Raw genomic sequence first — 72,089 nt, 5'->3', positions numbered from 1 at the left:
AGGTACCAGTGGGAAGAGGTCGTTAGATTTTGGACTTCGAAGAAAGGAGAGGTATGTGTAACTTATAAAATTTTGTAATTATTTTGGCGTATAGTATTTCCTAATTAACGTACTAATAATTTCATAATGTAGGATCGTGAAGAAGTTGGAAAAAAAAGTAGGCAGCAACAAAAATTCACTCACACAGCTGGGTCGAAAAGTTTTGCGTGTGTAGCTCATGCAGAGGTATTTTCAATTTTTTAATATTGGCAGATATTTATTACTTACTTACAATAATATTTTTACTATTGTATTGTAGGAACTGTCGTCCGGTCAAAAAGTTGGACGCCTTCAACTTTTTGACATTACACATAGGAAGAAAGATGGAAACCCTATGACTCATGAAGCTGCAGAAATTATGGTACGTTTGCTTAATTAATACAATTTCACTTGTTTTAATTATTTATAGTGTTTATTTTCTAATGATTTATTCCATTTATTGTAATGCAAATATTGTTAAGTTATGTTGCATTGGTTTTTTTAATATATATTGCGTTCCTAACTATTTGATTTATTTTTTAGGAAAAATTAAAGGATAAAAAGGCGGAGTACGAAGCGATTGCTTCCAGTGATAGTTCTGTTCATATTGACGACATTGATAACCGGATTATCACTGAAGTTTTGGGTCCTAAAAGGTATGGTCGGGTTCGATTTCAAGGATCTTTTGTTAACCCATCCCAATATTTTGGATCTAGCTCGCAACAATATATGCCTTCGGGGAGTCAAGTCGAAGCTAAAGTTTAGAGGTTAAGAGACCAGATGGCTCAGATGCAAGCGACAACAACTGACCAAATTACACAACTTAAAGCGGAGGCAACATCGAGAGAAGCTGAGGTTCAAAAAAGATATGAAGAACTCCTGCTACAACTGAAAGCAGATGCAGCAGCGAGAGAAGCTGAGGTTCAACGAAAGTATGAAGAACTCCAGCAGCAGCTTAAAGCAGATGCGGCAGCAAGAGAAGCATAGGCGGCAGCGAGAGAAGTACAGACTGCAACGAGGGAAGCAGAGGCTAAAGCGAGGGAAGCAGAGGCTAAAGCGAGGGAAGCAGAGCAGCGTCAAAAGTTCGATGAACTCCAGCAGCAGCTTCAGAGTATGATGAAGATGTTTCAGCAGTCGCAACAGCCGCCGTCTTAGGCTATCGTGTAAATATACTTCGATTTTGACTTTTAATTATCATTTTAACTTTTAACATTTTTGTAAGAATAATACGAATTTTATTTTATTTATTGATATTTATTATATTATTTCTTTAATATATAGATTTATTACTTTTGGCTGGTTTAGATATGATTTCTTCTGATTTGTTTTTACAGGAGGGCTGCAAAAATATAAAAAATTTCATTTTACAAATCTGCCAAATTTAGTCTGTTGGCCTTTTTAGTGGCGTTTGTGGTCAAAGCGCCGCTAAAAAATAGGTTCTTTAGTGGCGTTTTTGGTATAAACGCCGCTATAGATCAGGGTCTATTGCGGCGCTTCTCCCAAAAACGCCGCTAAAGTTAGCGGCGCATTCTTTAGCGGCATCTGTTGCGGCGCTTTTCAAAGCGCCGCTAAAAGTATCTGCGGCGCTAAAAAACGCCGCTAATTGCCTTAAAAAGCGCCGCTAAAAACCTGTTTTGGTGTAGTGTTACATTCAACAAGAAAAAGAATTACATTCATTAAAAAGAATTTAAACAAAGTTTACCAAAACCCAATCAAAGAATCCATAACTATGATGTTTCAATTTTCCACAATGAATAAAGAAAAACCCTGTCCAATACATAGCCAAGACAAGTAACACTAACAAACAAAATAGCCTGTTACTTTTGATAAGAAGGGCTCTCCACCCCCACCACCTCCATAATTGCCTCCCCTTTTAGGGGGTGGTTTCCTGTACTTCTTGCTTTCCCGCCTCTCTATTTCGTTAGAGTTTTTACAGAGTTTTTGTTATTAAGTTAATAAAGTATTTTTGTACTGAAAAAAAAGTTATAAAATGAAACTTGAAGTTCTATTGTTTTATTTTATTTTCTCCCTTGGAAATTAATAATTATTTAGACGGTTCTAGTGTGGTCAATGAATGCCGGTTGTTTGACAATTAACCAAGTTCTAAGTTTCATTCTTGTATGCACATATATCTGTTGTTGTTGAAATGACAATTAAAAAGAAAAAAATACAAACCAAACAATTTTTTTTAATAAACCAAATTGTTGGGAACTCAACGAGCTCAACACCCACTGCAGAGGACCTAGGACCTACAATTAATGTTACACTAATTCTCTAAAGTCAGTTAACCTTTTATTTTCTAACTTCTTAGTGCACTATAATATTTAGGTGACAAAGCTGACCATATATTAAAGCCAACCCAAATGCACTAAGTGTTTAGAAATTTGAAGTTTAATCAAGATTTACAATTATAAGAGAAGAGAACACTTTTCTTCTCTATATCTACCTCTCACACTCTCTTGCTTATGGTTGTCTCTTATATCATATCAAGAATGAAAGCTTCCAAATCCCACCCCTACTTATAGAGTTTACTGGCCGTTGGATTGGTGGCACATATGAATATTCTTGTCATTGATTTTACAAATATCTAATAGCTAGAATATTCATTATCTAGTATTCTAGATAATATCATATTTCTTAATTTTATATTTTAAAATCTTCCTAAAAAAATTTATTAAAGAAATAAGTTTAGATTTTATCTAGAAATTACATTCGCTTTTAACACAAATAATAAAACTTTTAGAAGAAAGGAGAACAATAGTCATCAGGTGAATTCAAAACTTAATCCAAATATGTTTAAATTAATCTTTCTCTTTCTCTCCCTCTTCTTCAAAAAAATTGTCTTCATGTTTTTAACGATAGGAAAAGAACAACCCACTGGAAACAAAAATCCAGTGACCAACGGCGTTGATTTAAGCACAGGGAGTCCATCATTTCTTGGTCGGTAAGTGAGCGGAATATTTTATACAATTTTTTTTTTGTTCGTAATTTTATTTAGCTCATGAACAGATACGTTTAATAAATTATTTAGAATTCATTTATTATTTTTTATTATAAAGTAATGATATTATTTTTGTTTCTATACTTATTTTTATTTATTTATAATATAATAATACGTATTTGTATTTAATTATTATATATATAAAAATAAAATAAATTGACTAAGTTTTAACTCGAGCATACTAAAATGCATTTATGCTTCTATTTAAGAGTTAATGAGGAATTATGGATAGTTTTAAGAATTTGTATAAAAAAAAAAGATAACATTTATTTATATATTGTTTGTTTTATTTATTATTCACAAATATTATTTATGAACATATTTAATAATATGTCCAAGAACATGTTTTTACGCATTCATAAACGTGTTCTTTTAATGTTCATGTGAATATGTTCATTTAATTTAAACGAACGAACGTGAACTTATATAATTTTAAATAAATGAACACAGATACAATTTTGAATTCTTAACAAAATGAACTAAACATGAACAAGTTTTTAAAAATAAATAAACGAGCATAAACAAAAATCATAACTATTTTAGTTCCATCCATCGACTGGTTCAACTAGATTCACTTCTCGGATTAATGGTGGTTTCGAGTAATTTGGGTTAGTATCTAGATCATGAGATGTTAATGCTTGCACTTGTATTAAGGCATGTTTTGGTCATGTTTTGGGACCATAAGCATAGTGATTGAGTGACTCATATCGAATGTGCAAATGGTGTGATTTGAACACAGAAATGGTATGCTAAATGTTGATCTTGAATGGTTTAAAAACATGAATGAATGTCGATTCATTAACTTGAAAGTGTATAAGTTCATTTGGAGTGAATTGGTCCAAATGAGACATGTTGGTTGAATTAATTTGGAATTGACTTAACATAATATTTAGTAATGTTTGATATACATTAAAGGAGATTTTTATGCAAGTTTTAAATGTGCCTTAAGGTGCTTTGAGAATGAAACTTTGGTAGATTTTGACATTTTGGTATTGAAGTATTGATATATTGGCATAAGTATCGATACTTAGCTCCTTGAAACAAGTTTTCAAATAAACAGAATGCCAATTTGGCATCGATACTTTGGTAAGGTATCAGTACCTATAAAGAAGTATCGATACACTGATCCGAGTATCAATACTTTAGGATTTTAATTTGATTTTATGAAACATCGAAACTAAATTTGGTATTGGTACCTTCAAGTGGTATCGATACTAGTTGAGGAAATTTTGAGAACTTTGCAAATTGGTTCCTATCCATACTCGAGTTTATAAATCAGTTTCAGTAAGCTTGATTAAGTTTTGGAAAAGTGTAATTAGTGAAAATTAGTTGTATTTATGAGATGTTTGATTGTTTAATTGGTTTATTTTTAATAATTTTAATAGTAGTTATTTCAGCAACTATTGTGACATCTCATAGCTTGGACCTGACGATTGGATCAGGTGAGGAGTGCTACAGCAAAAAAATTGAAGTCTAAAAAAACCTAAACTAAAGAATGAAACTAATGAGTTTACCAAAATCCATGACTATGACGAATTTTATTTGAATTCCCCATAAAAAAGAGAGAGCAAAAACCCAATCCAATAGATTATCAAGAGGAGTAACATCAAGATACAAAACAATCTTGTTACCTTGGAGATGGAGGGCTTTCCACTCCCTGTCATTGCCATTACCTCCCCTATTTGGCGGTGGTTTCCTATAATTTTTGGTTTCCTTCCTCTCTACTCCTCTTGAGTTGCCATGAAACTTAACTATGGTACGAGATATATAGTTGCAACAAAAGGGAGAAAGATGGTAGAGCATATACTTGCACAGCAGAAGATGGGGAAATGAAACTTAAAAGCAATTGATATATATATATATACACACAGTTAAAAGTAGCTGCTTTTTTTGCATATTATGTGCCCTCCAACTTTTTCTGTTTGTTACAGGTGAAATTGTTCATTAGTTAGCAACGAAGTGGACTTTCAACTCATGGAGCCTTAATGAAATCCAAAAGGGCCCCTGCCTCCTTGCCCATCGTTTGATTGGCTTCAAAGTTTCTTTTTAAAATCCAAGTTTGGATTGATCAATTTTTTATTCAGAAGATGGGGCTTGAATTGGTCCAAAATTGTTATATCTTAAATAAAAATCTCTATCAATAGAGGTTTATGTTAATAAATCAAGTGGAGTCATTTAATAAAACTCTCGTTACTTCAATAAAGGTGTTGGAATTGTATACTTTAACAACAAGAATTGAAACCTGTTCTATTTGAATTGTGGAGACAATTTTCCCTGCTTTTTTTTGGATCTCTTGGCATTCCTTCTACATTCAACAAAACAGTTTCAGGAAAAAAAAATAAAGCTAAAATGTGTCATAAGTACTGTTCTTTTCAAAAATTAGGAATTTAGTCATTATACTTTTATTTTAAGGAATTTAATTTCTTTATTTTTCAGATTTTAAAATTCAAGTTCAACCGTTAACTTTTTTTTGTTAAATTCAAGTTAGTTACAAACTCATTTTTTTAATTACATGGCTACCAAAGTGAATATTTTTTTATTTGAAAATTATCGCAGCAACAAATTTAATAAAAAAATTTAACAGTATTAATATTTGGATCTAAATTTTAAAATCTAAAAAGTAAAGAGATTAAATTCCATGAAATATAAGTACAGAGACTAAATTATTAATTTTCGAAAAGTACATAAACTTGTGACATACTTTAATATCACCCAACTGTTTGTATAAAATAAACGTAGCATAATTTATGTGAATAAGATAAAAATGACGTAAATGGCATCCTCTACAGAAATTGGGTTTTAAGCACATGTTTTTCCTGCATTAACTTATAAAATACCATCCTATTGATTTTAAGATCCAAATCAAGGATTTTCCTTGCTATTGCTATTACACTTCCTTCCCAAAACATATTCTGCTGTAATTACAACCACGCTAACTAAACTCTTCAACCCCTTTGTTTATTGGTATAAGACTTGCACTCTACAAAACTCATAATTATTCTAGTTCTATCCATCGACTAGTTCAATCAGATTCACTTCTCGATTTCGAATAATTTACTTAAGTCCAACTCCACGATTCTATTAGCTAGTTCTCGGTTTAATCAATTGGATTGACCTGATCTAGTTTCATCCGGCAAAAAGATTTCTTTTTTCTTTTTTTTTAAAATTTAAGTAAATTCAGAGTTTTGGAAAGGAATCATGACCCAATTTGAATTAGGGGAATCCAAGTTTGGTACAGGGCCCAATTTGCACAAAAAATGAAAACCCAAGGTTTGGTTGATGTTTTGTGGCCCAACTAAAAAACAAAAAAGACAGAATTTTCCCGCTAACCCCAAACCAGATTCATCACTCCATCCTTCTAGAGCTTAGAATTCTCTGCAAATCCCAGTAAATATGGAAGAAACAACAAAACCAAGAAGAAATGCCAGCAACAGGAAACCCCTTATTGATCTCACCAATACAATCCCATCCTCTCTTCCTTCTTCCCAATCCTCCTCTGCTTCTATCAAAACCCAAATCAAATCTTCGCGCCCTTCGGATCTTAAATCCCTTCCTAGCAACCCCAATACCAGCTTTAAGCGCACCTCTAAGCTTACCCCCACTGACTCCACCACAAATATAAATAATAATAACAATGACAAGAAGGAAAATGAAATTTGTCCGAGTGACAAGGCAAATCCTAGCTCCAAGCCGTCTCCGCCGTCAAAAACAGCTTCCGTTTCGGGTAATTTTGATGGGTCTCGCTTATTTCTGGGTTTTGGTTGGATTTTTTTAAGTGGGATTTGATCTTTGGGTTTATGGATTGTCTAGGGTTTTTACTTCTTGAATTTGGGTTTTCAGGTTCTGGAGAATGTTATTTTTTTTGTTTTAATGCTAATGAATTGATAACATTTTGCGACGATAGAACTTTGTTGGTTCAGTTTGAGCTATATAGATTTTCTTCTAAGATAACTCTATAGATATTTTAGTTACAATGCATTCCGTGCTGTGGAATTTTGTGAAGTTACCTAGACTCTAGACTGTAATTCTGTGAATTCGATTTATGTTACTGATCTATGGAAGCGCTTAATTTTAGAAATTATATGTGAAATGCATTCTATGCTGTAGAACTGTCTTCACAACCTTTTCTTTGTCCCTAGTTTTCTGGATTGTGCATTTATTTTGGGCCGAACAGATTGTACATTACGGCTTTGATCTTATGTATTTGTGATTGTGCAGATTTTGAGCCTTGTACAGTTTACAGGAGACGCACTGATAAGAAAAAGAAGAGTAAAGGGAAGGAAGTTGCGGAGCCTTTGAGTAGCCTTTTTGAAACGAGGACTCACAGCTTAAGGTGGTTTTCTTTTGATCAGTTTGTGCATTTATTGATGGTCTTTGGATAAATTTTAGTCTTTCATGACTTTAGAAAGCAAAGGATACTCAAAATGTGCATGGTATGTTAGACATTGATGCAGTGGAATGGGATTTCATTGTTGTAATGTTGTCACTTTTATGTAATTGTAAAATATTAAAGAGATGATGGAAGTGATCTTGATCTTTTGCTCTCAACCCTTTTGGTGGTTAGCTTTCAGGCAACGGCTATAAGATTATGACTCCAAAATTTTGATCAATAAAATGTACCAAATAGTTGGACATTTGATACCTTGGCCATATATTCGGATAGTAGATAGTAGAAAGAAAAAAGCCTGAAGTAACTGTTAAATTGATTACAATGGTCTTTTTGTATTCATTTTCATTCATATATTCTCCACTTCTCTTTCGTAATTGAGTCTTGAAGGAGACAGAGTGTGATGAGACTGAAATACTGTTGTTCCCTCTTAAGAGTTTTGCTTTAGATGCCTGTGTTTTGTCATGTTTTTTAACATCCGTTTCCAATTAAGTCATGATACTTGCTTATCCAAGTTTCTTTCACAACTCAAAAAATGGCTTTTCACCACAAAGCCTGGGACATAAAAGTTTAAGTTCCTTGAATTGTAGTATGTCATATTTTGGTATTGAAAATTTCGGTCTTGTATATTCAGATGTTTAGTCTTCTTTATGCTTTTTTTATTCTTACCCTTTGCCGTCAGTATTAATCACTCTACTTGTTCCATGTTTCATTAATTTAGAAGATATCTTTTGTTTAATGTTTTCTCAGATTATGATGAGTCCTTCATTAACGCTGCTTCTCTTTATCTTTAATATAGGAAAAAGAAGGTTGGAGATGGTGATATTGGTATCTCTAAATCATGCCCAATGCCATGTAAAAAGGTTCACTTAAAACTTCTCCTAATATTTTAATTTGATTTGTGTTGAATGGAAATCGTGCTACTGATCTTTGGTTTGGGATTATTTGGTCTTCATTAAGACAAATTTTAAATAGCTCCGTATCTTTAAAATAATTCAGATTTTCATTTATAAAATCCAGTAATCTGATCTTAATTATTGATCATCGATACATATCTGTACAATGTTCTCCCTTGTACTTCCATTGCTGTTTACTCCAGCAGGCTGCAGCAATGGAGTATTCCCCATTTTACTTCATCAAATGAATTTCTCTCCAAATTTGCTACATGTTTTGTTGTTGGAGCATTAAAATGTCAGGAATTTTTGTTAGTGTCTATGCTTTGTAAACTTTTCATCTATTTCTACAAGATTTGAGGCAATACTTAAAGGCAAATAGACCAGTCTTGGTTTTCTCACAGAGCTATAGAGTGGAATTTAATCTAAATCTGGCTGAAGCATCCTTTCAGGAAGCAAATCAGCCATATCCTGCAACTTTACTCTGCACAAATTACATTATATTATCAGTATTAGTTGTTATGTATTGATGTTTGCTTTTGCATTAACTCATATCACTTGCGTTTGTCCCTTATAAGCTTTTTTCTTTTCCTACTCAAGCTTATGCATCCTTAAAAAGATAATGTGATTAATATGTACTGAACTGAGCTTATTGGCTTGCAATGTCTCCACAGAAGCAATGCCGAGACAAGGCTGAGATAAATGCTTCTAAGCTTGACTTGCCCCAAGATTTCATCAACAAACAAAGAGCATATTTTGCGGAGGTTGATGCATTTGAACTGGAAGAGGAGGTCGCATCAGGTAATGAGTCGAACTAGATGAAAAAAGGTATAGAACTGAATGAGTTAGGATAATATAATTAAGATGATCTAACCCTGTAAAACTCTCTGTATATAGTTACCAAAATAACCATCTTACCTTAGCTATATCATCGCCACGAGAGTCTTGTTTACAGTAGTTTTATATTGGATTTGGCATTCTGCTTTTCTATGTTTAGCAAAAGGCTTTTTGATTCCTTTGCAATTTGTGAATTATTGATATCATGTTATTGAGGAACTGCTTGTCAAATATGTGTTGACCAAAATGATTTTGGTTTATAGGAGGGGGTGATTAGTTGACCTGTCGAAAGACCGGGTTAGGTTTCTGAATTACAAGATATTAGCTATTTGGATTCGATCAATTTTTCAACATAAATAGCATCAGAAATAACCGGAAAAAAGGTGTGGTCAAGACCTAATAATGTGACAAGAAATGGGATAGTGGATACTCTAAATTTGCGTGTTGAGACATGGAAATGTAGCTGTTCCATTGCTTTAGCTTCTACTAATGAAGCAATTAGGGTGGGGTTAGTTCAAATTATTATTGCTTTGGACTTTCAACTCAATGGAGCCTTAATGAAATCCAACGGGCCCTGCCCCCTTTGCCTATCGTTTGATCGGCTTCGAAGTTTCTTTTTAAAATCCAAGTCTGGATTGATCAACTTTTTTTATTCGGAAAAATATTTATATTTCATAATTCATTTTAAATAAATTTTTTTATTCTTAAACGGTAGGTTGGGTTGGGATCGTTCAGCTTGAATTTGGGTTGGGCTAGTGTTAATATATATAATTGTTCACTTTTTTTAAAAATAAGAGTTTAAAATTTTATGTCATAATATTCATATTTATAAATGATTGAACCAATTGCATGAAATATTTTTAAATTATCTTTTTAAATTTAAAATATTTTAATTACATCGTCAAATTATTAATGTTATATCAATCAGATTATTTTTTTTTTTGAAATTATTAATTTAACTATTAAATAACATGTAAAATTTTATCTGGCATAATTTAAAATGAAATTTGTAAAAAAATTAAAGGGTTAAATAACTATTTGAGGCTTAAACTTGGTAGTTTTTTAAAATAGGTTTAATGGCAAATTTGGATACCAACGTTTACATGTTTTGTCAAAATGGCCTTAATTGTATTTTTGAGCTTTTTTTGGCCATCAATATTTGTTTTTTTTTTCAAACTATTTTTTAATAGATTTGATGAAAGTACCGTTAAAAAAATTAACGTGGATGATGTAAAATATTTTTAATGAGATGTAATTTATTACTTAGGTAACCCAATAAGATAATTACATGTGGAAAATAATAAAATAAATAAATAATATATGAAATTAAAAAGATAACTCTTAATTAAAGAAAATAAACGCAATTATCTAAAAATAAGGTTCAAAATGAATGCATACTTTGTTTACTGAGAGGATTCGAAAAGATAATTAATAAATCAAATTGAAAATATTGAATGTGTGCATTCATTTTGAAACTTTTTTTAGATAATTACGTTTATTTTCTTTAAATTAAGAGTTAATTTTTAACTTAATTAATTAATTTATTATTTTCCACATGTAATTATTTTATTGGGTTATCTAAGTAATAAATTACATCTCATTAAAAATATTCCACATATGAAATTCCACATCATCCCATTAACTTTTTTAATGATACTTTCATCAAATCTGTTTAAAAAAAGCAATTTGAAAAAAAGAACAAAGGTTGATGGTAAAAATGATTCAAAAATACAATTAGGGTCATTTTGACAAAATATGTAAACATTAGTGGCCAAATTTGTCATTAAGCCTTTCCAATATTGGGGCTTGAATTTTTTTTTGTCCAAGTTAAGTTTTGAACTTGGCAATTGTTCCCATATTGGGGCCTAAATTAGGTAATTGTTCTCACATTAGGGTTTGAAACTTTTTTTGTCCAGGTTACTTCTTAAACTTGACAATTGTTTTTATATTGAAGCCTAAATTTTTGGTTTTCAATGAATACTTGGAAAAAAAAAATTTAAGCCCCAATGTAAGAACAATTGCCAAGTCCAGGGCCTAACTTGGACAAAAAAAATAGTTTACACCTCAATGTGGGAATAATTGTTAAGTTCAGGGCTTAACTTGAACCAATAAAAAGTTCAAGCCTAAATATGGAAAAAGTTGTCAATTTTAGGCCGCATTTCTTTTTAAATCAGAAACTAAACATAAAGTAAAACCGAAAAAAGAGAGAGTAAACGACAATTTCTATAAAAGTTTCAAAAATCTCAAACCAAGGGTTTTACAATATTCATTTTAAATTTTATCATATAACATTGATATTTTATTTAATGGTCAAATTAACAATATTAGTAATAAGAGGACCTATAACATCGATATTTTGAGGATATAATTAGAATGTTTTAAAATTTGAGACTTAATTTAGAATGAGAGTTATAATTTAAGGATGTTTGATGAAATTAACTATAAATGGTTAATCAAAACCCGTTTAGGTTTCATCATGTTTTTATTTTTTAAAATATAATTATTTTTATTTAATATTTAATAATTATATATACTTTTTACTACCATTATATATTCTTTTTCTTTTATTAAAAATTTAAACCTAAATAATTTACATATTTTTAATATTTATATTATAGTACAATATATTTAATTTTTATATAAAATAAATTACATCATGAAATAAATGAAAACTTACCTTATTATAAATTTAAAAACGGAAACTTTGAATATTGAAAATTGAGCTCAGTTTATATTTTAAATGGGTTTAATTTTCTTGCACATATTATTTTTTTGGTTTAATATTTTGATCAATCTCTCTTAATTTTTAATAAAACTTTCAAGTTTAGATAAATAATTTGACACTTAAACAAGTTTAATATGAGTTTAGCCCTTGGAAGTCTCAACTTAAACTAAGTCAAGAGATATACTGATCTAATAATTTTGGACATACTATATAATTATATGATATTAACAATATGAAATAATACGATATATAAAAGTATATTAAAATTACCCAATACATGGTGACAAAATAAAATCATAAATACAAATAAAATTTTTATTTAACGCCACAATAGTAAATTATGTGACATCACTAATTTACCTTTTAAAAAACTTTAATTATTTAGGTATAAGAATAGATGACTCAAGGAGACCTGTCCATGTGTCGGGTTGAGTATGAAAATGTTTGGGTAAAAGTATAGGTCAAAAAATAAGTTTGGGAGACAAATAAGGCCATTTAGAAAATGGTTCGGGACTCAAGTAAAGTTTTTTTGTCCTCAAGCCCAGCCCAGTCTGAATATGCAAAAAAAAGAACTATATTTTTATTGTTTTCTTGTTGTTTTTATTATTTTGTTGTTGTTTTTTTTCACTATTTTACTATTATTTCACTACTATATTGTTACTATATTGTTATTATTGTTTGGATGTTGTATAACTCTTATTTTATTATTATTTTTGTTACTATTTTAGAGACATTTGCTTGTTAAGTTATTTAATTTATTTTAAGTATACACATTGTTTTTTAATTTATTTTCAATTTGTTGAAAAATATTTACTTTAATGTTTTAGCATTTTTTCGGATCGAGTTTGGACAAAATTTTAGACCCATTTTCCCGTCCAAATCTAACAAACAAGCCTAAAATTTTAATAAGGCCCGGCCCAAACCTGACCTAATCCACAGACACCTCTAAGTGTAATATTATTTTTTTTCCTTCGTACTGGTATGGAAGAAGCAACAGTACTACTTGGGGCTTGATGTCTCCGGGCTGTTTTTACTCGGGCGGAGAAAAAAATGGATTAAATTGAATATCTGTTCAAACTATGGTATTTTAATGATTTATAGAGTGTAAGTTTAAAAATTGCGGTTATTTAAAATTGAATTGAATTTTATTTTTATTTAATATATAGTTAATTTTAATTTTTTGAGATATAAAAATAAATATTTTACTTTTAAAATAATAAAAATAAATTTAAAGTTCTTGAAAGTTTATTACCTTTTAGAAATATTTATGAAAAAATTGAAATTTCGTCAAATAATATTAAAAACCATAAAACAAAGTTCATTTTATTAAAATAAGTCTAAAAAATTACTATAAAAAATCGAAAATCAAGTCGAGCCAAACTGAATTATGATGAATTGTTCAAAAAAATTAAATAAAAAAATCAAATTCAACCAATATCACACCAATACTATAACCTAAACTCCAATTTTATTTCATGTGCTATACATTTGTGCAAAAAAGTAAGGTTAATTACAATGTTAGTGGAAACCTGTTTTGTTAATGTAAGATAAGTTGCGGGTGGTTTATATTGCAAGGATGTTGAGAGTTTATAGAATTTGGAGGATGTAAGTTGAGATATGGGCAGAGTTTCAGTATATGGTTGATTATTCTATGGAGTTAGGTTGGTTTATAGTTCGGATAAACCTCTCTTGATGTGTAGTCGGATTAGGGATAGAAAAATTCGAACCATGTGATGGATTCTGAATTAATCCGTTCTGAACAGAACAATTTTTTTCTTTTGAAAAGTGGATTTGGGATAGAGTGGGGTGAATTTTTTCTTTTGAATAGTGAGTATAGAGCAATTATAGTAATTATTTGCCTCACCCTGACCTACTCCACGAAATTATTATTTCATCTTTTTATTTATAAACTAATAAAAAGGTTAAAAAGTAACAACACAATATAGAAAAAAAATTCATATATTTTATGTTTAAATATTTTTTAAAGAATTATGTTTAAATATTTATTTGGTTTTAAAAATATTAAAGATTACTAAAATTTAAATTGAAGTGGAGCGGGATGGGGCGAGAATAGATGTATTCAACATCTATGTAGGTGATAGTAATTTTTAAAATTATACATTCATAATATAGAGCAAGACAGATGACGAATAAAATATGCCAACTATAAAGCGATTATAAATTTAATAATATTCACCTCCGCTCTACTCCATTGCCATCAATAACAACATCAAATTTATATAATTACACCAACATCAAACATAAAAAAATGTTTTTTTTTTCCAATTCTATGAGACGAAGATAAAATTATAGTTTTAATTAAGTTAACCTACTACGTGGAGAGCGGAGGAAAAATAAGAGAGGCAATGCCATCCATTTTAGTCGTCCTTAGAAAGACATCTTGTCGGAGACTCCACCAAGTTAACCACTTTGTTTGACTACAACAAAATAGCATAAAGTGCTAGTCATATTAGAACAATGTAAAAGGAATCAATGTCTTGTCTTAAAAGGTTAGTTTGTATGTCTTTGTTAACTCATTTGCATTATCTTATTCTTTTTGGGGGTTATATATATATATATATAGTGCTTCTTTTGCTAGCTTTTTGCATGTTTTGCAGTGCCTCTAAGTTCCAAACCCATCCATACCATCTCCAGTAAATCTTCAAATGATTTTGGTTTGAATTTATCACTTAAACCCTTTTTTAAAAAAATTTTAATCAATGGTTTTGGTTTTAAAATCCAACTGTTTCACCATGCGTATGAAGACATTTCTTGCTTAATTATATCTACTTAATTAATGTAATTTAGAATAAGCTAGTCAACCTACACAATTCAGTGTTAATTATATGCCTTCACCCACATCTAATCTCAATAACATACAATTTCTTGTAAAAGCTCGCTTTGGCTTAAAAGCTCACATTTTGCTATTTAAATCATGGTGAAACATTATAATTTTATTTTATAATTAAATTTAAATAAATGATATTTTTATTGATTAAATTTGTTGATGGATCAAACAACTCACTCCATACACTAAGTTCATCTCAACCGGGCTAGGACAATATATTTTTTAACTTGAACCAATTCGATCCAACCCGAATTCAAATTAAAAAATAAAAGACTTGGACAGACTTCGTTTCACTACACCAAAACAGGCTTTTAGCGGCATTTTTAGTGGCGTTTGGACGAAAAACGCCGCTAAAAATTGAGCATTAGCGGCGCTTTACACAAAACGCCACTAAAGATCTAGCATTTGCAGTGCTTTTCAAAAAGTGCCGCTAAAAATGAGCATTAGCGGCGTTTTTGCAAAAAACATAAGCCCAACGACATCGTTTTTTGACATTTGGGGCTTTAGCGGCGTTTTTGAGAAAGCGCCGCTAATGCTCAGGCTTTTAGCGGCGTTTTTGAGAAAGCGCCGCTAATGCTCAGACTTTTAGCGGCGTTTTTGAGAATGCGCCGCAAAAATATTTTACCTGTCTATTTAGTATTTATATTGTTTATTTATATTAATTAATTAAAATTTAATTTATTTTTAATTGAATATTTGTTAAAAATGAATAAATTTGAAATAATGACACGTAGGAATAATTTGAAATAAAAAACATAGAAAAATATTTGTTAAGAATAGAAAAATTAAAATACTATTATTTAAAATAATTTTAAAATGTTTTGGGTACATGAATGATTGATTTTTAATTTATATATTAAATAATTTCATATATAATTGTAAAAGATACGATAGTATTAATTTTAAAATTTTTAATTAATTATCATTATAGTTTAGGGTTTAATATATATGGTTTAAGGTATATGGTTAATTTAGGATTTAAGACCGGTTTAGGAGTTACAATTTTAAGGTTTATAGATTATGGAATTAGGGATTATGGATTATGGATTCTGGGTTAAGAGTTGTGATTTAGGGGTTAAGGGCTAGGACCTAGGGGTTAAAGATTAAGAGTTAGGGATTTAGGATTTATGGATTTGGTGTTAGGTTAGGGTTTATGGTTTAGATTAATTAGTGTTTTTTTAATTTATATATTAAATAAAGTTTAATGGTTAGTTGTTAGAGATTAGAGGTTAAGAGTTAGTGATTTAGGATTTAGAGATTCGGGGTCGGGTTAGGGTTTAAGGTTTAGATTAATTAGTATTTTTTTAATTTATATATTAATTAAGTTCTTATATAATTGTAAAAGAGGTGTTAGGGGTTATGAGTTTAGGATTTATAATTTAGGGTTTAAGAGATATGAGTAAGGGGTTTAGGGTTTAGATTAATTGTTGTTTCTTAATTTATATATTAAATAATTTCTTATATAATTATAAAATAAATAATATTAATTTTAATATATTAAAATTATGATTATAGTTTTAATTATTTAAAAGATAATAGATAAATTTTATATATATTAAATGGTTTAGGATTTAAGGTTTACTTGAAATTTGTTAAATGATAGTTAATTTTTAACAGATAAAATAAAGAATTTTTAAAAAAGCAAAACGACTTTATTTTATTCAAAATAAAATAATTTTGTTTGCGGCATTTTCATAAAAAAACGACGTTAAAGGAAGCAATAACGCGGTTTTTATGAAAACGCCACAAAATTCATTTTATCTAAAAAGAAAATTGGCGCTGATTTTTCCTCAAATTTCCCCCTAAAACCCTAACTTTGCCCAAATTTCGCGCTGATGTTTTTCCCAAATTTCTCGCTGATTATTTGTGTGTGTGTTTCATCTTCTTGTGTTCATTACTCAGATCCCTATCGCTGTTGCTGCTCTGGTTATTCTTTTTAATTTGGTGTTCATTTGTATAGATTGTTGAAAGGGAATCTGAATCTGGGGGAAAGCTAGACTCCTATGAAGTCGAGGGTGGTGAAATACTACAAAATCTAGCTGAGTTCCAGTTCTCTTGTGTAAGTCCCTGCTGTTTGAAAGAAATGTTTTCGGCTGGAGGAGTGTCTGATCTTTCCTCACTGCCGGTCGGGTTGAATCATAGTCTCTTATGTTGTCTTCCTATGTTAATCAGATAGGCAAAAAAAATATATATATATATATATAGGTTATATAGAGGTTTTGTATTGATGATGATTTTGATGAAATGGTAGTCTTAAAAAAAATTTCCAGGTACACTAGTGAACCAATATCGTGGAATACTATTTTTTTTCTTTCTTTTTTGCTTTGGGTTATGGAGATTTTGTTTTTGGGTTTCAGAAGGTTCTTATTAGGTAACTTGGTTGCTTATTTGTAATAATATAATAACTAAAAAAAATTATGACAGTATTCTTTTTATATAATGTTGGATTAATGAAAAATAAACTGCGGCTATTATTTTTTATTATTTGTTGGGGTTTAAGCTAAGAGTCTACCGGGTTTCGTGGTAGAATGTTATCAATTTTTTCTGGGGAAAAGCTTGGTGAGCTAGACTCCTATGAAGTCGAGGGTGGTGAGACAAAAGGGTGAAATACTTCAAAATCTGGCTGAGTTCCAGTTCTCTTGTGTAAGTCCCTGTTGTTTGAAAGAAATGTTCTTATTTCTTGTTATTCTGCATGAAAGTCATACCATGTAGGCATGAACTATAGGACTAAATAAATGAACCCTATTTTTCAAAATTTTGAATTTAATTGATACCCTAGGTCATTGAGAGTTGTTTTATGGTGACAAGATAATTTTGAATTTAACTGATGCATTGAATCCTGCCACTGATAATTTTCTCAAAGTGTAGTATAGTGCTAATGATATGCAAGGGAAAGCAGAAAATAAAGCTGCAATGAGAAGGAATCTAGGGCTTTCATCTGCTGATGATCAACGGCCAGTGGTGATTTTATTTCTGAAGTATTTATTTGTTATATCAACATTGCTAAGATGTATTATATATTCTCTATGAAAGCTTTTGAGTTACAGTGTAAGTTTAAGGCCACCTTTAGGTTCCAATAACACAGCATTATAGGAGGTTCTTATTATTTCTTAGCTGAATACTGCCTAGATTCTTACTCGAAGTCTTTTACTATTAAATAGGTAGGCTGCATAACAAGATTGGTGCCACAGAAAGGTGTTCATCTGATTAAGCATGCCATATATCGAACATTGGAGATGGGCGGTCAGTTTGAACTTCTTGGTTCATGTCCAGCTCCCCACATTCAGGTGAATCTCTACTGCTATTTTCTCTGTGTGAACAACGGATTTCTTTCTGCTTGCATGAATGAAAGCTATAAAAACAATAAAAACTCTATTCAGGCATATCGGTCCATGCGGAGTTATTTGTTTTATTTTAAGTTGATACTTTTCCTATTCCATACTTAGTACACTGAGATTTTCCTTTGCATTTTCTTTTTCTTTTATTTGTTTTCAGAGGGAATTTGAGGGTATAGCAAACCAATTCCAAAACCACGAACACATTCGGCTAATACTAAAATATGACGAGTCTCTTTCTCATGCCATTTACGCAGCATCTGACATGTTCATCATCCCATCTATTTTTGAACCTTGTGGCCTTACACAGGTATGCTCCAAACTCCAAACTACAATTCATAGCTCCTTGACTGCTACTGCTGTTGCACCTGTATCTGTATACTTTTACTATATGCCCCCTCCCCCACCCCACCCTCTCCTCTTTTTTTTCCTGCTATATATACATATATATGATCCGGCAAAATAAAATTCGATTCCATGGATCATAAAAACTTTGACCTTTGCTTTCTTTAAATGCTTTTTCTATGTTAAAAAAAGGTGTGCCCAACCCATTTACCTCTCTCATCTCACAGCACAATATATCCTGCTAAAATGAGAAACAAAAAAGAAAAAAAAAAGGTCAAATGCATAAATGGGAACGCAATTCTGAGACTCAGAGAGCACAGGTGGTTCAGCAGCACCATTATATATATAATAACTTTGACTTCTAATAGTTATGTTTGATTTTTTTTAATTTAAAAATTATGACAGAAGGATCTTTCATATATTAATTATCTTCATCAATATCGTTATGTTTGAAAAATAGCATAATAATTTTATTTGAGTGTAATTATCTATATTTAAATAATTATTAAGGAGTTAAAAATCAAGAGAATTATACGATATAATCATAAATTGTGTTATTAAAATGTGCGTAAACTCTTTAGTCAAATACATTTAAAAATTAGAATACCTTTTTTATAATTATAAAAATGTAATTATTTACCGTGTCCAAATACGCCAAATAGCAAGTAATACTTTTCTTTGATTATTTATATTTACGCCACATAAGTTGGGAGTGTGTTTCAGATAATTCAAATGTCAAATTCTTTAGGATTGATCTACAGAATAGTTCTCAGGTCGGCCTTATCTCCTGGATTCCAAAAGTGTTAACTTGGATTTTCTTTCTTGATGTTATAAATATATATGTTATTCAATAATTTTTTAAAGGACCTGGATTTATGGTATATCTTTCCCTTTCCACTAAATTCTTCTACTTTAATTGTTACTATGAGTGTTGTATGCATATGCTGTTTTTTTTCGTCTTTCTTTAATAGTTAGACTGATAATTGTTACTATGAGTGTTATATCACTTTTGATACCACCGATGTATTTCGGCTTCTTAACCTTATAACTCACCATTTAACACTTGCTAATATGATTTTCTTTTGATGACCATCGTCTTAATTTGTTTACTGCATAAAATTTGTTCATAAATTTTATCATATATTAAGATTCTCCTGTATGCTTTAAAACAATGAACTTAACGTGCAGGATCTTTTCCATCTTTCTGTTGTATGCATCATAAGAATTTGAGTGAAACATAGGAAAATAATTCAGAATCTACGAAGTCTTTTGTCTATGTTTTAAAAGCTTTAAAATTATTTTAAATAATAGTATTTTAAATAATTATTTTAAACCAGGTTAGTCACCTATTGCACATGTTGATTCACGAATTCTAAAAGCTGTTGCTATCGAGAACTCTAAGGATGTGGACGCAGCTGCGGAGATTGTTCTGTCTGAGATTCTGCCTTACGCCTTACCTATCTAAACGAACCGTGGCTGGTAGTTCTTCCTCACGGAATCGAAGCCCTCCTGTGCAAGAAAATGAAGGTAGCTTTTTTTATGATTTAGTTGTAAACTTGTTTTTTTCTGCATTGTTCTTTGGCAATTTTTCAAGTTTGTGGAATAATTAGTTGCTATCTCAGTATGTTTTGTATTGTGGTTTGGACGGTAACTGCCTTGCATATTGGAGCTTATGCATTGATCTATTCAACTGTTTAATGTCATGCATATATTGTTCGCCGAACTTGCACAAGTAAAGCAAGTAGCACATCATATTGCACTTCATTTTTCAGTAACATAATGCATAAAATTTTAGGGAGTTCAGATGTCCATCCTATAGTCACCATTGTGTATTAAAGTTTATTGTTTCAGTGTACTAATGTTAGAGCCAGAAATTTGCCCGCCTGCTTCATTTTTCCACAATAAGGTAATAATTCAAATTGTTTCCTTGTTGTGGGAAACTGAAATTGCTTGATATTGGCATCATTTAGTATATCATTTAGTATACAGATCAAATTGACAAAGCTGTGCACGAGATGATAATAGAAGCGGGTGCTTATCCTTCTCCTCTTGGCTATGATGGGTTTCCTAAGAGTGTATGCACTTCGGTTAATGGGTACAGGAAATGATGCAATCAAGTTTTTTGGTATGTCATATTTATCGCTAGATAACATTCCAGTTATTGGCTTTTTAACCCTTAAATGGCGCTGAGTTTGTTTTGTTTCTTTGTGAAGGTGTGCTGGTGAACTAGCATCTTCAATGTCTTTATTAATAAAAGACGTGGCAGAAACCCATTGCTCCTTCCAAATTTCTTGGGTCAATCTCGTGGCTATCCTCAATTCTAAGCTGGCTCCAGTTTAACTACTCTGAAAACACGGAGAGGAGCAACAGTAACAAAACCAAGTAGATATTTCTTTCAATGGCTGGAATTGCTACAACTTGTTATTATTTGACCCTCTCTTCTACAAGTTAAACTTCTTTTTTAAATGTGAAGGTCTACTTCTGCTGCCAATAAATTGGAGCAAGCTAGTTTCCAGAATATAGCTGGTGAACTAGCTTCTTCCATGTCTTTATTAATTCTTGGTTTTGTTGATTTCATTTTTAAATTAGTGGTGTTTTTCGAGATCTGGGTTAAATTATTAAGTTCTAAATTGTTTAACAATAGATTCTTTGTTTTCTTAAGCAGGGATGATGAAGATGATTCTGTTGCCAAGATGAAGGCAGACAAAAAGTAACAAATAGCTTGTCTGCTACCTGTTTTTTTTTTTTTTAACATGTTTTATAATTTTGTGACAAATTATTCTTGGTACTCTGAAGATATTTATGCAAAATTACCTATGATTCTATTGTATTTATACTGCATGGCTGCACCATGTATTTCTTAACTAGTTTGATAAATTTTATGTGGTGTTTAATTTTTCGTTATTGTCTGTGTAACTTGCAGCAAAAACCTACATTTGAGCTCTCTTTCCATTGTTTATTTTAGTTTTGATTCTAAATTTTATTTTTACTTTAATATTACGACAACTTGAGTTTTAACTTTTGGATTTTAATTGTGTTATTAATTTATTATTTTAAATTCTAAAATTAAATTCATTAATTTATATAATTAGTTTTAAAGTTAAAATTTTCATAGAAAATTTAATTAAATAATATTTTTTATTTATCATAAAAATAAATATTATTTGATTAAAATAATTTTTTTAAAGATTCTATTTTTAGCGGCGTTTTTGCTAGAAGCGTCGCTAAAGGTTCGTTCTTTAGTGGCAATTGTGATAAAAGCGCTGCTAAAGGTTTTTGTCTTTAGTGGCGTTTGTGATAAAAGCGCCGTTAAAGGTTGTGGTCTTTAGCGGCGTTTGTGAGAAAAGCGCCGCTAAAGGTCGTGGTCTTTAGCAGCGTTTGGAGAGAAAGCGCCGCTAAAGGTCGTGGTCTTTAGCGGCGTTTATGGGAAAAGCGCCGCTAAAGTTAGCGACGCGTTCTTTAGCGGCGTTTTTTCTGGCGCTTCTCTAAGCGCCGCAAAGACTTTTGCGCCGCTAAAAGCCTGTTTTGGTGTAGTGTTTGATCCAAATTTTTATTAAATAATAAAATGTTTTCATGTGAATAATAAATAAAATGACATTAGGAAATTTGAGTTTCAACTGCATGAAACTTTTTAAAACCAAGTTAGAATCTAATCTATAAACGTATCTAGACAATGTGTATATTAATAAACATATCTCAAACAAATTAAATCCTAACTTAAACTTCCATTATTACAAACTTAACTCATCTCTATCGTATAATTCTATAATAGAATTTTGTTGAGAAATTTAAAATCGACAATTTAGTATTAGAGTGTCCTCTTATTTGTCCACCAAATCTGTGTGGAGACAAGTTTTATATTTAGGTGTTGACAATTTATTAAACTTTATTTTTGGATTATGCATGAATGTCTATCCCATTATGGATGATCTTTCTGTTTGAGATTATGAATATTGGTAATTGATGGATTGAAACTCTCTAAAGCAATCTTTTGTATTGTGGAATTTGGACTGGATCGTGATTTTAATGTTGAGTTGCCAAAAATTCATATTTATCTCATATGTTATTGTTGTATTGTATCATTTTTATGATATTACTGTTTTATTGAGATTGTATTAGATATTCCATGTAAGCAAGTCTCGAAATCAACGTCTATATATTTGAGAAACTTGCCTAGAAAAATGTACCGATAGTTAGGCAATTGCTTTGGTCTTAAGAGAAACGAAGCGATTGCTTCCAGTGATAGTTCTGTTCATATTGACGACATTGATAACCAGATTATCACTGAAGTTTTGGGTCCTGACAGATATGGTCGGGTTCGATTTCAAGGATCTTTTGTTAACCCATCCCAATATTTTGGATCCAGCTCGCAACAATACATGCCTTCGGGGAGTCGGGCTGAAGCTGAAGTTCAGAGGTTAAGAGACCAGATGACTCAGATGCAAGCGGCAACAATTGAGCAAATTACACAACTTAAAGCGGAGGCAACATCGAGAGAAGCTGAGGTTCAAAAAAGATATGAAGAACTCCAGCTATAACTTAAAGCAGATGCAACAGGGAGAGAAGCTGAGGTTCAACGAAAGTATGAAGAACTCCAGCAGCAGCTTAAAGCAGATGCGGTAGCGAGAGAAGCAGAGGCTGCAGCAAAAGAAGTAGAGGCTGTAGCGAGGGCAGCAGAGGCTGCAGCGAGGGAAGCAGAGCAGCGTCAAAAGTTCGATGAACTCCAGCAGCAGCTTCAGAGTATGATGAAGATGTTTCAGCAGTCGCAACAGCCGCCGTCTTAGACTATCATGTAAATATACTTCAATTTTGACTTTTAATTATCATTTTAACTTTTAACATTTTTGTAAGAATAATACGAATTTTATTTTATTTATTGATTTTTATTATATTATTTGTTTAATTTTAAATATTATATAGATTTATTACTTTCGGTTGCTTTAGATATGATTTCTTCTGATTTGTTCTTTATAGGAGGGCTGAAAATATAAAAAAATTTCTTTTACAAATCTGCCAAATTTAGTGGCGTTTGTGGAAAAAGCGCCGTTAAAGACTAGTTCTTTAGCGGCGTTTGTGGGAAAAGTGCCGCTAAAGACCATGCTCTTTAGCGGCGTTTGTGGGAAAAGCGCCGTTAAAGACGAGGGTCTTTAGCGGCGTTTGTGGGAGAAGCGCCGCTAAAGACCATGCTCTTTAGCGGCGTTTGTGGTAAAAGCGCCGCTAAAGATCAGGGTCTTTCGCGGCGTTTGTGCGAAAAGTGCCGTTAACGATCATTGTCTTTAGTGGCGTTTGTTGGACAAGCGCCGCTATAGACCAAGACCTTTAGCGGCGCTTATTTCTAAAAACGCCGCTAAAGGCCTAAAAAAGCGCCGCTAAAACCCTATTTTGGTGTAGTGAGTGCTATTTTTAAAGTAAAACTTATTCTGGTTTTTTGCTTGTTATGATCACAATGAGTGTTCATAGTGATGAGAGTAGTGTATCTTCAAAGTGCAAGGGTGAGAGAAATAATCACGGTGTGTGTGATTGAGTAGGTTTACTTTATAATTGTTGAAGATAGAGAATATTTCTAACTGAGCTAGCTTCCGTAGATGTAAGAAAATCGAACTGTGTAATCATCTTCTTGTGTCTTGTTTTCTTATTTAGTGCGTGGAGAATTTTCCACCAACTCATACACCAATATGATTGTACTATGCCTGTTCTTAGCAACGTCCTTTATGTAGAGGTGCTCATGGGCCGCCCGGCTCGACGGCCCCCCCGAAATATGGGAGGGTTTGGGTAAAAATATATGCCCGAAATATGGGCTTGGGCAAAAAAAATAGGCCCGTTTAGAAAACAGGCCGGGCCTCGGGCCGATATAATAAATATATTTATTTTTTTAATTTTAAAATATTTTTTACATACTTGTTTAATTTTTTATTTTAAAATATTTTTAAAATACTTTTTTTAATTTTTTTAATTTTAAAATATTTTTAAAATACTTTTTTTAATTTTTTAAAATAAAAATGGGCCGGGCCCGGGCTTATATTTTTTCCCGGGCCGGGCCTGGGCAAAATCTTAGGCCTATATTTCGGGCCAGACTCGGGCCAAAATTTTTTATGGGCCCAGCCCGAACCCGGCCCGGCCCGGCCGTGAGCACCTCTACCTTTATGCTAGCAAATTTAATTATCAGTTTATACTTCAATTTTTATTTTACATTTTCATTTATTCGAGCTGTATTTTGTTTTTTATTTTATATTATATTGTATGTTTTAGAAATTAGTTTGCTTTATTCAATTTATTTTTTATTTATCTACATCACATATCAAATATTTAACTGATTTGGTAATAATCTTAGTCTCGACTTAACTATAAAAATGTCAAAAACAATTTTATTCTTTTTTCCGAAAGAATAAAAATGACCAAAAGTCAACTTTTTTACAAATGAATAAATTTTATTTTAAGGATATTTACATTTTTTTAACACAATTTTATAATTTCAACAAAATCATATATTATAAGAATGTTATGCCACGTTGTAAATGCACCATAATCTAATATAATATATGTGTGGGAACGTAAAGAGCATTTATTTCATAAATGAAAACTATGTATTATTTTCATATCAAATGAAAAAGCTTGAGTTGTCGTACAATGTTAGGCACGGTGTAAAGAAAAGTTGAATATGACCGAAGAGCATATATTTTTTAATAAATTTAATATATATTATTATTGATCACGTATACTTTTTTGAATTTATCAATATTTTTAAAAATATTTAATATATGCATACAAAAATATATAATGAATGAGATTAAATAAAATTTATTAAAATATTCACCAATTATATAAAATATTCATCAATAAATTTTATAAATAAAAATTTATGAAAATTCATCTTATACATTAAACAACAAGATGATCCCATACTAAACATATAAGATACAAGTTTCGTAAAAATAGTCTTAAATTAAATGGAGTTGTGGTTAAAACTTTTGTTGGATACTAATTTGACTTGGGTTTGAACTATGTTACCTTTTTTCTTTACTCCTAATATTGTATCGAAAAAAATTCCATAAAAATATATTCGTGATGCTTTTAGGAATTTAACCCTTTTTTTTATTTCGTTTGTTTGTTATATAAATTCTGTATTTTATTTTTTTTAATTTTTAATTTCAAAGTTGCTAAATTTTAGTGGTTAAAGTTTTTAATATTTATTATTATAAAGGCTAAAAGATTAATAATTTTATAAAATTATTCATGCACAAACTGGTGCACGATATTCCAGTCGGTGCAATTAGAATTAGGAGAAATGAACTAGCCTAATCGATAGTATTAAAAATTTTATCAATACAAAATAGAGTTGATCGTTCTAGTTTTCTACAAGAATGATGCACATTGACCGGTGTAATTGGAAACAATATGAAACTAACTACATTGAATAGAACACCTTCCAAAAAATACAAACATGTTATATGAATTATTTATCTTAGATTAAACTTAATTTGTAGCGTTAGATATTCGTTAAGTACATAAATACAAGGAATGTCAAAAATTATTAATCATATTTAATTAGGTAGAGAGATGGTGACATATGTTTGTAATCGCAGGAGTCATGCGAGATTGAAACGTGATGTGGATTTTAGGCTTCAACCAATATTTGGGATATGTTCAGCTTTAGAAGCTGAATTATGGGCCATCTTTAATGGCTTGACTCTAATTTTGAATTGGGGACATTACAAAGTATTGATGAACACAAATAGTATAGAGACAGTTCGTGCTATTCAAGACACCTGTTCTAGGGACTCAAATTCTGCTTTGATCAGGCGAATTCAACCGTTGTTAACAAATGCAAATCAATGGCACGTCCAACATATTTCAAGAGAAGATAATAAAATTATAGACTACCTACCTAGCCAAAATAACTTGTAACAATAATAATGATATTAAACTGTTTGATCAACCTCGAGTGAAGTGTTAATTTAGGTTTAAACTTCCTTAGCTACGTTTGTTTACAAAAAAAAAAAAAAAACCCCTTCAAAACAAAAGTTGGATCTCCAATACAATCAATCAGCTAACAAAAGACACAAACCTAAGCTAAACGGAGACTAACAAATACCCAAAACCCATTTATTATCTAAATTTACTCCACTTTTTGCGGTAATGATTTCAGTTTTGGATATCTAAATAGTAATGTTTAGATGGATAAAATATCTGTATTTTTCATAAGTTTAGAATTAGTCTCTTTATTTTTATTTTAGGAAATTTAGTCTTTTTACTTTTTAAATTTTAAAATTCAAGTTTAATTGTTAACGGTATTTTAAAATAAAATAAAAATTACTCACTTGGTAGCAATATTACTGAAAAAATGACGTTATAATGAACTTAAATTTAACAAAATAATTTTAATAATGTTAAAAATTGGACTTGAAAGTAAAAAGGGCAAACTTCTAAAATTAAAAGTATAATGACTAAATTCTAAATTTACAAACCAAACAAAAGCTTATCATGACTTTTTTCAAAGCAAATTGTGGATCCAACTTTTACAAAAAAACTCATTCATTAATGGATCTTTACCCTTAGGTAGCGTGTGGTATGATGGAAAGTAGTCACTTTACTGGGAATTTAATCAGTTGAAAAGTTATTCAAATGTTTGGAATTTAACTTTCTTTGCCAGAGAAAGGATTGTATGAAACTGTGATTTCACGTCATCATTATCCCTTTCCAATTGGAGAATGATAAATCAAATTTTTCCTTCTAATTTCTACCATTTTTAGTTAGATTTGATTTTTTTCAGGAGAAAAAAACTGAAAAGGAAGAAGAAAAATCTGATTTGTCATTCTCCTATTGGAAAAGGATAAGGATGACGTGGAATCACAATTTCATACAATTTTTTCTCAATATGGCAAAGTTACTTTCCCATGTAGATTGAAAAGTTAAAAAAAATATAAAGACAAAATTAACCTTATGTTATATTGATTTAGTCTATTAATAAATATAATAAAAAATTATTGCTTTTCTCGTTTATCGTGCTGCTTGATTTTCTCTATTTAATCAACGAATCCTTCGCAACAATCACAACATGAAGAAGTACAAGAAACATTAATTATACCCTTTTATTACCTCTAGGGTTAGGTATTAGTAGGTAAATTGTATGGAGTTAATTTAGCATTGATTGGATGAATCCCCCTTTATTTAATCTCTAGCGTTAGGTTTTCATTAAGTATAATTACGAACCCCCTTCGCATGCAAATGTTGACTATCCATCCTGATCTGCATTAAACAAAAACATTAAAGCAAGCAATCTATTAAACAAATTAAGCTGTTGTTTTTGACAAATTAATAATAATAATAAAGTAAATTTCAAACCTCTTTGACGAAACCTCCAGGCTTTAACTTAGCAAAGGCTTTGCTCGTCTCTGTTAATTATACTACTCATAAAATAAGGGTTTAACCAAGACATTAATAAAAAAATTTTTAAAAACAGTCAAAATAGCCTTTAAAAAAAAGTGTACTTATTGAATCTTTAATGAATAAAAAATAACTAATTACTTCATTTCATTAATTAATCTTTAATGTTGTAGATGTAGATGGCTACTAGCCAGCCACATGGAAGAAGGATGCTGACGTGGTATAGGTCAACGATTTTTTCTAAAAAATGTTTTTTCAAAAATTATAAATAATTTAAAAATTAATAAAATTTACATCTTAAATGAACCCAAACATTGGTTGTCTAAGTTCATTTGATTCTGGATAATTTTTTTATCTAATTTCATTCTAGATGAGCTCTAAACTATAAAAAATTTAAAAATTATAAAAAATATTAATAATTATTTAAAATTATAAAAAATTGAAACGAATCAATTTTTTATATATTTAATTTTTATTAATAATTTAAATATATTTGAATTTAAAAAAGTTCAAATTAAAATTTAAAATAATATTTTTCATATTCAAATTTCACGTATATAAATTATTATTAAAAATTATTATACGGTCTTTCTACATTGTAATGATTTTTTAAATAATTATTAATATTCAACCTTGCAACAATACCATGCCTTCATTTTGCTAGGAGAAATGGGTATAAATTATTAATAATTATATACAACCTCAATTATGACTTATCTTTTTAACCCATTTTCTCACATTAGTTTATGTTTTAAAATACTATTGGCGATGGATAAAACCTGGCTTCCTTAATGAGTTTCTGGGGTAATGGTCTTATCCTGTAATGACATAAAAAATATATGTGTTTTGAGGCGCATTATTACATCTTCGACCCCTCAAATCTACCTATTTACAAATCCCTCAAAATAGTCCTAAACTCTAACCTTAATTACCTTAAAAAACCCTTAAACTTAAAAACCATAACCCTAACAATTTATTAAAATAAAATAAAGGTTATTTTTTTAGAGAGAAAGGGAGAGCACGCGCTTTCCCTTTCTCTTTCCCAAAACGGTCTATTTCCCTAAAATTTAAACAAATGGCCTAAAAAGCCAAATAAAATGTAACACCCTGAATAATTTATTTTTGTTTCTGTAAAACTTGATAATAAATGAGTATTTGCTTTAGTGGCTAAGTGTTCTAGGTGTGTGTGTGAGGTCTTAGGTTCAAATTCCACAATTGTAATTTTTGTTATTTTTTTGATCTAAGGCTTACCCCTGTTGGGTGGGCTTATATAAGATTGTTTGTAAACTCATATTAGAATGAGCTTGCTAGTTCGAGTGGTAAGGAATTAGCTTGCTAAAGGTCCTGTGTTTGAATTCTCGCGTGAGCATAAGTGATAATTTTTGGCGACGATGGTTGATAGTGGTTCAGTGGTAGTGAGATTCTGAGTTAGTTGGGTGGTTAATACATGTGGGTGTAATGGGATTTGGCTTAATCTTTTATTTCATTTTATTCTATTTTCCCAAATTTCTCATTTTCCAATTTCTGACATTCTTTTTCTCTGTGCTTTCTTCCTATCAAAATTTCTTTTCTTTTTCCTTATTCTGTCAAAATTGTTCTTCCAAAATTGCGGTGATACGATTTTTTTTAACTCTTCGTTTGTCTGGTAAGTGAGGGTAGTGAGTTTTGTTCGAATTAGGGGTAATTGTTTTAACTATTCTATACCAATTCTGGTTCTTTTGGTAATGTGATTCTGGGTTGTTTGGCAGCGAATCGTGTGAAACAGAATTCTTCTCTTGCAAATTTGTAGTGGGGTTTGTTCGTGAAGTTAGGTAAGTATCGATCGTTTGAATTTCATTGTTGAAGGTTTTGTTGGTTCGGTTTAATTGTGGATTAAAAACTGATTTTGGGAACGTGTAATGTCATTTGTAAGTTCTAGTGGGCTTGAGATTACTTATGTGTCAAAATCGAGCTAAGTGTGTACCCCTAACTCGAGAAAACGAGGTTCGGTGAAAGCCAAAAATTGGGTCTATCGACGCCACACGAACGTGTGGCCGGTCATGTGCGAGACATGGTCGTGTGACTGACGAATGTCTGGCCATACGCATGACACAACCGTGTGACAGTGTGAGTGTGGCCGTGTGGGCCACACGGGCTAGGCCAGAATGGGCGTGTGGGCTATACGGGCGTGTGGGTTTTGGGCCAAGCCATGTGGGCCACACGGGCAAGGCCAAGTTGGGTGTGTGGGCCACACGGATGTGTAGGCCCATGCGGGCAAGCCACATAGGTACGTGGGCCCAAAATTTTGAAAATTTCCCTAAAGTCGCACGGGTCGTTCCGATCGATTGTGGGCCTACCGTAGAGTCAGTAAGGGATAACCAAATCCTATTTCATGTGATCTGGTACTCTAATAGTCTGATCTGAGTAGGAAACTGATATGTATGTCTGACTGTACTATTAAGTATGTATTTATCTGTGTACAAGCATGTTAAGCATGTTTATTCTGTTATTTTTGCATCTGTACCTATGATTGGGGTAGGATTTGTATATGTGGAGGAAGTGATCTGTACGACGACCTTTCGTCTATATTCTGACAGCTTGACTGTATATATTGTTTGTTATGTGTCGCATCGACACTATATGGTGTGTAGGGATGGGTGAGTGTTTTTAACCCCACATGGTGTGATGGGATAGATGAAGATGGTGTGTAGAGGATAGGGGTAGGATTCTGTATGTCTGATCTGTTATCTGTTATTTGATTCTGATATTTGTTTCTGTTATGGACTTAGGTCTGAATCTGTATCTAATTGTATATGAAATTCTGTATATGTTGCATGACTATCTCTGTTGGGTTACACACTGAGTTTATGAAAACTCACATCTGTTTGTCGGTTCTGTTCAGGTAATCCACAGACATAGGTGAGTCGGTGCGACGGAGGCTCAGTGGTGACCACTTGACGGAAACTGTTTTCATTATTACTATTTAACAATTTTACTGAAATTTTTGGTTTTCGTGAGAGTTTTATAATTTTTGGACTCGTCGGACTTTTTGGACTATTTGGTTTGAATTTTTGGGTTTGATTGCGTTATGATTTCTAAACTGCGATGATTCGACAAAATATCGATTTTATTCTTTTTCCGAAAGAATAAAAATGACCAAAAGTCAAAATTTTTTTACAAATGAATAAATTTTATTTTAAGGATATTTATATATTTTTTCATTTTAATAAGTCTAGAAAAATCATAAGATTTAAATTCCATTCATTATAATTGTTTTTAACACAATTTTATAATTTCAACAAAATCATATATTATAAGAATGTTATGCCACGTTGTAAATGCAACATAATCTAATATAATATATGTGTGGGAACGTAAAGAGCATTTATTTCATAAATGAAAATTATGTATTATTCTCATATCAAATGAAAAAGCTTGAGTTGTCGTACAATGTTAGGCACGGTGTAAAGAAAAGTTGAATATGACCGAAGAGCATATATTTTTTAATAAATTTAATATTTATTATTATTGATCTGGTATACTTTTTCGAATTTATCAATATTTTTAAAAACATTTAATATATGTATACAAAAATATACAATGAATGAGATTAAATAAAATTATTAAAATATTCACCAATTATATAAAATATTCATCAATAAATTTTATAAATAAAAATTTATGAAAATTCATCTCATACATTAAACAACAAGATTATCCACAACAAGATTATCCCATACTAAATATATAAGATAAAAGTTTCGTAAAAATAGTCTTAAATTAAATGGAGTGGTGGTTAAAACTTTTGTCGGATACTAGTTTGACAAGAGTTTGAATTGTGTTACCTTTTTTCTTTACTCCTAATATTGTATCGAAGAAAATTCCATAAAAATATATCCATGATGCTTTTAGGAATTTAACCCTTTTGGGTTTGATTGTGTTATGATTTCTAAACTGCGATGATTCGACAAAATACCGATTTTAGCAAACACATGTTATTTTTGAAACACGAGTGTGGTTTTGTTTGAAACGATTTTCAAACTTCCGCTGCAAAATAATTGGTTAAATTTAAAGAACATGTAATGGTTTCAGTAATATATATAAATGGATATGTTTTATAAAACTTAGACGATTTATCAAATAACAAAATATTTTTTTATCGAAGTATCATCGGTTTCAAAATCTTTTTTTGATTCGGTCATAACGTTTAGGCCGAGTTTGAGGTGTTACATAAAAAAAACTGGCATATTTTCTTAATTTAGCTATTAGGTTTTCATTAATAAAAAATAAGAGTCAATTGAGGTTTTTAAAAAGTGTGCTTATTGAATCTTTAATGAATAATTATTAGTTCATTTCATTAAGAGAAACAATTAATTGATTAATTTAATCGTTAACACGTTGATGTAGTTGACAATAACCAACAGAAGATTCCACGTGGAAGGATATTGATGTGGTATGTGAGGTCAACAATTTTTTTCTAAATAAATATATTTTCAAAAATAATAAATAATTAAAAAAATTAATAAAAATTACATCTTGAATGAATTAGACATTGGTTGTCCAGTTTCATTTGATTCTGGACAATGTTTTGTCCAGATTCATTCTAGATAACTTCAAACTATAAAAAATTTAAAAATTATAAAAAATATTAATAATTATTTAAAATTGAAACAAATAACTTTTTATATATTTAATTTTTATTAATAATTTATATATATTTGAATTTAAAGAGTTCAAATTAAAAATTGAAATAATACTTTTTATATTCAAAATTTGTATATGTAAATTACTATTAAAAAGGATTCGAATTGTATATAAAAATTATTATATGGTATTTTTGCATCGTAATAATTTTTTAAATAAATATTAATAATCAACCTTGCAACAACATCATGCCTTCATTTTGCTAGGAGAAGTGGGTATACCTCAATTGTCATTTATCTTCTTAACCCGTTTTCTCACCGTACTTCACCTCTCAAAACATTGTTGACAATGGATGTCGTTGGACGAGATCTATGAACGAGTACAACAAATAATTTAAGAAATATTTTATAATCTTTAATAGTGCTAACCATACTTAGTGTGTACTTTTTTAAATATTTTTAATGTATTTTCTAATTTTTATGTTTCTTATAATATTTTTTAAATATTTCATTTATTTTTTAATATTTTTAATAATTTTATATATATAAAAAATTCATAATTTTTTTTACAAATTTCATATTTTCATAATTTATATTTTTTTAGTTTATATAATTTATTATTTTTAACAACCTTTTGCAATTTGAACTATTTTTATATATTATATATTTTTTTGTCATTTCTAATAGTTTTTATATATTTTTATATTTTTGCACTTCAATATTTTATAATTTTTAATTTTTTTATGATTTTCTTTAATTTTTAATAATTTTAAATATAAAATATCATTTTTCGTCACGTGGTACAATCTTAGTATGCCACGTGGTGAAAACATCTAGAAAAGAATGATTGTTGTTGCATTGTAACAATTGACCGTTAAGTTTAACGATAAAGAGTTTAATTGATTGTAATTTTAGTGTTTAAGGGCTTAATTGAGTAGGAAAAAGGTATAAAATTTAATTAATTTTTGAAAAGTTTAGGAGCTTTTAAAACCTTTTAATCTTTTGTTGATAATTGGGGGAGAGGAATAAAGTTGCTTGAAATCAAACTTAAATTTTCATGCGTACATTAATATAGCTCTTGTCACCGAATCAAGAGATTGGTAGCAACTGTCTTTTCAACTTTTTAATTATACTTAAAAATAGATAACTCTAAATTCCTAGCTAATACTAAAATATAATTAAATCATCAAAATTCTGAGGATCATGTGTTATCTAGAAGTAATGAAGAGAGTTTGAAATCATCAAAGCGAATATGCTGAAGATCATGGTTTAGGTTAAAATCCTTATGTATTTTCGTTATCGGAGATCTCAAGTCTTCACCAAACCATAATTAAATTAATAATTAACTAAGCTGTCTGAATGTGGGGTACAATGGCTTTGAAATTTTGCTATCCATCAACACTGCCTTTCTTCACAATTTGAGGTCAAACATATCACCAACTCGTTGCGAATAGATCTTTTCAAATTAAGTAAAAGACGTGTTTTAAAGTTTTAACCCTGCAACATTTTGTATTAAAAGTTATCCTTACTAAACAAATTATGCTAGATCAAAGAGTAATTCGGTTATTCTGTTAAAAATTTTACCCATTTCTAATGTTTAAGACTAGTTCTTGTACGCTAGAACGTACGAGGTATACATGACACACAATGCTTATTTTGTCAGCTATATATATTTGTTTTTAGCAATAGAATGGGATGAATTTTTTAATAGAAAGGACCAATTCTCTTTTTAATTTAACATATAGGGACTAATTTACCACCCATTTTCCAAATAAATGGGACAAAATGCAATATGACTCATAATACAGAGACTTCCATAATACTTTCACCCGTTTTAACTAGTTATGCCTTCATCTACAAGTCTTGTCATCCGTAATATAATTAAATCATTCCTCAAAAATAAACTTGGAGTTTAATTAAGGCTATATGTGTAAGCATATTTTTTTAAAAAAAGAATAGATAGAATTAAAAGTGTAAACGAGATATTTGTACTTATAAACCACTCAAATTTGACTCTAAAAGAACTAGAATTTAGGCTGATTATTGAAGAAGTTGAACTCGATTAGTTTGAGAATCTAGTCCGACTTATTTTTTTTTTTTGAGAAAAGTCTGATTTATTATTATTTTAATTAGTATTGAAACTTATAATTCAAACTCGAGTTGGTGTTAGTTTTTTTCTATTTTTTAGAAAAAGAAAAGTAGTGAAAATTTTAAATTGAAATCAAGGTGGAGTTATGAAGCAAGCCAATTTAAGTATGGTAATGCTTTGAGTAATTAATAAGGCTAATCAAACTTAAGTTGAAGCTGCTGTAGAAATAATCTATATGAAGTCAAGCATCAAAGTTTAACTAAATGAAGCTTTAGTAAATAAAATTTTACCTTGAACTAAGTTTGACTTAAGCTTCTTACTTGAGGTAAGCTTAGCTGGAATATATGTATGTAACAAATATAAAATTCAAATAAATTAGGAATAGTCAAAAAGGAGTTTCTTTTTAATAGTTTTAAATTTTGTAAAGTTTTGTTTTTTGAGGACGTAAAATATGGCATGCACATTGTGAAGACTATTTAATTAACCTTGAGAACATCTCTATATAAAGCGACGATTTGCCAACCCTAAACCCACATTTATACTTGAAATTAATCCTACATGGCTTCTTCTTTTTCCAGGTTTTCCCAGACTTTGCTTCTCCTTGTGGTTTTCTGGGGAATCACCAGCAGCAGCAATGCTCAACTTTCAACCGATTATTACTCAGAATCATGTCCAAACTTGTTTTCAACTGTCAAATTCACTGTTCATTCTGCTATAATGAAAGAGGCCCGCATGGGTGCTTCACTGCTTCGACTCTTCTTCCATGACTGCTTTGTTAATGTAATTTCCGCTACTCCCAAAATTCAAACTTTTTATCATACTTGGAGGGCGTGTTCTTGCTTTAGTATCATTATTTGAAATATCATTCATCGTAAATGTTTAAAACATAAGACCTTTTCATTAAAAAGTAAGGATTTATAGGACACATTTTCTCACATCCCGATAATAAGGTATAATTGTGGGTGATAGGGATGTGATGGATCATTGCTACTGGACGACACGTCGTCGTTCACGGGAGAGAAAAATGCAGTCCCAAATCGAAACTCAGCTCGGGGATTCAATGTGATTGACGACATCAAGTCTGCAGTAGAGAATGTTTGTCCCGGTGTTGTTTCTTGTGCAGATGTATTGGCCATTGCTGCTAGGGACTCTGTTAAAATTGTAAGCCCTCCTACTTAGTATATATAAAAGGAAAGGGTAGTTGAGAGAATTAATAATACTCATTTGGTATATATATGTATTTAGTTGGGAGGACCCAATTGGGACGTGAAGCTTGGAAGAAGAGATGCCAGGAGTGCAAGCCAGGCTGCTGCAAATAATGGCATTCCTGCGCCAACTTCCAACTTGAACCGACTCATTTCCAGGTTCAATGCTCTTGGTCTTTCCACCGGGGACTTGGTTGCTTTATCGGGTTCGTCCTCTCTCTAAATATAAATGTTTATATTCCGTATTTTGGATCAATATTTGTAGAATCATACTGTAAATTGTTCAGGAGCACACACAATTGGACAAGCAAGGTGCACATCTTTCAGGGCTCGCATATACAACGAGAGCAACATCGATCTTTCCTTTGCTAAAACCAAGCAAAGCAACTGCCCAAGATCGAGTGGGTCAGGGGACAACAATTTGTCACCGCTTGACATCCAGACTCCAACATATTTTGACAACAAGTACTTCAACAACCTCATCGGCAAGAGGGGGCTGCTCCACTCGGATCAAGAGTTGTTCAATGGGGGATCCACCGACTCCATTGTAAGGGCTTACAGTAAAAACCCGAGCTCCTTCAGCTCTGATTTTGTTACAGCCATGATTAAGATGGGAGACATTAGTCCACTCACTGGATCAAAGGGAGAGATCAGGAAGAACTGCAGAAGGGTTAATTAATTCATGGGTTATTATTATTAGAATAAAGGCATGGAAATTCGATTCCTCAAGTCGATTTGTCGTGTTTAAGATTATTATGCAATTTTCTCTTTTTTTGTATTTGTGCAATGGCTTAGACCCAGTTTCTGAGAGACTTTTGTGAGAATTAGCTTTGATCAGAATTATGATTATTTCAGCATTAACAATGTTTTATGTTCCTTTCTGTCTTAGGCCCTGCTTTCATTATTTAAAATTAATCCATTACAACATATAATTGGGGGATTGATAATTGAAATATAGTTTTTATGAGATAATAAATATGATAAGATAATTTCGGAGTCGTTTAAAATGAATACAAATTATGCACTAATTTTCACTTAATACTAAAAATAAATATTATTATTATTATTAATCCTATTATAATCAAAATTTAAGCTGATTTTTTTAAATATAAATATTTAATTCACATACCAAGAAGAAATTTAATAAATTATAAGATGCAAGTTATAAACTATTGGCGAAGCTTTGTTATGTGCATAAAGATGATAAGCCCATTGGAGAAGCTTTGATGGAAAACTAGGTCTAAGGGCTTGGCACAACCTCTTAGCCCATACCTATATGTTCATTTTTTTTCCTTCCCCTTTGAACTTGTAATAATCTTTTTTTTTTGGAAAAAGATATAAATTATATAAAATTTATTATTTGTAATAAATTATGATCATATTTATTCTTTTTGACACAATATTTAAAATTATTCATGCTCCCTCTCCAACTCATAAATAGAAGGATAATACATTTTAATTAGTGTATTCGAACTCATGTTCTTCTATATTGACAATAATATTCATGTGAATCAAACTAAGATTCAATCGGCAAAATAATTTTGATAATTGATATATATATAATTTATATTTAATCAAATAATAGAAACCCAAATTCCAAAAAAATAAAATGGGTTTTATACCAATAACTCAATTAAATCTAACCCAATAAATGAGAAGTCCTGAATCCAACAAAATTAATCTAAATATTAAAATATATTTTTTAAATGCTATAAGAAAACCCTAAAACTCCCCTAAATCCACCACGGTCAATACTTCGGAGTCTCTTTCTAGTTCGTTCTCACTGTCAAAGCAAGCGGTGGTACCGGCACCGGCGCCTCATTTACCTCAGTTCTCACCGCTCAGATTCCTTCTAGTCTCCTCGTTCATTCTCCTTTCGGTCTCACCGTTCTGCCTTCCTCTTTCAGATTCACTAAGGTATTCTTTGATTTAGGCTTCAACCTCCTTGGATTTTTTGGGTTTAGGGTTAATTTTTGTGGGTATTGATTTTTATTTATTGTCTTTATAAGTACTACTTAATTTTTGTATGTTTTTTTAAATATATATATACTGATTGGAGACAACTTGTTTTACATTTGTTTCTCTTTACTGTATAATGCTTTAGTTTGCATGGTGCCTTCAGTTTTAGTAAATTTTAAAACTTTAAAGAAAGTCAACGGGGTAATTAACCAAAGCTTTGTTACATCTATGCTTGTTTAATTTCACTTTTATGAATGTTGGGACTGGAAAATTTTAGCATATGGTAGGGTTTATGGCTTTATGAACTTATGCTTTTAGGTACTGCACGTTCTTTTTGATTGGTTTGTTTGATTTTGAGGCAAATCAAAGAATTAAAGACTCCAATGAGATGAATGTTTAGATTTTTAAAAAAAAAGTTATATGGTACAGAAAAAATAGGCATATGAAAGAAGAGTTGGTTAAGTCTTTTAACGACGGAATTGACCAAAGTTAAGTCAGGTCGGTCATGGCAATTTGAGTCAGTCGATTTGGTTATTATAGATTATTGTCTGTTAACAGACTGAACCAACCGAGATAACCAAATGCTCATCCCTAGAATAGCAGGCTGTTATAGCCGATATTGATGTGAAAATTTTTCGCACTTCTATTGAGGTCCTTACCGGTGGATGACAGTGCCACTACTGCAAAATAGTGGCTGCAACACCACTATGCCACCCCTATTTGGAACCCTCGTTCTGCTCCTACTGCTATAGTTGATTGAATTTGTCAATTCCTTTTATGTTTCTATCTAATGCTATGATTTAATTTGTTTATAGGATTACTCAAAAATGTCTAGTAATGAAAATGTTATGATCATTGAGGACAAGAGTAAATGATATACTCGGTTAACGAATGCCTTGTAGACAAAGAGTTAAACTGTATTATTATAGAAGGTATACAATATAATTGGTATGTTACATTGTAATTTGCTTTTTGAAAATTAAACTGTATTATTTCTCATCTACGAAGTTATATTATTATTTTTATTTGTTGTATCATGTCCAAATGAGGTTGTACTTGCATATTTGGGGGAGATCATGAACAAATTTTCATGAGTTGATATCAACTATGGCTATTTTAGTCTTCAAACAATGGATTCTTATTATTTTTCTATTGGTGCTAATGTGTTTTTATTATTTGTTTGTTGCATTTATTATCTAAGTTGTTTGTATTTGTCTATTCTTACATAAACAATTCAAGTTGTTTGTTGCAATATTTATAAATGTATTATTTATTTTATTCAGTATAGTGTAAAAAACTAAATGGATTATGATACAGGTGCCTAAATTAGCTTTCCTGCATGTTGCCATCCCTATTCTTCATGCCTCCCGAAACTGTTTCCTCACACCTCCCTTTATCTTTTCTCTTCCATTTATCCTTGTCAAGTCTTGCTACCATCTTGATTATATCCTCTGATCTTTCTTCCTCTGTTTCACATCTTTTATATTTAAAAATTTTGATTTTGGAAGTGGACGGTTTTTGCAGATAGTGATTTTTACCTTTTATAAGCCAGTCAAAGTGAATACAGAAAAGAAACAAGATGAAATCGGTTGTGGGCATTGTTGTATCAAATAAGATGCAGAAATCGGTGGTAGTAAAGGTGGACAGGCTCTTCCACAACGAGCTTTACAACCGCTATGTCAAGCGCACCTCCAAGTTCATGGCCCATGACGAAAAAGATGAATGCAACATCGGTGACAGGGTATGTCTTTCATTTTCTTTCAGTGTATGAGTATCTTGTACTTTAGTGTCAAAGTAATATTAACAATACTTGGATATGTACTTTTCTTAGGTTAAATTAGATCCTTCTAGGCCGTTGAGCAAGTGTAAGCATTGGGTTGTTGCTGAAATTCTCAAGAAAGCTAGAATCTATACACCCCCATCTGTGGATACTGCTGCAAATGCAAGTGCCAAGAATGAAGCACCAGTTTCTTCAACCTCATAAGGTTTGGCTTGATTTCTTTGCACTTGGTTGTAAAAATCAAGTTTTTGATTTGCATCTGAAAAACCCCCATTACTCTCTTTGTCGTGATTATGAGCAATAAAGCACTAATTCATTTATGGAGGTTGGTCTTTATGAAAACAACTTCTCTTTTTGATTTGTTGTGAGTGTCATTATAATTAATTTGACCAACATGAGAGCTGTTTGCAAATATAGTATTTCTATTGCTGAATTCGGTCGAATGTGTCTCATGCTTTGAATAGGTTTATGGACTACCACATGTAATAATCTAAGATCTAACTAACAATGTTCAAGATGGCATGCCTGTGCAGCTGATGTTTGTTGAAGGTGTGTTCTGCTTTGCATTGATATAGTCTTCCTGTGTCTACTGTGTTGTAGAAAAACAGATATGGAAGAAACTTCCTTGTAATTCGCTTCTCGCTGAATAGAATAGTATAGAAGTGGAACCGTGGGTTATTTTAGATGGGAAGTGAATGAGCTAGATATTAGTTAAAATATGAAGAAACAAAATAGGTGTGGTTTTATTATATTAAATTATCCTTCTCTGATGAGAGAGGGAGACCTTATTTTTTCAGTTAACCTTGTTCCAAAGAATTCTTATACTGAACCCTTTTTAGATGCTTACCTTCTACAATTGAATTGATTTTATGATCCCTTTCACACTTCCAGCGCCCCCCTGCCCCAAAAAAAAATTATTGCGTTTAAAATATTATTTCATTTTGACTAATGGTAATCACTAAGAATTGTCTGTTCAGATACGAAGAATGTTTGAACAATTAAAGAATGAAGGTCTAGAATTAGCTGGTTTTGATGGAAAAATTATTATATGAACTCTTTCTACCTACCACATAACCAACAAGACTAGCAATTTTGATATTCATGCCATTGTCACGTAAGGATTTTTTCCCATGTCAGTGAACTCCCATCTCTTCTCTACAACTGAGACATGCGAAGCTCTCAATAACTCTAATTTTGTAGCTTAAGTTGTTTAAACAGAAATTGATGTTTCGTCTAATTCATGTAAAAAACATGGTGTCATTCACTAAGCTTGTTTCCACAACTGGAAACCATGTATTACAATTTCACCTGTGAAGCTTGCGTGTAAAATAAAAGATTCATCATCTTGTCAAAATGATGAAAATGGGAATTGGCTCCATTGAATTTAACGAAACTATCAAACTTGTATATTGTTTGGGTTGCATTTCCTAAAAGCCCGAAGAAATAGTAGGGTTTCAAATTCCATGAACAAAAACAATGGAATTTGTTGTTGACATGAATTCGGTAAAATTTCCAAAATTTAGGTTAAGAAGCTGGAATTGCAGAGATGTGAGTAGAATTGGAGAGATGACATGTATTAATTGGGTCCATTTTTGAGAAAGGTGTATATCTTGGACATAATGTAGCATCAACAGATTCTCAAGTGAACTACTCAGCTTTCTTCTTAAAAAAAAAAAAAAAAACTTCGAAGAAATCAGGGCTTGTTTATTTGGTGCCCAAACCACACCAATGGAGCAAACTGGCTTTACGAAAAAAAATATATTTTTTTCAAAAAAAGAAGAAAATATTTATAAATAAGAAATGTGAAATAATTGAGAAGAAATGATGTAACTTAATTTGGAAAAGAATGCATGGTCAAACTCTATTATTTGGAAACTTGGGGTCCATGTCGCTTTACGATTTTAATGTTTTATTTTGAGGGAACATCTAAAACATTTATGTGCTCATGTTCTCTTCTTTTTCTTTTATTTTTAAAAACAAACATATCTTCTTTTATATTAAAACAATGTATTTTAATACAATTTATATTTATGTAAGTTAATGTCCTAATAATTATGAGTATATTTTACTATAATTTCTTTTACTTTAAAACTTGACAAATTTATTTATAATTTATCTCATCAACTATAATCCATATTTTTACATGAAATAGTTACATGTAAAATATTAGAGCATTAAGTAGTACAATAACTTAGAAGAGGTGAACTCAAACCTAATTATAGGTACATAAAAAACCTATTAAACGATGATTAAGAAAAGTAGAAAAGACCAAACCCACAAATCTTTACGTGGGTGAAAGGAGACTTCATTACTGAGCAAATAATCGAGAATATGGTATGGAGATATTCAAAATAAAAAACCTTAAACCCTGAAAAACAAAGCTCTCCGACTTAAGTACAAAATTCCCTACAAAACTCTCTCAAAAACTTTTCTCTTTTAACTTTCTCTCTATTGTTTTGTTATGATCTTCTTTTCTAAAGTTACTAAATGCCCCTTTTATAGGCTAAAATCAGAGTTCAAATGGAAAAAAAATAACAAAGTTTAACTAGGAGAAAAAATTCACTTTTGTGAGGGAACATGTTGCATCGTTGTGACGTCGTTCATCATATCATCGGGGCATCATGATCTTCCTCATCGTGACGTTAAACCTATTTTGACTCTATTCTAATATGAACACACTTAGAATTGACAAGTATAGATTAAAGAATATTGAATTTGAATATATTAATTATAACAAGTAGGAAGTAAATATCAGTTTCAACTGTAATCATAATTATAGAGAAATTCTGCAAATGGTCAGTTTGTCACATATTAAATGGATGTGTAAATGTGGAATCTTAGAAGGGATGTGTCTCCCTAATAATCACATCAACTTCACTTAATATATGACCTAAAACAACATCTGACATTGTTGCAATTTTTATTTACCACCTGACACCTTAATTCGCCAAAAATTAATGTCATAAATATATATAATTTATAATCCTTTTTCTTAATTTCTGATCATAACTATAAATTTTCTTACATATTAATCTAAAACTTCAGACATCTTTCCCTAAGACCATCTAATATGTAACAGCTGTGCAAAGATTCCTCTTATCATCACCTTAATTACACCTACTGTTTTTTTTAATTCTAATTTAATATTTTCAGTTTCAATACCAAAACCCCATGCAAAATCTCTCTCTTACTTGTATAAATTTGAAGGCAAACATACTTAAAAGAAACATAGGTCAATTGAGTAAGAACCTAGGATGTTGTCTTCTTCTTCTTCTTCCTTTTTTTTTTGTTCACCTTGGAGATTTAATTAATAACTTAGCCTACAATTCATGACCAAATTTCTCTCTATTTTAGTTATAATTAATTTATATTTCGTAGTCGGTTGTGTATATTAAATTTATAATATTTTTTATAACATTAATTTTTATTTAAAATTTTTATAAATTTCTTTAAAAATCTTTAATGAATTGAAAAAGTAATAAAATTATTTTTAAAAAATATTTAACTAATTTAGAATTAGATATATTATTGTTATTTAATTTTTAAAAATATTTAATATTAAAATAATACAAAATATTATCATGGTTTGAATATTAATATTAATATATTATCGTTTAAATAATATTATTAACAATTTCTTACAAGTTATTTATTTTTTATATATGGTTAAATTAATTTGCTTTAATGTCAATTTTCAAAATTTGATTTTTTTTTCTGTAAATTTGTAATTATCTTTGCTTATTTTAATCAATTGATTTAATTAATTCTTTTTATATTTGAAAACTATAAATTTAATTTGATTAATATTATTAATATGTGTCTTTTTTAAAAATAATATATTTTTTGACACAATGTCTAGAACTACTCATAGTCCCTCTCTAACTCAAAAATAGGAGGATAATGTGCTTTAACGCATTCGAAACCACATCCTCCTACATTGACAATTATGCCAATGCCTATCGAGCTAAGACTCAATCAGCTTTGAAATTATATTTTAAGCTTAACAAATTAATATTAATACGATAACATTAAAAGTTAATACAATTAAGTAAAATCTCAAAATAAAGATCTACTTTATTTAAAATTAACTTTATATTTAACATATACAAAATTATAAAGAAAGAATTTAAAGAAGAGGCAAGGGATGACTTAAAAAAATTTAAAGGCAACGAGTAAAAAAATAATTTACCCAAATTGTAAATAAATGCTTCAAAAAAAGAGTACAATGTATTAAAAAATTGTAATGTGAACCTCGTATTGTTAGAGTATATATATAATAGTAATATATTTTTTTAAATTTTTCAATATTTAAGAAAAAACCAACCACTTGAAGAATCGATCCCTTTTAAGGTTTATTTTAATTCAATAAAATTCCTAACAAAAGTGAGAAAGAGGAAATATTGAATTGGTCGACTGGTTTTGGATTCAGTGAATTTGAGGAAAGAAAATATTTGTTTGGAAATCCCTAGATATCAACATTTACTAACTTTTCACTCTATCCCTCATTTTACTCTACAATAAATGCTTTTACATATGCATAGATTCCAGCACTAACTTTTAACTCCACTTAATTTTAATTATAAATTATAAAATATAAAATATAATATTTATTCTTTTTCTCCATTGAGGATTAATTTTAAAATAAATGAAATTTATTATTTTGGATTTTTTGGTTTTGTTTTAATTAAATTTAACTCATAAATTTGTTTTTTTTATCTTTTTAAGTGAAAATATCGTAAAGAAAAATAAAATTGCAAAAGGACTAAATTACACAATGTTTAAAGGTTAAGGATTAGATTTTTAAAATCAAGACTAAATTGACATAATGTATAAATGTTGTAGATTAAAGTTGCTATTATGCCAATTTTAAAAGTTGCTACTGTCACACCCCAAAATCGGTGAATTCGAAAAGATGAGTAAAATATGTATGTAAATTGTTTGGCATGCTGTGTAACGTAATCCGCCACCCTGTTGGCTGGATGGCGTGTCAGAGTATTGGCATATACTAGTGTTAAAGTATCTGCTCGTTGGCGGTATCTAAGGAATTAATTGCAAGATGTTTTCAAGTGAAGAAAAATTATGCTCAAGAAAGTGTGCGCCTAAGAAGAATATGCCCCAGAGTTTTGTTTAAGCACTAAGAGCTTGTCAAGTGTATGAGAAAGTTGTAAGAGACTTAATTGTCCTTAAGACCACACCAAACGTGAGTCATCGCCAAGACATAGTATGCCCAATTTGCATAAATACTGTTCAAGTGGGTCTTGTATCGGGTTTAGTTGGGAGTTGTTGGGATTCCGCAACAATAGAAGTAGAGATCAAAGTAAAGAGCAGAGTAGCAAGATGTATGAAAGATTGCTTGTGCACTAAAACAAGTTAAATGAACACACCATCACAGCGGCATGGTTGGCCACTTCTCAACGAAAGTCAATTTGATTGATTTGGCCTTTCCCATGACTAGTCAACAATAAGGTAAACTTTCGCCGGATTTTCTTATAACTACCCTAGATTTGGCAGGGAAATTAGGGGGATTGAGAGTATATTTATGGGAAGGGGACATTTTAGATGTTTTTTTTTGTCTATTTAATGTTCAGGTTCTTCTATCTGACCTCAACATTCACTTCTTGTTCTTTGTTAAAACCAAACTAAGATATCGTTTAATGAGTAGATTTAGCTTTATGGTAAGTCTTACAGCTTTGCACGTTACGATTATAAAAGGAAAGGGTGTTACAGGAAGGCCCTGCTTGAGGGTTGCATGTAGTTGAAACGTTAGTAAAATATCTATAATGAGGATTCTAATGGAAATATTATGATCTTTTAAATAGTTACTGTTGTTGATTTGGGACGAACATTTGAAACGGAAGCTCCAAGACAAGTTAAGGTAGGTTTCTAGCGAGTCTCTAAACCCAACTTCTACACATTATATTATAATGAATCCTTGTATGGTCGATGTGCATATCTTCTTGAGTAGTTGCTATGTGTACGTATGGTTATATGTTCTTTATAAAGTATTCATATGTATGCTCTAAAGTGTATGATGCACTGTATGAATATGACAATGTGTGGTAAGCATGCATGAGAAGTTATATGTTAGGAAGTACGACTCTGTTAAGATTATGAGCGAAATCTGTGTAGATGCGTCCATTATGTCAGTTGAGTGATGTATGATAATGTATGTTGACATTAAAGGGGTTTAGACAGAGTGTTGGGAAAGTATGTGATACAATAACGGACCCCGTGGTGGTACTTTGATGACGTCTATTGGGATAGTAAACATGATGGTAATTATGGTTAGTACGTTGTCCGCCGAGACGGTAAACAAGAAAAGTAATGAGGCAACTATATGGAAAGACCATGGCTATGACATATTCTAGAAATGAAGGAAGAGCTGCATTTGTCTACTAGCGTGTCTCAGGAGCGATGATGGACAAACCTCAGGTTATGCTGAGTTTAGGCAAATCCATATCGTCGAGCACGACAGTTGGTTTGGTGCCTTGATGGCAAACCAAACCAAGCCTTTATGGTGAATATTCTGTAAAACCTTTGTGGCGAATTCTCTATAAAGCCTTTATGGCGAATATTCTATAAAGCCTTTGTGGCGAGCTCTCTGTAAAACCTTTGTGACGAATATTCTGTAAAGCCTTTGTGGTGGACTCTCTGTTAAGTCTTTGTGGCAAATATTTTGTAAAGCCTTTTGTGGCGAACTCTCTATAAAGGATTTTTGGCGAGCTCTCTATAAAACCTTATTAGCGTATTATTCAGAAAGCCTCAGTGGCAGAGTCATCTAGGGAATACTTGTGGCAAGTTTTCTGGAAGGTCTGTATTGTAAATTCTGCAACGCTTAAACGACGAGTTGATATTCCACCTCTGTGGTAAGACCTGGGCATGTCTATGAGGCATTATCTAAAAGTGTTCTCGACAGTGCACCCGTTTAATGATTCCGCCATACTGATCCTTCATGTCAGGGAACTTTGTGTATTTGGAATATTGGTGGTGCTAATGTCTGTCAAACTCAAAATTTCTTAAGTTCTGTATTGAAGTCAACTGAGATTCTATTGCTTGAATTAAAACCTTATATTCTTTTAAGCAAGTCTGGTTGTCTGGATTGATTTGGAAATACGATGTAACTGGTGTTTTGATAATCGCTAGATCTAATAAAAGAATTCGCCAAGAGTAACATCTGTTGGGTATCATTCTGAGAAGTGCATTCAACTACTATCTACAAAGAAATTGTATAATGAGATTCAAAATATAGGGTGAAGTCTGTGATCCGCCAATTGGGTGAGAAGTGTAAATATGGTTAAGTGAAGAGATTAGTGTATGGTAATTCACCAACTAGGAATCAGATAAGTATCTGCCAAGGTCTGAAAGGAAATCCAAAACCCTTAAGTCGAGAAATTCTCCAACATAACTTAAAGGTAATAATGAGTGAGGCTTACTAAGTTCTTTTGAAATTACATGTGTCTTTTGGTATGCAGGTTCCGAGAATCGAACCCGTGCGTCGGGAGGGACCAAGCCAGGGATACGTCATGGTGGCAGATTGAAGGCAATATTATGCATACAAAGGGACACTTTTAGAAACCTGTTTTCAAATGACAAATAATAATACACACCACGGATATGTTTGTTTTGTCAAACATTTATGGTGTAAGGCTTTATACTACCTTTGAGAGTCTATGACAAACGAGAAATGTTTCATTCAAACCTTTTGTCTTAGAAAGGATTTTAAATAAATAAGATATACATTTAGTATGGTTTTTGAATATTGTAAAATTTTATTAAGTATGTAAGTATTGTGACATTTTATATTCAGATTTGGTAAATTGGGTTGGGTATAGGGTATTACAGCTACTGTTAGCCAATTGGTGACTGAAAAAGACAAAATTAAATAGTTGAGTGTGACCATTTTGTAAGTTTTAATAGTTGAGTGACCAAAAAAGAATTTAGGTGACTATTAATGTAGTTTAAAAATATAGTATTTTAAAAATATTTTTTTCTTAAAAAAGTATAAAATATCTTCTAATAGAATCAAATAAAAAAATTCAAAAGTTAATTTTTAGTAATATATCAAGAATAAGTGGAATAAAAAAAATCCACAAGCGGGTCTAGAATGATTTCAAGTGTCCTTTTTAATTATTTTATGGAATAATATTTGGTACATTGCTAATGGAGTTTTTAGACTTCACCAGCAGGGTCAAAAGATTAACAAGTGTCCTATAAGAGTATAGTAAAATATTTAAAAAAACACATGAAAATTTTTCAAGGTTACTTGTGAAATTAAAAAAAAAAATACACAATTAGTTTTAGACCTATCCATGAGCTGGGCTATAATTGTGTGATGATTGAGGGGAAACGTAAGTGATGCAGCCGGTTAATCAAGCGGCATCGAGTGTCACAGTAAAAATCGAATCATTTTCTTAAATAATTTTTAGTCTGTTAATTGATTAATTTGTTTTAGATTATTTGTATTAAAAAAAAGGCTCACAATAGTGATCATAAATAATAATATAGGTTACCCCTGTTTGTTTTCTATAGTAGGTGGCAATCATCCTTATGTTGAATAGAGACCATAAATTGTAAAATCTTAGGCAGATTGTGAAAGGAAGAGCGGAATATCCTTTTGGTTATTATTATTATTATTTTAATCAAAGTGGGAATTCTTTTTTGTTTAAAAGAAAATGAAAGGATTGTACATAGAGACAAAGGTGAGATGCCACGATTTCAAGCAACCATGACGTGAGACCAAATTCCATCACATCTCTTACAATTCTAGAGACTCAACAACAGTAGATCATCTACTGTTGTAATAACCATGAGAATTAATTAAAAAATAAATGTGATTTTGTTTGAAACAATAATGCTGAGTTAATCAATATTACGATATCCTAGGTTTAAATTTTATTATATGTGTTATTTCTTTTAAATTATTTAGTCCTTTATAAAAATAATGAGTTTTTTTTTTAATTTTACAAACTGAGTTGGAATTCGATTGATAGGTGAAATAACATTAATCAAACATTGAAATATTAGTTTGGGCAATTAGTTCTTGGTTTGAATTTTTTAAGGAGTTTACTAGTATAAATTACGAGTACAACCACAAATAATACATATTTAATCAACTAGAATTGAAATCAGCTCAATACAAAGCATAATAAATTAAAAATCAAAATATATTTAATTAAGACTCACATATAATAAAATTAAACCCAAAATAATCTAAAAGAGAATCCACACGATAATTTAAATGATAATGATGGGATTAGATTTTAAAACCAATTATAGAGTATAAATGTGTATGTGTACATCCACTTCGCTTTTCTGTGCTTTTTTGTTATAATTATTTTTTATATTTATAAATTTTAGTATACTAATAATATATATTATAATTAATTAATAACTAGGTAAAATATATTTCATTAATAAATATTTAAATTTTGAAAACGATGTTATTAAAAGTACAATTATAATAATATAAACAGTAAAATGAACATATCCAAGGAAAAAGGTGATGAATGAAATGAAAAGTTTCCCATTGCTTGCTTAAATGAGCAATACAAGTTCCAAAATGCCACTTAATTTCCAACACGCCAAGCAAACCCATGATTGAGCAAAATAATCTTAGCTAGCTGGCAAATGGCACTGTCATTGACAAAATATCAATTTTTATTTATTTTTTTACATTTTCACTAAATACTAGCTTATTGACAAGATTCACTAGCTTTTATTAAAGTGTGCCCAATTAATACAACTTTGAGATGGGTCAACCCAATCAATAATTGAACCAAATTCATTAGCTGTGATTAATTAATGAGGGTTAGCATTGGCCTAGATTCTCACTTTTGCTAGCTAGGTCCTTTACTATCTAGGGAGCACGGAGAAATTCATATTTTAAAATTAATTTCCAATTTAATGTAAGTGCTCAAGCACCCATAATAGTAATTGAATTCTAGTTTGCCTAAAAGAATTATTGGAACAAATTTTAAAATTTTAGGTGGAATAGAAATAAAATAAAATCTAATAAATTTAAAAAGATAAATTTAGGAAAAGTAATTAAACATTTATGTCTAGCAATATTAGCTCCATCGGTTTCTATAATAGCTAGACTTACCCCATTAATAATTAATCATTTACCTTAAGATATTTATATATATTATATCATTCTTATAGCATATACATTCTAAAAAAAAAAAAACTTAAAATTATCAAACTCATGACTAACAAGAGAAAGGAGATGAAGATATAGGCATAAAAAATTATGGGCACATTAAAAAAAGTAATTACTTACAAATTAATATAATTATGAAAAAAAGTTGATATGTTCAAGACCTGAAAGATGAGCAAAAAGGGTAAAATATCTTTAGATGAACAAAAAATTCTAATAAGAGTTATGTATGATAAAAGTATTTCATTTGTATGCTTTCAACAATCCAAACACCCAAAAAATAATAATAATAAAAATAAAAGAAAAATTCTTTAGAAGTTTCTAACCCTACTTGGGGATGATCAAAACAAATATATACCTTTTGTCTCCCCTTCCCAAATTCATGAAATATTAGATCCTTCAATGGCACAGAATAGCATGTGCTAACAGCCTGTCTTTCACATGCAACGCATTCACCCTCCCACACACACTAAATCGAAAAATTGGTGATATTGGGAGACTGAAATAAAATTATAAAATTTTAAAGTTCACCAAAATTGCTATTATTCCATCTGCACCTCTTACTAGGATATCCCAATTTTACAGTACCCCAATAACAAATTCTCACTTGTGTTTGCCATTGTCTAGGGTTGGATATGTAATTCACTCAATAGCTATGCAATATGAACTTCTTTGGTAAAAGTAACATGAAAGCCCTTGTACAAGGAGTCGGGTTGCATTTTATTCTCTTTGACAAAAAAAAAAAAGAAAGAAGACAAATTAGTCATATATGTTAGATCAAAGAGTAAACCGTCCTTCTATTAAAAATTCTATTCATTTCTACTGTTGAAAACTGGTCATTGTACGTCTGAGGTACGCATGGCACTTGACATACAACTATCTAGTTATTCCGTCAAACACGCTAGTTTTTAACAGTACAAATGGATGAAATTTTTAACAAAAAGGACCAATTTGTGCTTTAAAATAATGTACAAAGACTAATTTGCTCATTTTTTGAGTAGAGGGGGAAAAATGCAATCTGAGTCCTAGGTGCCTCCATAGTATTTTTAACAAAAACTTTTCTTTTATAATCAGTAGTATCTACTTGACATGCATGTCACCAAGGAGAAAATAAGGTTGCGGGAATTAGAATATATATTGTCCATTCACCGTATGATAGTGGCCATATTATTGAATGAGGAAAATTTGAAAGAGAAGTGGAAATCAAGATAAGAAAACAAAATGTAGAAGAAAGAAACACATCAACCAACAAATTTATAGGTAAAAGGCATATATATGAAAGTTTATCAATTGTTGAGCAAGCTAGACAGTAATGTTTTGAGTGAGTAAATAAAACAAAACAAAACAAAAAGGCAAGGAAACAAGAATACTCATTTCTTCCTCATTTTTATTCCATGTTTGTTTTGCATCATTATAGAGAAAAATAAATGGGGATTCTTTTGGCTGTCAGTCTAAGGTAATAAATATTTTTTTATCCAAAGTAGGAAACATTATCATTTGAAAGGGTGGTATAGTCCGTAGAAGTGTTGGGTTGGGTGTATATGGAACAAGTTGTAACGGCGGTGGTAGTAGGAAGAGGAGGTGGTGGTGGTGGAGGTGGTGGTTGAGTGGTGGCTGGAGGTGGTGCAGCCACCGAAACAGCCCCAGATGAGAGCATGGCTACATGGGAAGAGGGCGGTACAAGGTTAGCTTCCCTACACTTGTATTTTATTATCTCAGCCCTTACTGCATTCAGTTCAGCTTGTAAAGATTGAACTTGCTGTTGTAAAGCTGAAATTGCACCCATGCACCCATAAACTGGATCTCTTAACCTCACATTCGCCTCATAAACAAGACTGTTGGCCGCGTCGGCTCGTTGGCTTTCCGGTACTTCCTGTATTAATACACCATGAAAGCCACCATTAGAGGAAAGCAAAATCTAAAAGATAATAATTACTACGGGTTTAGGGTTTGAATTATGATCAATTCTTACCATTAGCATCTTTGAGACATTGCTAGCACCAAACACCTTGTGAACAGAAGCAAACTTCTGGGGTTCATGAGGGGAGAAATATGGAGAAAATGGGCATTCTTGAGCACACCTACGCCTCAAGAGTTTGCAGGCGGCGCATGGTGTAATCGTATTTAGGGTTCCAGGAGGACCCAACATATGCCTTCTTCCCATCTGATAATTGGCTGAAACATCTGCTTCTCTCTTGATCTTCTTGCCTATCTCATCAAATCTCTCCCTAAAACACCCACGAACCCAAAAATTAAAAATAAGATCGATTTATTACTTTATCAATGCATTAATTTGATTAATATAAATGAATAATCTTCTTATAAGAGACAATTAAGCCTCAAAACGTCCTGAAATAGCTAGTCATCGTATGTATTAGGCTCCTACAAAGCCTAAAGATATCTATGATCACATTATCCGAAAATATTATGACAAAATATATCTCGATAAGTAAAGAAGGAACATGAAGACATCATATATATATGTGTGTATGTATGTATTTATGTAGAGATAGATAGATGGAGAGAAGAGAGAGATAAAGATTTGTACTTCTTACCTTTCTCTGGACATTCAGGCATGCTCTCAAGTATGGAGAACAAATTTGTGAAGCTGATGAAATGAAGAAGAAAAAAAAGGGAAAATGAGAGAAAGGGTGGGAAAAGAGTGCTTAAAAGGCAAGATATACAGAGGGAAATGGTATGGTCCACTGTTTATATAAAATGGAATTATATAAATAAATAGACAGAAAGGGGATGCAATAATTATATTAAGTTGAGAATAGAAACAAAAGAAAGCTAAAAATAGAAATTTATAGGTAGTTGCTAAAGTTGATGTATGAGGGTTCCTGAGATTATTATGATTGCTACTTTGAGAGCAAAAGCTTTAAAGGAAGCTAAAAGGGGAGAGGGGGATTAAGTTTGGTGAAATTTATGTTTTTTTTTAGTGGAAAAAAATTAAATCTACTAAAGGTGCCTGTATTCTTTTAAAATTTAGTTTTATAGACATTAAGTTTCTGTATTTTTTTTTAAACTCTTGGTCCATCCATTTAATTTTCCTGTTAAAGTTAACAATGTCACAAGTAAAATAAAATTTTAACCTTCAATATTTATATTTTTTTATTAAATTGGTCTATACCCTTTAAAAGTACATGAAATTTTAAAAAATTAATTTTTTTTTTCATATTTAAAGAAACATAAAAAATAAAAAAATTATAATTTTAAAAATTTTAAAAACTTTAAAATTCAAAAAATAAAAATATAAACTTAAATTGTAAAATTCATTAATGTTATGACAAGTTAGACTCGGAACTAGTTGGAGTATCAATCTGGTGAGGGGTAAAAAATCAGTTGATGTGTGAATCGATATGAACTGATTGAATCAAGCTAAAAAAATTAATTGAATTGACCATTGAACCGATTTCGAATTGGTTTGACTAATTGGTTCCCAAAACGATTTGTTCAACCAGTTCAAAGCAAATAAATTATTAAAAAATCAAAATAAAAATATTTTAAAAAAAAATTGGTTCAATTGTCTTTTTAGCTTGGTTCAACCTATCCGTACCGGTTTGTGGATCTACCAAAATTTAAAATTTGTAAACTTTTTTAGCCTTCAACATTTATATTCTTTTGTCATTTTGGTCCATATCCTTTAATAGTATAGTATTTTTTTAAAAAAATTAAAAATTATTTTTCTTTTTTAAAAAATAAAATTTAAAAATATTATTTAAATAAATAACTCTTTAAAATTAAAAAATAAACAGATTTTTATGAAAAATATTTTTAAAACATAAAAATTTCAAATTTCAATGCTATCTAAACTGAACTGGCCTAATTGGATCAAAAAACAGTTGGGGTATTAGTTCAATGAGAGGTAAAAATTTGGTTAACTTGTGAATTGGTACAAAATAATTGAACCGGGCTAAAAACTAGTTCAACTGGTAGTTGGACCAATTTTTTTTATTTTTAATTTTTTATATTTTTAATAATTCATTTGCTTTTAATCGATTGTTCTGGGAACCAATTGGTCAGACCAGTTCAAAATTGGTTCAATTAATTTTAAGCTTGGTTCAATTAGTTCGTACTGGTTCACAATTCAACTGGTTTTTACCTCCCAACCGCTTCCCGGTTCGATTGGCTAGTTTGGTCTGATTTAGATAACATTGAAATTTGAAATTTTTATATTTTTAAAATCAATTTTTTGAATTTTACGTATTTTTTATTTTATTTCATTTTTAAATATATTTTATCTAAAATATGAAAAAAGATAATTTTAAATTTTTTTAATTTAAAGTACTTTTAAAGAGTAATGATAAAATTAAAAAGAAAAAAATGTAAATATTGAGGGCTAAAAAGCTATTTACCGTTAACACCATTAACTTTAACAATAAAATTAGACAGAAAGGGACTAAAATTTTTATATAAAAGTATAGGAATTAAATTTTAAATTTGAATTGTAGAAGGTAGATTTGATACATTTGTAGAGAAAAAATGCCAGCTCTTTCACTGCTTGCTCACGTGCGACTCCTTAAATGTTTTGACTTTTGGAAATTGTCGAACTATTCAATTTTTGGCTTTGCCCACATGTGGTCTTTGCTTCTTCCTTAGGAAAGACCCTAATCTACTCACCTTTTTTTTTAATATATATATATATATATATAAATTGTAAATTATCATGTTTATGTTTGAATACTTTTCTTGACTTTTTAAAAAAGGAAAAAAAGATTTGGAATGCAAAATGTGTTTTCATGTCAAAACCTTTCTATTTTAATTCAACCTTAATTAATAATATAATTATTTATTTTATGGTTTATATTTGAACTTGCGTCTTTCCTTGAAAAGTAATATAATCGCTAATGAATCTAAATCTATGGATGAAAGTAAGAAAATGCTTTGGTCCCTCTTAAATAATTTAATTTAAGCGTTTTTTGTCTTTTGGATAAAATAAAAAAAATTATAGTTTTTAGCTTTAAACTCTTGACACTTTATAATTTAATCTCAATTTCTTTGTACAAAGTTCTTGATTTCATCTTTGATACGAATGTCCGCATGCACAACGTTTTATTCAATTCTTGAAATATAACTTTCTTTTGACATTAAATACGATTTGAAAAAGACATTTTGTAAATGCCGAATTATTGTTTAACTTGTTACAACTAATTGCAATTTATAGAAACAAGTTAAAATTAGAAAAGAAAAATAAAGAATACAACTAGTTAGTTACATGGTTCGGATCCAATCCTACATTAGCAAGGTCTTGTTTGAAGAGTAATCTACTATAATTTCCATAGTACAATAGATTATTTAGGCTTAACATCACTCACACTCGTTGTAAGCTTACTCCTATATAAGTATAATGATTGAGTTCTCTCGTTGACACTTTCTCGAATAAAAATTTAGTTAAAATTAAAAACGTAATTTAAATACATTAAAAAAGAGTAAATATGTTAGTTAATATTAGGCACTTTACTTTTCAAGAAGCAAGTCATTGTGATGAGAACAAAATTTCAATCCATATCAACCACTGAAATCTTATTTACGATAAGTGAAATTTTTTTGATTCGCATGTCCATTAAACATTAAAAGATAATGGCACTAATTTTTTCCGAGTTTCTTTGGTTGATAAAAAAAACTTCTACCACAATATCTGCAACTGATTATTACCACAAGTTAGAAACACTTTTTTTTTTGCATGTTTTTCTTTTTTGTTCAAAAATAAAACATAAATTTATCGGTTTTTTTGTCATGAAATTGAGAGCTTCAGCCACCATAATATCATACGCAGTTCAGCAATGTTCGTCAAAAACTTTCTATTAACATTCTTTCTCATGACAAAGACGATCATACCGTCCATTTTTTCAATGTTTAATTTCTAACAATATTACAACTAACACAAGATATGTATATATATATATATATATATAAAAGAAAGGTTAGGATATGATCCAAATACATGTAATTGAAAAATGGGATGATGATAGAAATGAGGTTTAATTGTAAAGGCCAGCCAAGCATGTTAGTTTCTTGTCAAAATCAAGAAGCCATCTCCACTAAAAAGGACCAAATCTTGGGATCTTCTAGTTTCGAAAATGAAATTTAATTATTTATCAGAATTGCCGTGCACTACCCGCAATTTGTTGTTTCAAGATATGACCCAATACACCTTAAGTGTTGTAGATGTCAGCTAAAGCCTCATACATGCACATCTTCTTCTTTTTCATTCCCCTAAATAATTTAATCATCACAATTTCAATCCCATTTTTATTTTATTCCTTTTAACCAAACCCGGCCCTAATCACCCCAGTAGAGCTTGAAAGCCCATTTCATATATATATTTTTTAAAAATATTTTTTTATTGAAAAATAGGAATTGGATTATAATGTACCATTTCTAGATTCAATTCATTTTAAATCTAAGGTATAATTGAACACTTCAAAATTCTATATTGATTAATTCCCATTTTACATGAGACTATCGCTAACTTATAGAGATGTCACTATCACTCAATTTTAAGCTGAGGCAAGGGAAGATCTGTTGAAATTTTATCATGATGAGATGTTACAGTCTTCGATGGATTAATTTGTTAAAAGAGAAAATGTCAAGGAGGAATATACACCCGTGATGATGGCGGTTCACCTTGGATTGGAGCAGAGAGTTGCAGTTCTCAATGAAGAAGAGAATTGGGAGGACAGAGCGCAGTTGGTTGGAGAAGAAAGTTGTACGTATCTTGGTGTGTGCTTTATCATCTTTCACGTGTTGTGATTAGGCTAATATATGGGAGATAAAAGAGGCCACACGTCTTGAGCTTATTGGCGGCAGAGTCATATCTTGTCTCATTGAAGTGGTGGTGATGTGACATTCTAGGTTGACAATATGACATCTTAGGACAATTAGGTAATTAATGTGCCCAAGACTCCATGTGCACCTGCAGAGATGGCTTAGTGAAAGTTCATTATGGTGTTGCTTAACGACTAAGGTTCATTTGATGTGAGGTTTGCCCTATAGGGACACATGTATGGTATGTGGTTCGTTGATTGAGGACATGTAAGAGACTTGCGAAGGAGGTATAACAAGACTCAAATTCAAATTTTGGGAATGAAAGGATAATTATAAGAAATTTAGAGGTTTTTTTTAAACTTGAAATGTAATTGCCCACATTTCCAATTTGTCATATACCGTGTAACACCCCTAACCTGTATCCATCGCCGAATTAGGGTTACGAGGCATTACTGAACAAAATACAACCATCTCAAAATCAATACATATATATTATACATTAAATATGCAAAATGTTAAACTTCTCTTCTAACCATTTTAATAAATAAAGACATTATAATCCAACTAGTAAAGACATTACAAACTAGCAAATCTATAAGGAAATAAACCATTTTACTATGGCTATTATATTCATATACAATACAACAAAGTACGACCTTCAAGACATTTATCTAGTCTGTACATGCCATAGTTAGAATTTAAATATTTTAAATACCGAGACAATAGATAAGATGATAAACTTGCTGACGATCCCTTAGCTTGAAGCTTGATTTGATTTTTTTTTTGATCTATAAACAGATAGACATAAACAAACAAAGTAAGCTTACATAGCTTAGTAAGTCTATAGCATAACTAAAATATATATAAAATAAGAATAATATAAATTCATAATTAAACTTATTGAAATCGCAAATATGACATATATTACTATTTGAATATTTGTTACTCATAATCATCTTATTTATAATCAAATATATGTACTCGTAGAATGCTTACCAATGAATATATAAATATGTATATACAATATGCATAACAATTGTATATTTAAATACTCATCAAAAACTTACAACCGAATACTTTTATATATCATTTACATATAAACAAATGCATACATCATTGTCAAATACCTAAAACCGAATGCATATACACTTCATATGTGTGTAACCAAACGCATATTTATGTACTTAACAAATTCTATAACCGAATATATATATATACATACACATCAAACGAATATAACCAAATACATTTATACTTACCAAAATGCATATATAGATTTCTCACACACATCTATCTGAATGCGAATATACCTAACAATTTCATAAAATTTAATATATATATATAAATCCATACTCATCAAATACATATAATCTAATGTTTATATGCTTATCAAACACAATGACCAAATGTATATAAATATTCTATAAATCCATATGACTAAATCATACACATATTCAATACATGTAAACACATGATATGAATAGATTCACCGGCACAAAACCTGCTAGGCTTAAGGCCTGACTCAATACACTGGCACTTAGCTTGCTAGACATAAAGTCTGAAATGTTTCACCGGCGTCAAGCCTGCTAGACTTAAAGTCTGAAATGTTTTACCGGCGACAAGCCTGCTAGACTTAAAGTCTGAAACATATCACTGGCATCAAGCCTGCTAGGCACCGAGCCTAAACACTCAATTTATATAAATACAAATCACTTTCAAAATGTATATGTATATAAGATTCCATGTACAAAAATTTAGCTCAATATATAAAAATTATACCTTTAAACCACATAGGTATATAAAGTTCAGATATTGAATCCAGCTCAATTACTTAATTATACATATGATCATATACAGATATATAACTTAATAAATTAAGACCTACTATTAATATCATACATTCGAACATCTTATAGTAATCCAAGCTAACAATTTTGTACCTTCAACTCCATTCAAAAGCTTCACATGAATATAATTACATTATTGAATCTCACATAAACTTATATAATTATCATACCTAAATTCAATACATAAACATGTACATATATAAGTTTGTATATATTTGAGTCTCATACATACTTTATATAATAGTCATACCTAAATTTAACACAAAAACATATTCAATTATATTTGTATTTCCGAACTTCATATAAACTTATATAAAAATTATACCCAAACTCAATACAAAAAACATATACATGTAAATATATATTTATGTGCTCATTCAATTCTATCATATACATATAAATTTCAACTCGCATGTACATACCATTTCAAAACTACTTATGCAAATATAACATATATATTTTTAATCAATCCAATAGTTTGTACATATATGTACTTACATATATATATACATTCGAACCTTATATATATATACACTATACATACCTTTCGATTAATAACCAAGAATTTATACATAAGCCATATTCATTCTTCAACTAAATTCAAGAGCTTACATATATGTGTACACATATATGTATATTCGAACATTAATCATATATTTATATATATACATATCATTTTTACTTTGACTAAATTCAAGCTATATACTTTCAATTTGAGCTCATCGAAATACTCTATATATATATGTATATATATTAATTAATAACATTAAATTGCTAGTTAACTTACCTCGGACGGTGAAAAATCGAAACCGGACGATTATTCGACGATTTTAGCTTTCTCCCGATCTAACTCCGATTTCTTTGGTTCTTGATCTAAATATATCCAGAATGAGCTAATTTAAATATTAAAACATTCAATTTAATCCAAAAACACATAAATAGGCAAATTACCATTTTACCCCTAATATTTTACACTTTTTGCAATTTAATCCCAATTGCATAAAACACAATTTACACAAAATCTCACAACAACATAGCTAGGCCGAATCTTCCTTGTATTCATACAAGTCCATGCATTTCATTTATTTTTCATTTTAGTCCCTCAAAAATTTATTTTTTTAATTTAGCCCTAATTACTCAAATTTACCAAAAATTCAAAGACAAAACATGTTAATCTAACACATATATTTCATAATCCATCGTCAAACATCATAGAACACAATTATTCATTAATGGCATAACTCAAAATATTCATCAAAATCAAAATTCTAGCATGGGTCGGATAGTATTCGAAGCAACGATCTCAAAAATATAAAAATTATCAAAAACCGAGCTAGAACTCACCTTGAATCAAGCTCAACAATGGCCGAATACCCTAGCTTTGTTTCTTTGTTTTCTTTTGTTTTGTTTCGTGATGAAGATGAAGGGAAAAAAATGATAATGGCTTTTTTTTAATATTTATTATAACATAATAATATATTATACCTTGTTATAACATATATTTATTATATTAATAATATAAGAAAACCATATATATCACCTAATGCCGTCCACTAACTTGGAAAAAGGCTTAATTGCCACATAGAACCTCCAATTTATAAAGACAAAAACAATTAAGCACTTTCATATTTAACCCTCAAATTTTCACTTTACGCGATTTAGCTATTTTCTCAAATTAAGCGTACAAACAGTAAAATTATTTCACGAAACTTTCACATATATAATTTCACACATATTTAACACAGAAAATAATATTAAAATATTTTTAGACTCGGATTCGTGGTCTCGGAACCACTTTGTCCGATTAGGGTCAAAATTGGGCTGTTACAACTCTCCTCCCCTTAGGGATTTTCGTCCTTGAAAATCTTACCGCTAAATAGGTGTGGGTAACGTTCTTTCATTGTATCCTCTAGCTCTCAGGTTGCTTCCTCAACTCCGTGTTTATGCCACAATACTTTAACTAACGAAATTTTCTTATTTCGTAACTCTTTAACCTCACGAGCAAGATGCAAATCGGTTCTTCTTTATACGACATATCAGATCTAATCTCAATCTCTGACGGACTAATCACATGTGTAGGATCAGATCGGTATCTACGAAGCATCAAAACATGAAATACATTGTGAATATTTTCTAGCTCAGGTGGCAACAGTAATCTATAAGCAACCGGTCCGACATGCTCTATAATCTCATACGGTCCAATGAATCTCGGACTCAATTTGCCTTTACGGTCGAATATGAGTATTTTCTTCCACGGTGAGACTTTCAAAAAGACTTTATCTCCAATCTGAAACTCTATATCTTTTCTCTTCAAGTCTGCATATGATTTCTGACGATCCGATGCTATTTTCAAGCTATCCCAAATCACCTTCACTTTCTGCTCAGTTTCTTTAATCAAATCGACCTGTGTATTTTATTTTCACTAAGCTCTGTCAAATACAATTGTGTACGACATTTACGACCATACAAAGCCTCGTAAGGTGCCATTTTGATACTAGATTGAAAACTATTATTATACGCAAATTCAATCAAAGGCAAGTATCGTTCCCATGTACCTTCAAACTCAAGAATGCAACATCTCAACATATCCTCAAGTATCTGAATGATTCGTTCGGACTGACCATCTGCCTGAGGATGAAAAGCAGTGCTAAAATGCAGTTTAGTACCTAGTGCATCTTGCAGTTTCTTCCAAAACCGCGATGTAAACCTTGGATCTCTATCCGAAACAGTAGAAATAGGTAACCCGTGCAATCTCACAATCTGAGAAATATATAATTCAGCAATTTTATCAAGTGAATAATCAGTACAAACCAGAACAAAGTGAGCCGATTTTGTCAGTCTATCAACAATAGCCCAGATTGCATCTATCTTACTCGGTGTCAATGGTAAACCAGATACAAAATCCATCGTGACTTAGTCCCATTTCCATTCAGATATCATGATCGGCTGAAGCAATCTAGAAGGTACCTAAAGCTTGAATTTTACTTGCTGACATATTAAACATTTCGAAATAAAGTAAAAAATGTCTCATTTCATGCCGTGCCACCAATAGTGTTGTTTCAGATCGTTATACATTTTCGTGCTACCTGGATGAATAGATAATCGACTATTATGAGCTTCATTCAATATCATCTGAATTAACTCTGAATTTTTCGGAACACATAATCAGTTTCTGAATCTCAAGCAATCTTCAGCATCAACTAGAAACTCTGAATCAACATTCAAGTTACACTGAGCCCGTTTTGTAATTAAATCATCATCGGCTTTTTGAGCTTCACAAATCTGTCGAACAAATAACGATTTTGCTTTTAACTCAACTACTATCGCACCATCATCAGACATAGCTATATACGCATTTATTGCATGCAAAGAAAATAATTATTTCTGACTTAGAGCATCAGCAACAACATTAGCCTTTCTAGGATGATAATCAATCACAAGCTCGTAATCTTTTAACAACTCTAACCGCCGTCGCTGTCTCAAATTCAGATCATTTTGAGTCATCAAATATTTCAAGCTTTTGTGATCAGAATAAACATGACATTTTTCATCGAATAAATAGTGGAGCCATATTTTCAAAGAAACACAATAGCGACCAATTCAAGATCATGCATCGGATAGTTCTTTTCATGTGGCTTTAACTGTCTCGAGGCATAAGCTACAACTTTGCCTTCCTGAATCAAAACACATCCCAACACATCCCAAACCGTTCAAAGATGCATCGCTAAAAATAACAAATTCTCTACCCATTTCTAGCTGAACTAGTACTGGAGCTTCGGTCAAAAGGGCTTTCAACTGATCAAAGCTTTTCTGATTTTTTTTGACCACTCGAACTTAAGATCTTTCTGTAATAACTTTGTCATCGGGGTTGCAATCATAGAGAATCCTTTCACAAACCGCCTATAGTAACCAGTGAGCCCAAGAAAACTTTGAACTTTAGAGACATTCCTCGGAGGTTTCCAATCAAGTATAGCTGAAATTTTACTCGGATCAACCTGAATACCTGATGCTGATACAACATGGCCCAGAAAACTGACTTCACGTAAACAGAACTCATATTTACTAAATTTTGCATACAACTGTTTATCTCACAAAGTTTGTAACACAAGTCTCAAATGTTCAGCATGCTCGGTGTCATCACGAGAGTAGATCAGAATATCATCTCTGAATACCACTTGCATTACCCGTATGTCTGGGTGGTCTACCTCGCACTGACACATTACTCGGTCTAGTACTCTGAACTGTGTTTTGCTAAGCCATCATCGGACACTCTCGAATAAAATGATCCTTTGATCCACACTTAAAACAAGACCGATCATGCAATCTGCAATCTCCAGGATGCCATTTACCACAATGCTTGCACTCTGATCTATTTTGTCGAACATTACCAACACTAGCAATTGAAGTAGCTCGTGAACTCACAGGAGGTCAATCTGGATCCCGTTTGGAAAACCCTGCACTAGCTTTAGATCGGCTGTGATCTTCTTTGAATTTATTTGAAGTCAACTGAAATAATTTACTGAATGTTCTCTTATGAAAATCTCTAGCTTCAAAGTTAGCCTTTCTCTTCTCTTTCCCGAGTTCTTTAGCTTTGCAAGCTCGTTCAACAAGTACCACAAATTCTTTTATCTCCAAAATTCCTACTAACAGTTTAATATCTTCATTCAACCCATATTCGAATCTCTTACACATAACAGCTTCAGTTGCCACACACTCTCGGGCATATCAGCTAAGTCGTACAAATTTCCGCTCATATTCAGTAACAGTCATATGACCTTGTTTAAGTTCAAGAAATTCTTTATGTTTCTGATCTATGAATCTCTGACTAATATATTTCTTGTGGAACTTTGTTTGAAAGAATTCCCAGGTGACACGATCTCTCGGTACTACTGACACTAAAGTATTCCACCAATGATAAATAGAGTCACGTAATAAAGATATTGCACACTTCAAACATTCTTCAGGTGTACATGATAGTTCTTCAAATACACGGATAGTATTATCAAGCCAAAATTCAGCCCGTTCAACATCATCTTTAACTGTGACCCTAAGCTCTTCAGCCCCGTATTTTTTAATTTTATCAACAAGGGGTCTACTTACTCTCATCGGATCAACCATTGGAGGTATCACAGGTAACAGAGACGGATTATTTTGAAATGGGGGTTGTTGCACAGCCGGATTGGTTCGAATATATTGCGTAACCAATCATTCATCATTTGGCAGAAGGCTTGTTTTGCCTCCCCCTCATGACTACTCGAGGTAGGCCGGGAGTCAACGGGCACTGTCCCTTATGTAGGAACAGGCGCTATACTTTCAACATCATCAGCTTCAACTCGATCGGGATCCATTACTATACGAAAACATATTTTCAAATGTCAGAAGTCATCACACTATCTGTATAGAAATTATGGCATGTACAACTAGACTTACACACGCAACGTTAGTCCTAGAACCGACTAAACCGTAGCTCTGATACCAATCAAATGTAACACCCCTAACCCGTATCCATCGCCGAATTAGGGTTACGAGGCATTACTGAACAAAACACAACCATCTCAAAATCAATACATATATATTATACATTAAATATGCAAAATGTTAAACTTCTCTTCTAACCATTTTTAATAAACAAAGACATTATAATCCAACTAGTAAAGACATTACAAACTAGCAAATCTATAAGGAAATAAACCATTTTACTATGGCTATTATATTAATATACAATACAACAAAGTATGACCTTCAAAACATTTATCTAGTCTGTACATGCCATAGTTAGAATTTAAATATTTTAAATACCGAGACAATAGATAAGATGATAAACTTGCTGACGATCCCTGAGCTTGAAGCTTGATTTGATTTTTTTTTTGATCTATAAACAGATAGACATAAACAAACAAAGTAAGCTTACATAGCTTAGTAAGTCTATAGCATAACTAAAATATATATAAAAGAAGAATAATATAAATTCATAATTAAACTTATTGAAATCACAAATACGACATATATTACTATTTGAATATTTCTTACTCATAATCATCTTATTTATAATCAAATATATGTACTCGTAGAATGCTTACCAATGAATATATAAATATGTATATACAATATGCATAACAATTGTATATTTAAATACTCATCAAAAACTTACAACCGAATACTTTTATATATCATTTACATATAAACAAATGCAAACATCATTATCAAATACCTAAAACCGAATGCATATACACTTCATATGTGTGTAACCGAACACATATTTATGTACTTAACAAATTCTATAACCAAATATATATACATACACATCAAACGAATATAACCAAATACATTTATACTTACCAAAATGTATATATAAATTTCTCACATACATCTATCTGAATGCGAATATACCTAACAATTTCATAAAATTTAATATATATATATATAAATCGATACTCATCAAATACATATAAACTAATGTTTATATGCTCATCAAACACAATGACAAAATGTATATAAATATTCTATAAATCCATATCACTAAATCATACACATATTCAATACATGTAAACACATGATATGAATAGATTCACCGGCACAAAACCTGCTAGGCTTAAGGCCTGATTCAATACACTGGCACTTAGCCTGCTAGACATAAAGTCTGAAATGTTTCACCGGCGTCAAGCCTGCTAGACTTAAAGTCTGAAATGTTTCACCGGCGACAAGCCTGCTAGACTTAAAGTCTGAAACATATCATTGGCATCAAGCCTGCTAGGCACCGAGCCTAAACACTCAATTTATATAAATACAAATCACTTTCAAAATGTATATGTATATAAGATTCCATGTATAAAAATTTAGCTCAATATATATAAATTATACCTTTAAACCACATAGGTATATAAAGTTCAGATATTGAATCCAGCTCAATAACTTAATTATACATATGATCATATACAGATATATAACTTAATACATTAAGGCCTACTATTAATATCATACATTCAAACATCTTATAGTAATCCAAGCTAACAATTTTGTACCTTCAACTCCATTCAAAAGCTTCACATGAATATAATTACATAATTGAATCTCACATAAACTTATATAATTATCCTACCTAAATTCAATACATAAACATGTACATATATAAGTTTGTATATATTTGAGTCTCATACATACTTTATATAATAGTCATACCTAAATTTAACACAAAAACATATTCAATTATATTTGTATTTCCGAACTTCATATAAACTTATATAAAAATTATACCCAAACTCAATACAAAAAACATATACATGTAAATATATATTTATGTGCTCATTCAATTCTATCATATACATATAAATTTCAACTCACATGTACATACCATTTCAAAACTACTTATGCAAATATAACATATATATTTTTAATCAATCCAATAGTTTGTACATATATGTACTTACATATATATATACATTCGAACCTTATATATATATACACTATACATACCTTTCGATTAATAACCAAGAATTTATACATAAGCCATATTCATTCTTCAACTAAATTCAAGAGCTTACATATATGTGTATACATATATGTATATTCGAACATTAATCATATATTTATATATATACATATCATTTTTACTTTGACTAAATTCAAGCTATATACTTTCAATTTGAGCTCATCGAAATACTATATATATATGTATATATATATTAATTAATAACATTAAATTGCTAGTTGACTTACCTCGGACGGTGAAAAACCGAAACCGGACGATTATTCGACGATTTTAGCTTTCTCCCGATCTAACTCTGATTTCTTTGGTTCTTGATCTAAATATATACAGAATGAGCTAATTTAAATATTAAAACATTCAATTTAATCCAAAAACACATAAATAGGAAAATTACCATTTTATCCCTAATATTTTACACTTTTTGCAATTTAATCCCAATTGCATAAAACACAATTTACACAAAATCTCACAACAACATAGCTAGGCCGAATCTTCCTTGTATTCATACAAGTCCATGCATTTCATTTATTTTTCATTTTAGTCCCTCAAACATTTATTTTTTAATTTAGCCCTAATTACTCAAATTTACCAAAAATTCAAAGACAAAACATGTTAATCTAACACATATTTCATAATCCATCATCAAACATCATAGAACACAATTATTCATTAATGGCATAACTCAAAATATTCATCAAAATCAAAAATTCTAGCATAGGTCGGATAGTATTCGAAGCAACGATCTCAAAAATATAAAAATTATCAAAAACCGAGCTAGAACTCACCTTGAATCAAGCTCAACAATGGCCGAATACCCTAGCTTTGTTTCTTTGTTTTCTTTTGTTTTGTTTCGTGATGAAGATGAAGGGAAAAAAATGATAATGGCTTTTTCTTTTAATGTTTATTATAACATAATAATATATTATACCTTATTATAACATATATTTATTATATTAATAATATAAGAAAACCATATATATCACCTGATGCCGTCCACTAACTTGGAAAATGGCTTAATTGCCACATAGAACCTCCAATTTATAAAGACAAAAAGAATTAAGCGTTTTCATATTTAACCCTCAAATTTTTACTTTACGCGATTTAACCATTTTCTCCAATTAAGCATACAAACAGTAAAATTATTTCACGAAACTTTCACATATATAATTTCACACATATTTAACACAGAAAATATTATTAAAATATTTTTAGACTCAGATTCGTGGTCTCGAAACCACTTTGTCCGATTAGGGTCAAAATTGAGCTGTTACATACCGACATATCGAGAAGCTTAGTAGAATCCCGACATGAGAAAATTAGAATCTTTGATGGATTAAATTAATCTTATTTCATTGAGAAGCCTAGGAATTTTAGCTAATCTAACTGTTACTAGCCCAATCGGGCAAGAAATAGAGACTAATGTAAAAATAATAATTTTTGCCATCGAGGTTAATTTAGACATTTAGAATAAACATGAGATTAAATATTAAAAAAAATTAACTTGTGGCGATGGGATGACGTTGAGACCATTTTATTAAAATTTTAAGTGTTGAAATGCATTAGTATTGACTTGTTGACTTTTCCCTATTGAATATTATATTGTAAAAATTGAAATAAAGAAAAAATATATCTCTTCTTCTTCCTCAAAAAGTGGTCAGCCAAGTAGTGTGGAGAAACTTCTCCATTATTCTTCATCTTTCTCTTACTTCACTCATTTCTCTTTCAAGTTTCCATCATTTTTCATCACTTCTCATCAATTTCTTGTAAAACCATCATTATTTAACATTTGTTGAAAATTATCCCTCATCATCTCCATCACCCACAAAGCTATAGTGTAACACCCTAAACCCAACCCAGACGTCCAGACCAAGTTTGTAGAGTTACGTCACCCATACTGAAATTTCTATTATCATAACATAGTCGAATTGAACCATTCATTACAACAATAATTTAAACATATAATCTTCATAAATACCATAACATCATAGAACATCAATCCCTAATAGTAATGCTTAAAAAGAAAAATAAAATCTTGATCGAGCTCCCGCGACACTGACCCAATCAAGATTAGGGCCCACCTGAAATCCAATCAATAACAAAGTAAGTTGTGAATTCAGTGTGTAAAAGGAATGTAATTCAATAATGTTCGCTTATAAAGAATTTCCAAATTCAGAGATTCAGTTTGATATAGAAGTAATTTCAGTCCAGATTAAGAGCATATAAGTTACATATGTGTACATATATACAATTTCAGTTCAAATATGGTTCAGATCAGATTCAGATGCAATGTTTCTATTTTCATCCGCTACACACCATCTTCGGCCATCCCAACACACCACTATGAACATTTAATACCCATCCAACCTTGCACACCTTTAGAGTGTTCATTGACACTTTCACAGAAATGCAGCGTAACTGCTAGATTAATATGCTATAAGTGCTAGAATCAGAGTAATACTCATTGTGGCATAGCCATGATTTCAGAACAGAATCCTTCCCTCTTCACAATACCCCAAAACATGTCAATGCAAAACACAAATACCCGTAACATATGTTCAATCATTCTAACTCATTATACAATTAAAGAAGACAGTTCAATAACAGAGTAGGTATTACAGTGCACATATAATTATGTTGCTCACAGATCAGTCTCAATGTATCAGACAGTTCTCATATAATCAAATTCAATTATTCGTACATTGAGGAAACCAATATCAAGGTTAAGTAAAATTCTCGGCCTCAAAAGACAGTTCTCGGGCCCAATAACCTACCACACGGTCGGGTCACACGCCCGTGTGCCTTGGCCGTGTGGTTTTTAAGCATAAATAATGAGTTACAATGCCTCGACACAAACTTGTATCCTTGCCCGTGTGACTCACACGGCCTGAGTACATGCCCATGTCCCTGCCCATGTGGCTTTTATACCACAAATAGTGAGTTACACGGCCTGGGCAGACGTCCATGTCCTTGACCGTATGGTCTCGTTCCACAAACAGTGAGTTACACGGCCTAGACACATGCCTGTGTTCGTTGCCCTTGTGAACCCTGCACTAACATGGCCACGCACGGCCTAGACACACACCCGTGTGGCCTCAATTCAATAAACAGTGAGTTACACGGCCGATCACACGGTCTACCACACGCCCGTGTGACTTACACGGCCTGGTCACATGCCCGTGTGACTTACACGGCCTGGTCAAATGCCCGTGTGACTTACACGACCTGGTCACAAGCCCGTGCGCCTGGCCGTGTGGCATCGACAGCCACTATTTCTGATGACTCGAAACTTGCAAAGTTAAGGTTTCCAGTACGCACCTAGTTTCGTTTTGATTGGGAGACAATACGGAGATTACTCGGAACCTAATTAACCATTCAACAATAAATCATTTGACTAAATCGACTAATTAACACAACATTAATACACAATCAACCATGTCGAATAAATCTACACGAAGAAACTTTAACGACTAACGCTTTCTAACTATTCAACCGTGCTAAGTCGACACAACACGCGAAGGGTCGCTTCTCTCTGCACTCACGCCTAAGGGAACAAAATAGCTACTTAACAAAGAGTTTAAGTAAGGTAATTCAACAATTCTCAAATTGACACCGTAACATAAATCTAACCAAAAACTCGCAGAAGTCGAAGGATTTCGACAAAACTTACATAAAAGTCTTTCAGTAACGTAAAGATCTCATTAATTCTCGATAATCACGTGTAGAACACAATCGGCGAGAAGAATTCAAAGAGTAAAACGAAGAAAGAAAGAAAAAATAATAAAAGAAGAAAAAGAAGAAGAGATACAAACGTTAACCAAATTCTAATAAATTTTTTCTTAACCACCAGTACACCTCCGAAAACTAGCACAACTTCTTTTAACGCATATGATAAGGTTCGAACTCGGGACCAAATAAAATATAGACAAATGCTTAACCAGTGAACCAACAATCTTATTCTTATCATAGGTTCTTACAGAACTACATATACCCATATACCACATGGACAAGGATTATTTTAAAAGAATAAAACTTTTAACGACGCAACTCGAACTCCAGGCTTTAAACATAAAAGCAAAGCACAGAACCACAGATACATAAATTAATTACTGTAGAATCTCACAATTAAATTCTTAAAATTTTGGGGCGTTACATATAGGGTTTGAAATACTAATGTGAGAAAGTGTTTTAAGAGGAAGAAATAATGTAATTAAGGTATGAGTTTTATAGTTTCCATCGTTTTATAGTTTCCATCTCATTTATGCACAAAACCATGGTTATTTTAAATATGCATATTAATGGTTATTTAATGTTTCAATATTTATAATATTTTTGCTAATTATGAAGAAATTGAAAAAGGAAATGCTAACACTAGCAAAGGAAAGGAAAATATAGTGGATTGAGGTGGAACTAAACTTCTGTAACGACTTTTGAGTATTTATAATGCTTTTAATTGATTTATTATTATGGAATTGAATATATTATAGTATATTAACATACTATGAACATGAAAATGTGGTTGATGGTAAAAAGGTAACTTTATAGATAACTTTCAAACTAAGTCTCGTTGTGAAGATGTTAATGAGAGTTTGAATCTTGACTTGGTGGTTTAACGTTATGAATGAAACTATTAATTTGTATTGTAGTGATTATTGCCTGTTATTCTAAACTTGTACATTTGATTCAAGATGTTAGCACTGACATTTTGGAAATATTGAAACAAAACCCTATTAGCTTAGTTAAATGGTTAGGATATAATTGCCATGTCAATAGGGGACTCTTGTTTTGTACTACGATACACTTGTTACTTTCACTTCGGTGCTCTTGTTCTTGACACTTTGGTACGATTTTGATTTGGTATTCAACCCCCTTCGCTTCTGTATTGCTGTTATTATATTTCTGAACAACTTATCCCAAGTATCCTATCTTTATTTTCTAGGCGTACTAAGGGTTGGAGTTAACTAGCTTTGATTTCTAATAATAACTTGATTTTGAACAAATACTTGAATTGTTTGATGCAAATTCTTGTATGTGTTCACATGGTAGTAAATTATTCTTTATTTCTTTGAATCGTCATTGTAACACCTCTAACCCGTATCCATCGTCAGATTAGGGTTACAAGGTATTACCGGACATAGCACAGATCAGAACAGACATTTACTATTTCTATCTCATTAAAAGAATGTCAAACATACCATTTAAAAACTTATGCACATATGCATATTTCAAAATTTAACATAACATATGAAACCCTAGTAATATTACAAGGGCTGAATGATGCACTGAATAATGCACCATTTCATATATCTAATTTATCATGTTCAAAATAAAACTCATGATCAACAATCTGCCAACTTTAAGCACAAGTCATATTCTTTATTATTCAATTATTAAAAATTCAAAACATCTATTATCTAAACCATTATTCACATTTATTTTTTTGTACAATCACCATATTTAACCACAAATAATAGATTAATGATATGTATAATCTATCAGCATTATATATACACATACACAGTACATATTATGTAATTACCATTACAATGATATTTGAATAATAATAATTTACTAAATACCTTTTTACTTAATAGTATACTTACTCTTAGTAGATTAAACAAATCATAACATAAAGCTTAATGACCAAGATCAAAAGTAACATAAACAATTATCGAACATTTCAAAGAACCAAAAACATGCATATTTTCCATTTACCAACTTGCGCATATGTGTACACAATTGAGTCATTTCCAAATATCCATGTTTCATTATCACTACAAAGCTAATCATTACATATTCGATCATTGTATATAAATCATCCAATCCATAGTATATTTATATAATGCTATAAATCGAATATCATGCTTATCATCTTAGCACATCTCCTTAGCTTAATATACCTTTACACTTAATTTTTTAGTTCTAAACCAAATTGTTCAATTAAAACATGCCATTTCAACTCAATAATAAAACCACAAATCTTAATCTAATTATCATCACCTAACTTAGTACACATATGCCCAATATCATAAATGTGGCATATTTTCAACTCAAATATTAAACCTAACATTTTTATCTTTAATTACCGATCTTCAAGCAAGCATATCAAGATAACCAATACACATTCAAACATATGATCATTCTTTTTACTACTTTAATAAGCCGAATTATAAATAGCTTCCAACCTTCATATACATATTACATTTTATAAGCCATAACCAACCTCACTTAATACCAAAACCAAACATACCACACACATCACATAAATATACCTTACCATGTAATTACTAACCATATAAGATTAAACCATGACCAAAATAAACTTAAGTCATAATTAAATCAAAATCGAACACAAGCAAGGAAATTAAGCCTTTTTCGCATGGCTTTTATACATTCACTTTCAA

General features: G+C 30.8%; 5 protein-coding genes and 1 long non-coding RNA gene across 55 annotated transcripts; 4 read left to right on the top strand and 2 right to left on the bottom strand.

Moving 5' to 3' along the window:
• The first annotated feature begins 6,337 nt into the window (after positions 1-6,337).
• Positions 6,338-9,396, top strand: LOC107904434 (uncharacterized). The gene is made up of 4 exons (XM_016830816.2): positions 6,338-6,743; positions 7,238-7,352; positions 8,206-8,269; positions 8,974-9,396. Exons 1-4 carry the CDS (start codon positions 6,413-6,415, stop codon positions 9,115-9,117), a joined length of 654 nt encoding a protein of 217 aa, XP_016686305.2. The 5' UTR covers positions 6,338-6,412; the 3' UTR covers positions 9,118-9,396.
• A 6,998-nt stretch (positions 9,397-16,394) lies between these two features.
• On the top strand, positions 16,395-21,293 carry LOC107950725 (probable starch synthase 4, chloroplastic/amyloplastic). Of its 49 annotated transcripts, none has more exons than XR_005914166.1 (10): positions 16,432-16,577; positions 16,670-16,768; positions 17,237-17,352; positions 17,578-17,670; positions 17,871-17,996; positions 18,205-18,354; positions 19,727-20,514; positions 20,603-20,771; positions 20,863-20,915; positions 21,055-21,293. XR_005914166.1 is itself a non-coding variant. In XM_041094584.1 (10 exons), the coding sequence occupies exons 1-6, from the start codon at positions 16,545-16,547 to the stop codon at positions 19,763-19,765; spliced, it is 540 nt and encodes a 179-aa protein (XP_040950518.1). In that variant the 5' UTR covers positions 16,432-16,544; the 3' UTR covers positions 19,766-19,916; positions 20,379-20,514; positions 20,603-20,771; positions 20,863-20,915; positions 21,055-21,293. The 49 variants fall into 49 exon arrangements, 22 of the variants coding, with proteins under 22 accessions (XP_040950518.1, XP_040950519.1, XP_040950515.1 ...); XM_041094584.1 differs by lacking the exon at positions 17,237-17,352 and having other exon boundaries at positions 19,727-19,916; positions 20,379-20,514; XM_041094585.1 differs by lacking the exon at positions 17,237-17,352 and having other exon boundaries at positions 19,727-19,916; positions 20,372-20,514.
• Positions 21,294-35,011: 13,718 nt separating this feature from the next.
• LOC107904435 (peroxidase P7) lies at positions 35,012-36,564 on the top strand. Its single transcript, XM_041094573.1, has 4 exons — positions 35,012-35,264; positions 35,454-35,645; positions 35,730-35,895; positions 35,977-36,564. The coding sequence occupies exons 1-4, from the start codon at positions 35,043-35,045 to the stop codon at positions 36,366-36,368; spliced, it is 972 nt and encodes a 323-aa protein (XP_040950507.1). The 5' UTR covers positions 35,012-35,042; the 3' UTR covers positions 36,369-36,564.
• Positions 36,565-37,357: 793 nt separating this feature from the next.
• LOC121217923 (30S ribosomal protein S17, chloroplastic) lies at positions 37,358-40,224 on the top strand. 2 transcript variants are annotated; one of them, XM_041094572.1, is made up of 4 exons: positions 37,358-37,606; positions 39,173-39,389; positions 39,480-39,633; positions 40,029-40,224. In XM_041094572.1, exons 2-3 carry the CDS (start codon positions 39,228-39,230, stop codon positions 39,630-39,632), a joined length of 315 nt encoding a protein of 104 aa, XP_040950506.1. In that variant the 5' UTR covers positions 37,358-37,606; positions 39,173-39,227; the 3' UTR covers position 39,633; positions 40,029-40,224. The 2 variants fall into 2 exon arrangements, with proteins under 2 accessions (XP_040950506.1, XP_040950505.1); XM_041094571.1 differs by having other exon boundaries at positions 39,893-40,224.
• A 10,717-nt stretch (positions 40,225-50,941) lies between these two features.
• LOC107944243 (LOB domain-containing protein 15) lies at positions 50,942-52,298 on the bottom strand. Its single transcript, XM_041094570.1, has 3 exons — positions 52,140-52,298; positions 51,557-51,812; positions 50,942-51,457 (listed from the first exon to the last, which is right to left on the bottom strand). The coding sequence occupies exons 1-3, from the start codon at positions 52,151-52,153 to the stop codon at positions 51,056-51,058; spliced, it is 672 nt and encodes a 223-aa protein (XP_040950504.1). The 5' UTR covers positions 52,154-52,298; the 3' UTR covers positions 50,942-51,055.
• Positions 52,299-57,003: 4,705 nt separating this feature from the next.
• LOC121217922 (uncharacterized) lies at positions 57,004-59,635 on the bottom strand. The gene is made up of 3 exons (XR_005914149.1): positions 59,547-59,635; positions 58,990-59,075; positions 57,004-57,143 (listed from the first exon to the last, which is right to left on the bottom strand). It is a non-coding gene; the product is annotated as an uncharacterized lncRNA (long non-coding RNA).
• Between the last annotated feature and the right edge of the window lie 12,454 nt (positions 59,636-72,089).

The sequence above is a fragment of the Gossypium hirsutum genome, chromosome D05 (assembly GCF_007990345.1).
Source record: "Gossypium hirsutum isolate 1008001.06 chromosome D05, Gossypium_hirsutum_v2.1, whole genome shotgun sequence".
Classification (NCBI taxonomy): Eukaryota; Viridiplantae; Streptophyta; class Magnoliopsida; order Malvales; family Malvaceae; genus Gossypium; species Gossypium hirsutum.
The sequence above is the reverse complement of the archived record's forward strand: the minus strand, read 5'-3'. Positions and strand labels throughout refer to the sequence as shown.

Excerpts from the sequence above, each read along its gene's own strand:
- LOC121217923 (XM_041094572.1), top strand. The coding sequence starts at position 39,228 with ATGAAATCGGTTGTGGGCATTGTTGTATCAAATAAGATGCAGAAATCG. Across the intron at positions 39,390-39,479 it reads AATGCAACATCGGTGACAGG|GTTAAATTAGATCCTTCTAG; the intron begins GTATGTCTTTCA and ends TACTTTTCTTAG.
- LOC107950725 (XM_041094581.1), top strand. The coding sequence starts at position 16,545 with ATGTTTTTCCCAAATTTCTCGCTGATTATTTGT. Across the intron at positions 17,997-18,204 it reads GTCCAGCTCCCCACATTCAG|AGGGAATTTGAGGGTATAGC; the intron begins GTGAATCTCTAC and ends ATTTGTTTTCAG. Across the intron at positions 18,355-19,726 it reads AACCTTGTGGCCTTACACAG|GTTAGTCACCTATTGCACAT; the intron begins GTATGCTCCAAA and ends ATTTTAAACCAG.
- LOC107904435 (XM_041094573.1), top strand. The coding sequence starts at position 35,043 with ATGGCTTCTTCTTTTTCCAGGTTTTCCCAGACTTTGCTTCTCCTTGTG. Across the intron at positions 35,265-35,453 it reads TCCATGACTGCTTTGTTAAT|GGATGTGATGGATCATTGCT; the intron begins GTAATTTCCGCT and ends TGTGGGTGATAG. Across the intron at positions 35,646-35,729 it reads CTAGGGACTCTGTTAAAATT|TTGGGAGGACCCAATTGGGA; the intron begins GTAAGCCCTCCT and ends ATATGTATTTAG.
- LOC107944243 (XM_041094570.1), bottom strand. Across the intron at positions 51,458-51,556 it reads ATGTCTCAAAGATGCTAATG|GAAGTACCGGAAAGCCAACG; the intron begins GTAAGAATTGAT and ends GTATTAATACAG.
- LOC107904434 (XM_016830816.2), top strand. The coding sequence starts at position 6,413 with ATGGAAGAAACAACAAAACCAAGAAGAAATGCCAGCAACAGGAAACCC. Across the intron at positions 6,744-7,237 it reads AAAAACAGCTTCCGTTTCGG|ATTTTGAGCCTTGTACAGTT; the intron begins GTAATTTTGATG and ends GTGATTGTGCAG. Across the intron at positions 8,270-8,973 it reads GCCCAATGCCATGTAAAAAG|AAGCAATGCCGAGACAAGGC; the intron begins GTTCACTTAAAA and ends ATGTCTCCACAG.